Genomic DNA, 57,141 nt, shown 5'->3' with positions numbered 1-57,141 from the left:
AAACATCAATGAGAGAGAAACATCAATTCAGCTGCCTCCTACACACTCCCTACTGGGAATGTGCCCGAAACCAAGGTACATGCCTTGACCGGAACCGAACCTGGGACCCTTCAGTCCGCAGGCCGACGCTCTATCCACTGAGCCAAACCGGTTAGGGCTGTTGAACAACATCTTGGTTGCTTCCAAGTTTTGGCAATTATGAGTAAAGCTACTAGAAACATTCACGTGCAGGTTTTTGTGTGAACAAAACTAATTTGGGTGAAAACCAAGGGGCACAATTATAGGATTGCTCATGTCATATTTTATATTCTGTGGTAAATCCAGTTTGAGTTGGTGTGGTGTGTGTCTCTGTGTGTTTAATAACAGCAATAATAAGAAATAAGTACAAATATAATATAACAAACACTTCTTTTGTTCCCTTAATTTTTGTTACCCCATTACCTCAAAATTATGAATATGGTAATATGTTTAATTTTGTAAGAAACTAGATTGTCTTTTAAAGAGGCTGTACCATTTATCATGTTGTTGGGTTTTTGTTTTGTTTTTTTAACCATTTTAATAGGTGTGTTGTGGTATCTCATTGTTGTGTTAATTAGCAAATTCCTGATGATATATGCTGTGGTGAATCTTTTCATATACTTATTTGCCATCTCTAAATCTTTTTTGGTAAGATGTCTGTCCAGATGATTGGCCCATTTTAAAAATTGGGTTGTTTCTTGTTGAGTTTTAAGAGTTCTTTGTATATTTTAGATACCAATACTTTTTCAGATATGTACTTTACAAAAATTTTCTCTTCATTCTCATAACAGTCTTTTGCAGAAGTTATTGATTTTAATGAAATCCAACATCAATTTTTTTCATGGATCATGCTTTTGGTGTTGTATCTGAAATGTCATTAGCAAACCCAAGGTCACCCAGATCATCTCCTATGTTATTTTCTACAAGTTTTATAATTTTACACTAGAGGCCCAGTGCACGAAATTTGTGCACTGCGCGGGGGGGGGGGGGGGGTTTGTCCCTCAGCCCAACCTGCACCCTCTCCAATCTGGGACTCCTCGGGAGATGTCTGACTGCCTGTTTAGGCCCAATCCAGGCAGTCGGACATCCCTTTCACAACCTAGGACTGCTGGCTCCCAACTGCTCTTCTGCCTGCCTGATTGTCCCTAACCACTTCTGCCTGCCAGCCTGATCACCCCCTAACTGTTCCCCTGCCAGCCTGATCATCCCCAACTGCCCTCCCCTGACAACCTGGTCACCCCCAAATGCCCTCCCCTGCATATTCCCTCTTTATTAGATAGGGTTTTTTCTTTAGCATATTGGACAGCCCTAACTGGTTTGGCTCAGTGGATGGAGCATCGGCCTGCAGACTCAAGGGTCCCAGGTTCGATTCTGGTCAAGGGCATGTACCTTGGTTGGTGGCACATACCCAGTGGGGAGTATGCAGGAGGCAGCTGATCGCTGTTTCTCTCTCATAGATGTTTCTAGCTCTCTATCCCTTTCCCTTCCTCTCTGTAAAAAATCAATAAAATATATATTTTTAAAAAAGAAACATTTAAGATTCCTCCATATCTGCCTAGCTGGTGTGACTCAGTGGTTGAGACCCTAGGCTGCCACGCCTGGCCGGGGATGGCACCGCGGGGGGTACACGCCCGACCAGGCTGCTGCCTCAGCCCAGCCAGGCTTAGACCCCAGCCCAGGCTGCCATATGAGCCTGGCCAGGGATGGCGCCATTGGGGGGGTGTGCCCCGCCAAGCCCAGGCTGCCGCCCCTGGCCGGGTATGGCGCCACTGGGGGTGCACTCCCTGGCCAGGCTGAGACCCCAGCCCAGGCTGCAGCCGCTGGGCAGAAGATCATGTGGCGGGGGTGCGCGGCCCTGCCGGCCTGAGACCCCAGCCCAGGTTGTCTCCAGGGATCGCGCCAGTGCCGCAGGGGGTGCACCCCGGCCAGGCTGAGACCGCAGCCCAGGCTGTCGCCATGGCCGGGGGATCGCGGGGCTTGGGGGCGAGGCCTGCTGGCCTGAGAGCCCAGCCCAGGCTGTGGCCGGGGATCGTGCTGGGCACTGGTGCCTCCCAGCCGGACACCCCGGGCTGCCGCTGCTGGGTGGACTGGGGGACTCGGGCGGGGCTAAGAGGACTGGGCGCATCCATTTTTGTAGCGGAGTGATGGTTAATTTGCATATTACTCTTTTATTAGATAGGATTGGCTTTATTATCAATTTTGAGCTAATTTTTATGAAAGGTGTATGTCTGTTTCTAGATTCATATTTCTGCATGTGGACATCCAGTTTTTTCAGTACCATTTGTTGAAAAGACTATCCCTTATTGTTGAATTGCCTTTGCCCTTTTGTCAAAGATCAGTTGACTGATCTGTGTGCGTCTGCTTTTCATCAACAGCACACTGTCTGGATTACTATAATACGTGATTAAATACTATAGCTAGTCTTCAGGTTGGTATTATCAATCTCTGACTTGTTCTTCTCTTTCAATATTGTGTTGGCCATTCTGTGTCTTTTGCTTTTCCATGTAAACATTTGAATCAGTTTGTTGATATTCACAAGATAATTGCTGGGATTTTTATTGTAATTGCATTAAATCTATAGATGAAGTTGAGAAGAACTGATTTTTCAACAATATTGAAGCTTCTTTTCTATGCACATGGAACATTTCTCCATTTATTTATATCTCCCTTGATTTCTTTCAACAGAGTTTGTTGTTTTCCACACATAGAACTTGTATATGTTTTGTTAGATTTATAACTAAATATTTCATTTAATGTTTTGGTGCTAATGTAAATGATGTATTTTCAATTTAAATTTAAATTGTTCATCGCTAGTATGTAAAAAGCAATTGACTTTTGTGAATTAATCTTGTATCCTGCAACATTGCTATAATCACCAATTACTTCCAAGAGGTGGTTTGTTTGTTTTTTCATTGATTCTTTGGGGTTTTCTACATAGGTAGTCGTCATGTGTGAACAAAGACAGTTGTACTTCCCTTTCCAATCTGTATACCTCTTATTTCCTTTCTTGTTTTAATGTATTAACTAGGACTTTTAGTACTACCGTGTTTCCCCAAAAATAAGACAGTGTCTGATATTAATTTTTGCCCCCAAAGACACGCTAGGTCTTATTTTCAGGGGATGTCTTATTTTTCCATGAGGAAGAATATGGTACACATTTATTGTTAAATGAAAATAAAGGAAATTTATTACCTGTATATGGTACGGTAGTACGGTAGTTGTCAACACAAACCAGACAAACTGTGAATCCTACAGTATCAAGAATTTACTCATTTATTCAATGACAATCATGTCATCATCTTCTGGAACATCATCATAACAATCCAATTCCTGAATTTCCTGGTGAATTTCTTGTGACTCCATTTCTTTCAGAATCAGTGGACCAAATCTCTCATGTTTAGCAATAGCACTGTCTTTAAATGAGTACTTCTTGTCAAGGTAGCCTGCTCGCAGTGCATTTGCAATGCAACTGTCAGTGATTTTCTCCCATGAATTCTTCACCCAAGTCACAACTTCTTACAGTTTAGGTTTCACAAAGTTTCCACGCTGATTTCTCTCCATTCTATTTTCAATGTAGTCATTAATTTCCATGCGCAAATGGTCTTTGAATGGCTTGTTTATTGCAATATCAAGGGTCTGGAGATAGGCCGTCATTCCTGCGGGAATCATTTCTGATCTATTTTTCTTTCGTGAAGAAATGTCTTCATGTCTTTAGCGCGGTGAGTGCTGGCTGCATCCCAGACTAGCAGACCTCTTTGGCTCCCTCGCATAACAAGCGGCAGCATTAAATCGACCCACTTCCTTATAACTGCTTGTGTGGCCCAGGCTTTTTCAGTTTCAAGAATAAAAACGCCCAAAACACATTCAATCTTTTCCTTCTTGCCCTTAGAAATGATTAAAGGTGGGATTTTAGTGCCATCCAGACGAATTGCCAAAATACAGGAAACGTGCACTTTCGTAAGCAGTGGAGGGAATGTACGCTAAGGAGGCACCCCGCTGTTCAATTGTTGTTTGAGATGATTGGCCCATAAACACTGCAGTTTCATCCATAGCAATCATGTTGGAAAGATTGTATTTAGAGAAGTCAGCATCATCAATAAAGGACTTAAATGCAAGTGCTCGCTTAATAACTTGAGTATCTTCCAACCTAAACAATGTTGTAGATCTTTTTAAAGACAGTTCACTTCGCTGAAGGAAATTATCCAGCCAGTGTTGTGATGCTTTGAAGTCTTCGGGGGCTATGTCAAACTGTGGTGCCATTGCAAGGGCAAATTCTTGAATCTGAGCCCTATTCATAACCAGAGCCTTTGCTCTCCTGTCAACAACCCATTCACAGATCAGGTCTTCCAGCTCGGAAAATAATGGTTGCCGACCTGATCCACACTTGCGCTTCTTTGCATTTCCCTTGTCCACTTGTTCAATGAGGTTACCATACTCTGCACACCATTTTCAGACCAATCGGATACTCAACATCTTCTCTTTGCAGAAAGCAGTAAGATTTTGGCCCCAAGAGTCTTCCACGATTCTTTTCTTGTACTCCACGGAGTAGCTTTTTCTTTTTGCGCTCATTTCTAGGGGTAAAAAAAAAAGGAATTGGGGTATCAAGGTGCAGGGAGGGGGATCACTCAAAATGACACAGGGGGGATCAGAGGGGGGAATCAAAATGGCACAGGAGAATCAGAGGGGGGGTTACCATTTTAGTAACCCCTTTTGATCCTCCTGTGTCATTTTGATTGCCCCCTTTGATCCTCCTGTGTCATTTTAAGTGATCCTCCTCCCCCCACCCCTGTGCCACTGAACACCTTCACCAGACATCCCCCCTACCCCTTTATCAGACATTTACCCCCTGGGGCCTGCCTGGGGACTGTCACTGGGCTTGCTGGAGCCTGGATCTGGGCTGGAGCAGGGTCTGCCACTGACTGAGAACCTTCAGTCATCATGAAGGCGGCCGCGAGCATCAGGTAGTGTCACCAGAGACAGACCAGCACTCATCACCTTCGCCGCGTCCCGTCCGCTCTAATCCTCCTGTTCTTCTACACGCATCTGCGAAAGTCTCCTCCTCTCTCCCGCCCCGCGCTCACCGCTCACTCCGACCTCCGCTCCGCCTCCACACAGCAGTGACGTCAGGACTCCGCGTAACGTCACTGGTTGCTAGACGCTAGTCGGGGCGGCCCTAGCGACCAGTTTACGGTAAATTAATTTTCATTCTGAGACAGAGCCCGGGGGCCCTTATTTTCGGGGGATGCCTTATATTTCACTCAGAAGGAAACCTGTAAGTAGGTCTTATTTTTGGAGGATGTCTTATTTTCAGGAAAACATGGTATCTTATCTAATAAAAGAGTAATATGCAGATGGACCATCACTCCAACACACAAGATGGCTGCCCCCATGTGGACACAAGATGGCCACCACAAGATGGCCAGCAGGGGAGGGCAGTTGGGAGGGACCAGGCCTGCAAGGGAGGGCAGTTGTGGGCGATCAGGCCAGTAGGGGAGGGAAGTTGGGAGGGACCAGGCCTGCAAGGGAGGGCAGTTGGGGGTGACCAGGCCTGCAGGGGAGGGCAGTTAGGGGCAAACAGGCTGGCAGGGGAGTGGTTAGGGTCAATCAGGAAGGCAGGCAGGCAAGCAGTTGAGAGCTAGCAGTCCTGGATTGTGAGAGGGATGTCCAACTGCCCATTTAGGCTTGATCCTACCGGGATCAGGCCTAAACGGGCAGTCGGACATCCCTCGAGAGGTCCCAGATTGGAGAGGGTGCAGGCTGGGCTGAGGGACACCCCCCCCCCCCAAGCATGAATTTCGTGTACCGGGCCTCTAGTCTATACTAAGAAAAGGGTAATATGCTAATTACACTGGACGTCTTCCAGACTACCATCTAGATGTCCTTTCTGACAAAGCCACAGTGGCTGCAAGAGCCGAGGGCCGGTGGCGTGGGAGAGGTGGCGGCAGCGGTGGGAGTGGAGGAAGGTGGCTCTCGTGGCAGTGGCTGCGGGAGTGGAGGAAGGCGGCGCCACGGCCCCTTTTGCAGAGGCGGTGTGGGAGAGGCCTCTGCATGAGCTGGTCCAGCCCCAGGGCCCCTTCCACAGAGGCAGCAGGAGAAGGGGCTGTGCGGTCCAGGTCCCAGTGCTGCCCCTTCCACAGAGGCAGTCACAGAGGCAGCAGCGTGGGCCTGCTCCCAGCGCCACACCTTCACAGAGTCTGGATGGGGTGCGACCTGCTGTGCCTCAACCTCCCCCAGCCCTTCCCCCAGCTGGCCCCAGATCGCCGTGGGGCTAACGCTAAGAAGTGAGGGCCAAGGACCTGCAGCTGCGGCGGCTGGCAGTGGCAGCAGCAGCGGGGTGATGGGGACAGCACCTTCTCCTGATCGGCCCAGTCGCCTTCTGCAGAGGAGGATGTCCCCTGAGGGCTCCTGGACTGTGAGAGGGGCAGGCCGGGCTGAGGGACACCCCCACCAGTGCAAGAATTTTCATGCACCGGCCCTCTACTGTTGAATAAGAGTGGTGAAAGGGCATATCCTTGCCTTGTTCCTGATCTTAGTGGAAAAGCATCTAGTTCAGGGGTGGGCAAACTTTTTGACTCGAGGGCCACAATGGGTTCTTAAACTGGACCAGAGGGCCGGAACAAAAGCATGGATGGAGTGTTTGTGTGAACTAATATAAATTCAAAGTAAAGGAGCGGAGGGGAGAGCAAGAGAACCCTCCGCTCTTTCGGCTCCTCGGGCCGGATAGAACAGCCGAACGGGCCGGATCTGGCCCGTGGGCTGTAGTTTGCCCACGGCTGATCTAGTTTCTCACCATTGAGTATGATGTTGTTAGAAAGGCTCTCAACGATGTCACAGGAATGAGACAAACAAGGCAAATTTACTCCTGTGCAGAGGGTGCTGTTGTCAGCTGGAAATTCATGGGCAAGGAAGTCCGCTTGGGTTTTATTTCCTAACACGGGTCCTCCCTGCCCTCACTCTGAACTCTGACTTGATTGGTCAGGGCTCAGAGCTCAGATTCCCATTATTACATGATTGGCTAATTCAGAGGAAGGGGAGGGGTAAGACAGAGTCTAAGATGGGGGCCCCCGGGGAGCTGCAAGTCATGTGGGCCAAAATGGTGGCTGCCTCAACTGTTCTTTGACAGAAAAGATTACTTGTTTATTCTCACAATGTTAGCTATAGTTTTTTTTTTAAACATGTTTTTTATAGAGGAAGACAACACATTTAGTTTTATGTAAGTAAAATCACAACACTTTATTTTCCAACTGCTGCAAAGTGAATCTACAATTTGCTATTACAGATCTACTTTTTTTAATTTTTATTTTATTGTTTTAAGGTATTACAAATATTACATATGTCTCCTTTTTTTCTCCTCTCCCCCCACCCCCCCCCACACTGACCTCCCCTGGCCTCCCCTACCCCCCAGCATCTGCCCTCATCCCCCCGCCCCCAGCGTCTTGCGTCTGTTGATTGTGCTTATATGCATGCATACAAGTCCTTCGGTTGATCTCCTACCCCCAAATCCTCCCCTACCTTCCCACTGTAGTTTGACAGTCTGTTCGATGCTTCTTTGCCTCTGTCTATTTTTGTTCAACAGTTTGTAATGTTCTTTATTATCCATAAATGAGTGAGATCATGTGGTATTTATCTTTCACTGACTGGCTTATTTCACTTAGCATAATGTTCTCCAGATCCATCCATGCTGTTGCAAATGTTAAGAATTCCTTCTTTTTTACAGCAGCGTAGTATTCCATTGTGTAGATGTACCACAGTTTTTTAATTCATTCATCTGCTGATGGGCATTTAGGCTGTTTCCAAATCTTAGCTATTGTAAATTGTGCTGCTATGAACATAGATCTACTTTTAAAAGGTTTCCTGTGACAATATAGCTAGCCTCTTTTTTTTTCAAATGGAGAAATATTCCCAGATTTTTCCTCAAGTAAAAATAAATCCATTCCAGTAAATGATAATACATGATTTATAGTAAGCCAGACATTTAAAAAGACAGCCAAGAAATTTTCCAATAGTTTAATAGAAAGAATGTAGACATTTAAAAAATCCCCCCATCATAAACATAAATTGAGGTTTTCAGTGCTGGTATAAGCTGAATCAAAAAAAATTTAAAAATCCAATAGTGTATTAACATTTTTTCATTCATTTGCTATACTGACAATGCAAATACAAATTTGGTCTAAATGTAGACTCTCAAGCCACAATGTACAGTTTTTCTCCATCTCCATACTGCGGGGTATAAAAGTGTAAGGATCAAACAATACCAAATGTACATGCTTCAAAACCATCTAGGGATATTCACTAGTTTTAACTAAGAAATATGTGTAACACTGACAAGTGATCACGTGTGCAATAATATGAACTAAATTTTTTTGAAAAATAAAACTGCAGTGGAACAACCCTGAAGAATATGCCAGAGGAACAACAGGTTACCAATATTAACATAAAAACATTTAAACCTGTAAAGAATTTTTGTTAGTTTATTTAAGCCAAACTGTCGACAATTGCCAGGAAGCAGTATCTCAACGGATTGGGGTAATGTTCCAGAGGATGGCAGTTTTTCACCTATTTTTATGCATTGCAATCAAGGAAGGGGTTGTAGATGGGTTACATGCAACCACTGGTGATAGATTAGAGGGGCGGGAGAAAGCAAAGCCAGGAAACCTCTGGGGTTGGATAAAAAACAAAATGATAGTCACATACTTAGGTGGGTGCAGGATAGTTAACAGTCAACAACATGGTAACAATAACAGTGAAGAAATTTGTGGTCTCTGTCCCCTGCGCCCAGGCACATTAGGTTGTGCCCTAAGGGGTCCAGAAAAAGGGAAGTTACAAGTTACCCAGAAATTCCAAGGATATGTTGTCATAGATGCAAAAAGACAATAGGCTCAGTTAAGGTGAAAATTGACCTCATCAGGGAAAATATGGGCCTAGGACATGATTACCCACCATAACTGCTTTTAGTTACAGTTTTAGTTTCAGACCATCCTTTGTGGTTTCTTTAGGTCTTTAAGTTTGCAAGACTGCCAGGCAGGCCTCCCCTGAGCTTGTCAGGTCAGCATGTGGCCTTCCCCCTGCAGCACCCCCTCCCCCGCCCCCAGTCCACACCAGTTTAATGTATCAACCAATTTGTTTCAGCCAGTTTGAATCAATGCTCTGAAATCTAAAACTTAGTTATCGTTCTGTAATCCAAGAGTTTCCTGTCAATATCTATATTATGAAGTAAAGGAGACTTAGGTGAAATGTTTTTATTTATGAAAACTGCTCTATTAATTGCCAAAGACCTCAGCAATATCATGGAAGACTGGGAAATGTTCATGTGTAAGGTTATTGCCTTAGCTGACTTAAAATTGCCCCATACAATGGTACATACCAACCCTCAGTGAAGCCTTTAAGAAAACAAACAGGTAGAAAACTGGGTTAGAGGAGGGATCTGCTCTTAGAGCTCTCAACTCAGGAATTCTCACAATTATGAAATATTGCAGAGAAGTGTTCTCCCCCCCCCCCCTTTCAAAATCCGGTAATGACAGCATTGCTTACTTCAGATCTGGCATTTTTTCATCATCACTGTCTTATGCATCATCATCTGCTCCATCTACTTCTGGTAAATCTACATCTTCATCACCACTTATGCTGTTCAGCATCTCAGAGAAACAATCAAAATTGGACATATCTTCATTCGAATCATCTTCCCAGTCCATACTAAGCCAATTAAGCTTTGCCCTTTATTTTGCTAATCTTGGCCATGACTGGCCAGATTCTCCTTTTTGTAAACAATATAAAATTGATCTGTTTCTTCTTTTATTCTTGGAATCATTTGTCTCAGTACAGTGAAAAAGATCAGTTCCTTTAAATGTTTAAAATTATCACTTTCTCCAAGACAAATGAATATGTTTGAATATTTCAAAATTTACATCTTTACTGTCTTCAACACAAAATTCAATAATGACATCGTTCCTTTGATTCTATCACTTGCAGAAGCAGGCAGAGGGACAGGTGAATGGGTGGGTAGGTGGCAACGCTTTCTCCTAGGTGCAGCCTCTTTGCTTCCCTTAAGCAACAAGCAGGCTAGATAGACCTGTGTCCCCAGAATGCAGCATGGAGAGAACTGGCTCCTGCAGTTGTCAAGATGAAGAAAGTGACAAAAAGGGGCTTAAAGGTGGGGAATGACTGTGCATGCGAGTGAGTGAGGGCTAGTGAGGCTGTTGGTGCAGCAAAACGCCTATAAATATTCTTTTTTTAAAATATTTTTTTTATTGATTTCAGAGAGAGGAAGGGAGAAGAGAGAGATAGAAACAATGATGAGAGAGAATCATTGATTGGCTGCTTCCTGCATGCCCCCTATTGGGGATCGAGCCCGCAACCCAGGCATGTGCCCTTGACTGGAATCGAACCTGGGACCCTTCAGTCCGCAGGCCAACTCTCTGTCCATTGAGCCAAACCAGCTAGGGCGCCTATAAATATTCTTTATCAAGTTGAGGAAGTTTCCCTTAACTGAGAAATTGTTTTTTGACTGTTAAATTTTAGAGTTCTTTATATATTCTAAATTTGGCTCATTTGTCAGATACGTGATTGGTAAATATATTTTCCGTGTATATAGTTTTGTCTTTTCATTTAAAAGGATCTTTTACAGAGGAAAGTTTTAAATTTTTTAAGAAGTTCATATTCTTGATTTTTTTATTTTACAGATTGTGTTCTAGTATTATCGAATAATTCTTTGGGTCATCAAGAGTTTCTCCTGTGTTATCTCATAAAAATTTTTTATCATTTTACATATTTAACTCTATGATTCATTGTGACTTATTTTTTTGGTAAGGTGTCAGATATGAGTTTAAGTCGAAATTATTATTAATTTTTCTTTGCCTATGGACCATTTCATCCAAAGTCCACCATTTACATTATGGTTTATTCTTGGTGTTATACATTATCATCATCCAAAGTCCACCGTTTACATTATGGTTCATTCTTGGTGCTGTACATTCTATGGGTTTGGACTGGGAATCATACCCGAAACCTCTTGGTGTACAGGTTGGCACTCCACTCAACTGAGCCACCGGGCCAGGGCTGTGGTTCCTCAATTAAATTCTCTTGCAAAACACACTGGTTGACCCAGCTCCTCTATTTTCTTTATCATATCAGCCAAGTCAGAGTTTTGCTGGCTTGAGGCTGGCTTCTCCCTTGGTCTACTCAGCTGGGGCCATTTAGTAGGAGGGAGCAGAGGTCCCTATAAGCCTGTTACATGTGTGGGAGATGCACAGGTCTCTAGTTAGAGAACTCTGTGAGGATGGTGCTTGTGGTGCCAGAAAGACCTCCGTGTATGGATTAATATTATGACAGGGAGGAGAGAAAAGGAAATTTGAATAACCCAGACAGCCCATGCTGAAGCCTGAACCATCCCACACAAGTTCTAGTTGTCAGCTGTAGGAGGCACAAAAAGAGAAGGTGGAGAAGGGGAAGAGTTTTGTTTGTTTTTTTAAAAATAATTTTTATTTATTTCCAAGAGGAAGGGAGAGAGAAAGAGAGAGAAACACTGATCGGCTGCCTCCTGCACGCCCCATACTGGGGATCAAGCCTGCAACTTGTGTATGTGCCCTTGACCCGAATCGAACCCAGGACCCTTCAGTCCACAGGCTGACGGCTCTATCCGTTGAGCCGAACCAGCTAGGGCTGGAGGAGGGTTTTAAGGAAACAAGAGCTTCCCCCAGTAAGAAATTCCAATCTTGAGTCTTTAAAGTGTGTGGACTATTTAATATTCATCTGAAAAGCCAGGAAGCAAGAGCAGACTCCCTACTGGGAACCTCCAGACACAAAGGAGTCCCTCCTCTCAACTGTCCCTGTGTTGTCTTCCAGAACATCTGGAGGTGTGTGCCTGGGAAGAGGATGGACCAAAGCATGGCTCACTCCGAGAGCAGGTAGGCAAGGCTTTTTCTGTGTGCAGGCGGCTGACATCAGTACTTTTTTTCTTAAGTTCTTTAAATTTTCAAGGAAATCACTATTTTTATTTTTCTCTCTTACAAATATAGGCATTTAGCACTACGATTTTTTCTCCACATACTGTATAAGCTATTTGATGTGGAGACCTAAACCATAAATCTCCAACAGGCAGATTCTTTGTATCTCTCACAGCACTCAGTGTGCCTACAATGAACACTCATTGAACATTCCCTGTATTCATAAGTAAAAGAATGAAATGTTTGATCACGTTTTTCAGTCTATAATCAAGGAAAAGAGAAAAATGACTGTGCAGGTGGCAATACAATCCGAAGCATCTCAAGCGCCCCCTCCTCACCATGGTACCGTTGAGTTTTATTGATTTGCTCAACCACTCCCAAATGCAAGTTCTTTGAGATCATGACGACTTAGAATCCATTGATCCTTCTTTTTCCCATTAATCAGGTCCACCCCTGCCCTGACCATCTTCTTTTCCCAGCCTGTCCTAAGAATGTGTACAGTCCAAAAGTTTAACCACTTTCTTGCTAATGATCTAACTTCATATCCCCTACTCTCCTTTTATTTATTTATTTTTAAAATAATTCCTTATTGTTGAAAGTCTTACATATGTCCCTTCCCTCTCCCCCACCCCCTGCCATTCATCCCCTCTACTCTCCTTTTAAATTTTTGGAGGTAAAGGTTTTTCTATGTTATGAATAATTTAAAACTTACAAAAAATACAGAGAACAAAATAATGAGCACAAATATGTCCACCACCCAAATTTAATAGAAGATACAATTAAAAAGACTTCTTATGCCGTGGCTGGTGTGGCTCAGTTGGTTGAGCGTTGTCCCACGCACTGAAAAGTCACCAGTTCTATTCCTGGTCAGGGAACATGCCCAGGTTGCAGCCTTGACCCCCCACTGAGGAGCATGCAGGAAGCAGGAGGCATCCAATTGATTTTTCTCCGTCTCATTGATGTTTCTCTCTCTCCCCCTCTCCCTTCTTGTCTCTCTAAAATCAATAAAAACATTTTTTAGAAAAACCACTTCTTACTATGCCAATAAGTGGTATCACTAACCACCCAGTTGCCTATGCCAAAAACCCAGTTACTAAAATTTAATCCTTCTGATTTCTATCTGGACAGTGCAGATAATGTTAATTTTATTCCCTAAATACCTCTCATATATGCTCAAATGTTCTGCATCCCACCGCCACTCCTGTGGCCCAGTGCTGCATCGTCTCTCACGTGGTTTGCTGCAAAATCCTTCCAGCAATTGCTTTATTCAACCATGTTTCCTTTCAAACAATAAGCTCTGAGAGGCAGGACTATGCTCATTCTTTTTTTTTTTTTTAAGTATATTTTTATTGATTTCAGAGAGGAAGGGAGAGAGAAAGAGAGATAGAAACATGATGAGAGAGAATCATTGATAGGTTGCCTCCTGCACGCCCCCCACTGGGGATCAAGCCTGCAACCTGGGCATGTGCCCTTGACCGGAATTGAACCCGGGACCCTTCAGTCTGAAGACTGATGCTCTATCCACTGAGCCAAACTGTCTAGGACTAATTTTTGATCTACCATTTAATATCCAGCCCCCAGCACTTAGCAGGAACTCAATAAATATTTTCAGATAAATTAATGAATGCATTTTTATGTACTATGTAATTTACTTCTGCATCAACATGCGATATGTTTTAATGGTTTCTGTTGCAGAATGAACATGAAGAAACATAATCCATCTTTGGTGGTAGAATGTTCTTACCCAGACTTGGTCATCCATGTAGGAAAAGTAACTCTTGGGGAAGGAAACAGAAAGAAGCTGCAGAAAACTCAGAGAGAACAAGAGAAGGAGAAAGTGATGCAGGCTGCCTGTGCTTTATTAAACTCCGGAGGAGGAGTGATTCGGATGGAAATGGCTAACAGCGATGAGCATCCTGTGGAGATGGGGCTGGATTTAGAAGAGTCTTTGAGAACACTTATTCAATCTTTAGATTTTCAGGCTTTCTTTGAGACTCACCAACAAGGGAGGTGTTTTTACATTTTTGTCAAATCTTGGGACACTGACTTCTTCCCTGACGATCCTTCCACGCCCCGCATTTGCAGCCTGGGTTCTTCATTATACCGTAGATCTGCCACCTCTGTGCTTCCCATGGATTCAAGAGACGCATTTAGTTTTCTGAAAACCAAGAAAAGAGATGCAACACTTTTGGGGAAAGAACCTTTTACTAAAATTCCCAGGGCTGCAAAGCAAAACTCCCTTGACTCGAATCCTCACCTAATTTTCCAAAGAGACTGGCTTGAGCATGGTGAAATCCTGCCTTTTCCTGAGTCTCAATACGTAGAATTTAAACAGTTCTCTACGAAACACACCCCAGACCGTGTAAAAGACATGATTCCAAAGTATATATCTGCATTTGCAAACACTAGGGGAGGCTATCTTTTTATTGGAGTGGAGGATAAGAGTAGGAAAGTTCTGGGATGTGATAAAAAAAACATTAAGTATGAGGATTTGGAAAAGGAAATAGAAGATGCAATAAACAAATTACCTTGTGTCCATTTTTGCCAATCCCAATGCCAGATAACTTTCACAGTCAAATGCTTGAAAGTGTTAGCCGAGGGGCAGTCGAAAGGTTATGTTTGCGGGATCAGAGTGGAGCCATTCTGTTGTGCAGTGTTCTCAGAAGCTCCCAGGTCATGGTTGGTGAAAGACGAGGAAGTCTGCTGCCTGACAACGGAGGAATGGGTAGGCATGATGATGGACACAGACCCAGGTAAGAGGGGAAAATACCTCCCTCACTGCCCTTTTCTTGCTCTAGCACCCTCATACTAAATAGGCTTCCCTTTGTTTCCTATGACTTTGAACTTCTCACACCCACTGGACTCTGTGTTATTTGAGTCTCCCAGTATCCTGCTTTCCATACATGATAAAATTTTGCCAGGTAATTAGAAGCCCAAATCAAGTGTCTTATAATAGGCAATGTTTTCACATCAGAAGATGAAAAGAAAATTTGGGGGAATTGTTGCCTTGTAGTAGCTCTTTCTGGCTCTAGGGTCATTTATTAATATTTCAAGAATTTTTGTGAGCCAGTTGTTAAACACAGTCATTATTAAAAATTAAGTTATATAAACTTATAATTAAATTATATTAAAAACAAATGTAACAAATGCAAACTCATGACTTCTGAATTATTTACTACATTTTAATAGTATCTTTGCTTGTGAGGTTGTTTACATCTGTTGTATCTGTATGGTAGAAATACTGTAAAAGGCTGTGCTATTGTGTGTTTCTTATCAACTCTGCACTTAGTGATGTCACATTGGTAGCTCGAAACTGTCCATGGTGGGAATATTTACACCACAGAAATAAGCTACATGTACATAGATATTTACTAAAACACTGTGCTACGTACCATAAAAGAAATACAAATAAAATGCTATCTAGACATAGAGAGTGAAGAATTATATTGATTGGGAAACACATTCAAACTTCCAAATAATGTCTCTTCGTTGTTGGATTTTGGCAACCTCCATATGCAATAAAGACATGTGTCTACACAGGGTGAATAGAGTATCATCTTGCCATTATCTCTCAAGTCACACCACCTAGACTAGTGGTCGGCAAACTCATCAGTCAACAGAGCCAAATATCAACAGTACAATGATTGAAATTTCTTTTGAGAGCCAACTTTTTTAAACTTAAACTATATAGGTAGGTACGTTGTTATTAACTTAATTAGGGTACTCCTAAGCTGGCCTTTGCTAAAAACTCAAGGGGCCAAAGAGCCGCCTGTGGCTCGCGAGCCGCAGTTTGCCGACCACTGACCTAGACAGTCATAGACTACACCTACTTGTAACGCTTCTTGCAGTGGTGAAAAGATGGACTAACATGTCAGAATAACGTGAGTTTTTTTCTTTCTTAAGAGCTTCTGAAATTGTCCGAAGACTTTGAATCTCAGCTGAGTCTGTCTAGCAGGCCTCCTCTTAGCAGACCAGTGTACTCCAAGAAAGGCCTGAAACACAAGGAAGATCTCCAGCGACTTTTATTTTCAGGTAGCAACTGTGGTTTGCCTCCTTGACACCAGCCAGTTTCTATGCTAGATAAGAGGGGTTAAATGGTTATGCTTGTTTTTTAAAATCCTGAAAATATACTCTCCAAACCTAGGTGTACAAGATGATGATGCTGTCAGTATATTGGTGATAAGTAATTTAGAAATGAATCTTCACTGACCCCACTGGCTGAGGCAGTACCACATATGGAATCCAGGATTATTATTGCCTTTAAAGACTATTTGGTCTTAAAGTTCTCAAATTACACTGATCATCAGTATTTCTGGTTACTTTTAAAAGTACAGATACCTGGTTCCTCACTCCAGACTCAATAACTTAGACTATCTGGGATAGTATGTCATAATGTGCCTTTTTATCAAGGTTACTCACATGATTTTGATGTTCATCCATCCAGACTGGAAATCTTTTTACCTAGTTGAACTAGAGAAAAAAAATTGCCCACCTCTGCCATATTTTCCAGAGGAGTAGCTGCTATGAATATAAAAAAGAATAAAGATTTATATCAAGATGTAACACAAGCCCTAGCCAATTTGGCTTAGTGGACAGAGCATCGGCCTTTGGACTGAAAAGTCCCAGGTTTGATTCCCAGTAGGAACATGTGAGGTTTTCCCATTCATTTGCATATCAAATTTATATTTTAAAAATTGTCCACAATAAATTGTATTAGATACAAGAATAAGCATAAACATTGATAACTATTTTCAAAACTCAATAAGCTCCTTTTTAGTAGAGCTTATTACCACAGAATGAATTATAACTAAAACAAAATAGCAGATTGTATGTTCATAAGAGCAACAATCTATTTTTCTTATATAAAAATCAAATTTTTGCCCTAGCCAGTTTGGCTCAGTGGCTAGAGCATTGGCCTGTGGACTGAAGGGTCCCAGGTTTGATTCTGGTCAAGGGCACATGCCCAGGTTGTGGGCTTGATCCCTAGTAGGGGGTATGCAGGAGGCAGCCGATCAATGATTCTCTATCATCATTGATGTTTCTATCTCTCTCTCTTCCTTCCTCTCTGAAATCAATAAAAATATATTTTAAAAATGTCAAATTTTCAGGAATTGTACCCAAAATCTAAAGAATAGTTTTTAATCCTCACCCAAGGAATGAGGATATTTTTCCATTGATTTTTAGAAAGAATGGAAGGGATGGGGAAGGGGGGAAAGAGAGGGAGAGGGAGAGAGAAAAACATTAATGTGAGAGAGACACATCGATTGGTTACCTCCTGCTCTCACCTCAGCTGGGGCCAGGAATTGAACCTACAGCTGAGGTACACACTATTGACTGGAATTGAACCCATATCCCTTCAGTCCCCAGGCCAATATTCCAACCACTGAGCCAAACTGGCTAGGGTGAAAGGGACACTTCTTGCCTTGACATAATTTCCTTAGGAAGCATGTCCTATTATATAGTTAAAGTAAGACCTATTCAATGATGAGAGAAAACACATTTGCTGTGAAATTCTTTAGTGCTTTTCTCTGTTTATCAGGAGGGATAGTCTGTGTGACTTGCAGGGCAGTGCAGTAGAGTGGAAACCACAATAGTACCTGAGTACTTGGGTTTGGATGCTGGCTCTGCCATTTCCTATGGGTGTGGCCATGGACAACCCACTTGGCCTGTCTGAGTTCCAGTTTTCTCATAAAAAGGAGAATAATAAATGAGTATATCTCCCTTGCACAATTGAGAGGCCCAGAGATGTCTGTAATCTCCCCAGTACAAGCAACAAATGATGTGTTTTCTTATTTTATACTTCTTTTTGTTTCTAAAGTTCTATTTTAAATATATCCTTATATTATTCTATTTCATCCATTCTAAGAAGGGTGTTTCCCCCATCCTTTCACATCTCTTAAATCTGGATGTTTTATAATGGATGCCGTCTCCCACTGGCTATCATCCAAGTTGCAGACATAATCAAGTCTTGTGAACACCAGGTACAAGTGAGAAAGCATCAGCAACATCAGACAATAAACCATTACCAATGAACTTTGGCTAATTTCACTTAAAATTACTACTACAAATCTGACACCAGCACAACAGGATAAAACAATGTCTTCACTCCCTCTCCCCACTCCCCCAATCTATGAACAAATGATCATTGGAAGAAGTTTAAAACCCTACATTGTTCTCATGTCACATCATCGTTCCTTGCTCCCTCGTAACAAAGGGAGACTTCGTGATGGATGTAGTCTCACCCTGATCTGTGAGTGATACCAGAGTTCAGCTTCAGGAGAGTTAGCTCCGGGCCCAACTTCAGGGTCTCTCAGGCCAGGACCACAGGGAATTCTCTGTGAATAAAAGGTTTAACACGGCTCCTTCTTCTCTGCAAATATTTAATGAGCACCTTCTTCCAGGGAGGGCTCCTCCTACCTCCAGGAATGGGAACTGTTCAGGGAAAAATTGAGATTCAACAGAACTATCATTTCCCAAGCAGCTACAATGAACCAAATATTTTATGCTATTTTATTTATTCCTCACCATAAGAAATGTGCTCTTTGTTAATGCGGGCTTTGTGTGTGTGTGTGTGTGTTTTTTTTGTGGATTTTTTTTTTTTTGGTTTGTTTTACAGATGAGGGAAAAGTCTTAAGAGAAACTAAGGAATTTCCCAAGGTTATAAACATAATAAGCACATAGATTTAGATGAAGTGTACAGGTTTTCAAGACTTCTTTTCCTTTATTATAAAACAACTAGAGGCCCGATGCCTTCCTTCCCTCAGCTGCTGGCACCGGCTTCCCTCCTCCGGCTGCCAGTAACACCCGGGACCTGGGCTTCCCTCCTCCGGCCTCCAGCAGGCACTTGGGACCCGGGCTTCCCTCCTCCGGCCCCGGCTTTGTCCGGAAGGACATCTGGACTGACGTCCGGTTTAATTAGTATATTACCCTTTTATGATTATAGATAATATTTATAAAAGAACATATACCAAAAATATTTAATTTATCATAAGATTAATTATGATTGAGTATAAGAATTACTTTTTTATTAATTAGAGTTAATCATGCAAATAAATATGATATTGACCTTACATCCATAACTCTTTCTATATCTAGTATCATCAGAAGTCTTGCACTTTACGCCCAAATCTCTCTTGGAGGAGCTGTACTCAGAGCATGAAGGCCTGGAGGAATTAATAAAGAAGCAAACGCATCCTTTCTCTCGAGGAATTTTGATCCTTTCTAGAAGCTGGGCTGTGGATCTGAACTTGCAAGAGAATCAGGGAGTCATTTGCGATGGTCTGCTGGTAACACAGAACAGCCCCCCCATTCTCTATACTATTCTCAGGGAGCAGGATGCAGATGGGCAGTTGTACTGCACCCGTACCGCCTTTACCTTGAAGCAGAAGCTGGTGAACATGGGGGGCTACACCGGGAAGCTGTGTGTCATGACCAAGGTCCTCCATCTGAGTCCTGAGAGCAATGCAGAGTCCTTTGAAGGTTCAGACTCCCTGATTAAGTACCCTGAGTCCTATTACCTTGCAGACACCAAGCAAATGGAAGCCTTGCTGCAGTCCCTTGTGATTGTCTTGCTCAGCTTCAGGTCTTTCCTGAGTGACCAGCTTGGCTGTGAGATTTTAAATCTGCTCACAGCCCAGCAGTATAAGATCATCTCAAAAAACCTCGGCAAGACCCCAAAATTGTTTATCCATGGTTTACCTGGCTCAGGGAAGACAATCGTGGCCGTGAAGATCATGGAGAAGATCAAGAATACGTTTGGTTGTGAGAAAAATGAAATTCTCTATGTTTGTGAGAACCAACCTCTGAGGAACTTTATTGGGTAAGCAGTTGGATCTCATTGACACCAAATGAGGTTCAGGTTGAAATCATTCCATGTCTCCCTCTGACTCAAATCACTTTGTTCCTTTTTTTTAAAATCCTCATCTGAGGATATTTTTCCATTGATTTTTAGAAAGAGGGAAAGACAGAGGTAAATATCAATGACACATTGATTGGTTGGGGAGGGTTCAGGCTGGAGAGGAGCCTGCAACTGAGGTTCATGCCCTTGACCGGAATTGTGGAAACCCCTTTCACGTCCCGCGTGGTTCAGGGTTCGGGTTCTGGAGAAGGCCACACACAAATGAAAAGAGACTAGAAAAGCATTAATTTGGGAAATGGGGGCCAGCCGGTAGTCCAACTCTAGTGGGGGGACTACTCCTCGCTCTGGCTTTGCCATCCCTTTTATTAAGATTATGGGATGCACCCATATTCCTCAGGCAGGAAATTCCAATAATAGCCAATCATAAGACTAACAGGTGGAGGCTGCTTCAACTACCAATGTCTCAGCCAAACAATGAGTGATTAGTCCTGACCTTTCAGAGCAATTAAGGTTGACCAGCCTTCCGGATTCCCCATCCACACCTCTCTACTAGTGAAACAATGATCGGCTTCCGGCACGGGATCCTTCGGTCCACAGGCCGATGCTCTATCCACTGAGCCAAACTGGCTAGGGCAGTGGCCGGCAAACTCATTAGTCAACAGAGCCAAATATCAACAGTACAACGATTGAAATTTCTTTGGAGAGCCAAATTTTTTAAACTTAAACTTCTTCTAACGCCACTTCTTCAAAGTAGACTCGCCTAGGCCGTGGTATTTTGTGGAATAGCCACACTCAAGGGGCCAAAGAGCTGCATGTGGCTCGCAGAGCCGCGGTTTGCCGACCACTGGGCTAGGGTATCACTTTGTTCCTTAACAATAGGGTGGTAAATTCATCTGTAACAACAGTCCTGTGTTTATAGTAATTTTCCTCCTTTATATACTTAGAGAAAACCTGATTGTGTCTTTTTAATTTTTACAGTAATAAAGGTATCTGCCTGGCAGTGACCCGAAAAGCCTTCATGAAAAGAAACTCAAACTTTGAAAAGATTCAACACATCGTCATCGACGAAGCTCAGAATTTCCGCACTGAAGATGGGGACTGGTATGAGAAGGCAAAAACCATCACTCAGAGAGGAAAGGATGGCCCTGGAATTCTCTGGATCTTTCTGGACCACTTTCAGACCAGTCACATGAGCTACAGTGGCCTCCCCAAGCTCCGATACCAGTACCCAAGAGAAGAGCTCATCAGAGTGGTCCGCAATGCAGACCCAATAGCCAACTACCTACGAAATATGATGCAGAAGGTCAGAAAAAATCCACCACCTAACATCCCCCATAGGTCCCTGAATATACTCAGTAAAGCTAAGTGGTCTCGAGGTGTTCCAGGCAATGCAGAGATTAGTAAGCACAAGGATATGGAACAGATGGTCGGTTATATAGCAGAAAAATGCCATTCACTTTTGAAGATTGGATATTCCTGCAAGGATATTGCTGTGATTTGCAACACAGAAAAAGATGAAAAGGAATATAAATCTAAGCTTGAAAGTGCAATAAAGAAGAGAAAAAGGTCTCGGTCCAGTGAGGAATCTCAGTCCAGTAAGGAATCTGATCTGTTAGACGTAGAAAATGCATTAGCTATCATGGACAATCACATTGTATTGGACAGTGTCCGTCGATTTTCAGGCCTGGAAAGAAACATCGTGTTTGGGATCTTTACAAGGGCAGCTGAGCCAGCTCTTTTCTACAATCTTCTGCTCTGTCTGGCTTCCAGGGCAAGGAAACAGCTGTATATTCTGATTCCTCTGAAGAAATGACTCACTCTGCATCATTTTAATGATGGTCTTAATTTTTCCTATCCATGAGCACAGTATATGCTTCCACTTATTTGTATCTCCCTCAATTTCTTTCTTCAGTATCTTATAATTTTCTGATTACAGGTCTTTTACCTCCTTGGTTAAATTTATTCCTAGGTACCTTATTTTTGTTGCTGTTGTTGCAATAGTATATAGGATTGTTTTCTTAATTTCTCTTTCTTAGAGTTCATTATTGGTGTATAAAAATGCCACAAATTTATGAATATTAATTCTGTATACCACTACTTTGCCAAATTCACTTATTTAGATATAGTAGGGTTTTTTTGGTAGAGTCTTTAGGGTTTTCTATATACAATATCATATCATCTGCAAATACTGACAGTTTTACTTCCTCCTTTCCGTTTGGATGCCTTGCTTGAGTAAACCCAGCAGAGATCACTCAGGCTGTCCCAGGGCAGACAAATGGTCATAGTTTTCTACCATTAAATTTTGGGTGGATATGTTAAACAGCAAACACTGATACAATAACTTCTCAAAGAGATATCTGCACACCCACGTCTATTGCAGCATTATTCACAACAGCCAAGATATATGTAGAAATAACCTAAGTGTCTATCAAAGGATGAATGGCTAAAGATGTGGGATACATACACAATGAAATGTTATTCAGCCATGAGAAAGAAGGAAATCCTGCCATTTGTGACAACATGCATGAATTTTGAGGGCATCATGCTAAGTGAGATAAGTCAGATGAGAAAGACAAATACTGTGTAATGTCACTTATATGTAGAATCTAAAAAAACTGAAGTGGAGAGAAGAAAAGTGGGTACAGCAGCTGGGGACCAGGGGGTTGGGGAGATGTTGTTTAAGGTTATAAACCTGCATCTAGTAGATACAAAAGTTCTGGAGATCTAGAGGACAGCATAGTGTATATCGTCAATAATTCTGTATTATAAACATCAAGGTTTCTAAGAGACTAGATCTTAATTGTCCTTACCACAAAAAAAAGAAATGATAATTATGTGACTTGATAGAGGTGTTAGCTAACCCTATGAGGGTAATCACACTGCAATGTATAAATGTGTCCAATCAATATGTTGTTTACCTTAAACTTATACAATGTAATGGCAATTTGTTGGAGACCGGGTGTAAGCTGACACGGTCCTTGCACCTGAAGGAACTAACAAGGCTGTCCCCTACCCACACAGTTTTCCCAGGCTTGCTTGGATGACGGTTATCAGTAGAATAACAGCAACCTTTCATAGCTTACCAAGAAGTCTGTAACTATTTACTGAGATTTGCTGTACTGAGAATTTGTCCTTCTGCCCTGTCTCTCCCTTAGAGATTAAGAGGAACAAAGAATACATTCCTCTTGACAGACCTCCTATTCAGTGTTTTGTGTATAAAAGGCATTACGCAGTTAATAAACTTGCTGCAGTCTCTCGATGACCTGTAGTCCTCCCGATCCCGCTCTCCTGTCTTTCTTTCTTTTCTCAATTCCCACCTCCCTACCTCAGTCCGGTTCAACCAGTCAGGCTGGCCCTGGCAATTGGCGCCCAAAACGGGACCTGAGGACTTGGGAAACAGACGGTGAGGCACTCCTCCGGATAAAGAGTGCACTCGTTAAGGTAAGGGAGGAGCAATTTTTTGATAGTCGGGAGTAAAGCATGGGACAGTTAGAATCTAGGGAAAATGCCCTTTATGGGCAAATGTTAAAGTCTATGCTCAACAGTAAAGGAACAAAGGTTAATAACAAGCAAGTAGAAATTTTTTTTTAATTCATTCAGGTGTTTACCCTCCTGTCCCTGTGCCATCTCAAGGCCAGCTGGCTGCACAACACCCAGCCTGCCCCAGGGAGCAGAACGGATACAAGAGTTATTCCGAGCAACCCCCGGAAGTGCCGGATTGGACCTTGGATCCATAGGGCGATATGTGTTAACTCCAGAATTGGGACCGCAGGCCGTCCCTACGGGGTGTATGGACCTACTCCTAAAGGGATGTTTGGCCTTCTACGAGGTAGAAGCAGCTTAACTATGAAAGGATTACAAGTTTTTCCAGGAGTAATGGATGCGGATTATGAAGGGGAAATTAAAATTATGGCCTCTGCCCCCAGAAATATCATCACCATCACCTCAGATATAAAAATTGCTCAATTGATTTTGCTCCCACTGCCTGCCACAGGCAATTTACTTTCCACAGAGTATCGGGCATTACGCAGTTAATAAACTTTCCACAGAGCCAGAGGTTTTGGCTCCTCGGACAAGGCATATTGGGTACAAGCTATTTCTCATGCAAGGCCTGAGAGAACTTTACTTATACAAGGAAAAAGATTTACAGGGATTTTAGATACAGGAGCAGATATTTCTGTCATAAGCCTAGCTCACTGGCCTAAACAGTGGCCCTATAGAGAAGCTATGACACAACTTCAAGGAATAGGTCAGACCAACTCTCCTTTACAGAGTTCACAAATGTTAAAGTGGCAAGATAATAAAGGTCACTCTGGGTTATTTCGGCCATATGTCTTGCCAGGGATCCCTGTGAATTTATGGGGACGAGACATTCTGTCTGCCCTGGGTGTTGCCCTTGTTACCACCCCAGCTCAGGGAAATTTTTAGGGGGTGGGGGTCATTGTTCCTCCTGTTATCCACACAGCTGACAAGATATCTTGGAAGTCAGATGACCCTGTATGGGTAGAGCAGTGGAAGAAAAAATACAAGCTGCTCATGAGTTGGTACAGGAGCAACTCCGGTTAGGACATAGAGAAGAGACTACCAGTCCTTGGAATACTCCTATTTTTATCATAAAAAAGAAATCAGGAAACTGGCGCCTTTTATAAGATCTAAGGGCAATAAACAAGACTATGGAAATTATGGCACCTTTACAGCCTGGCCTCCCTTCCTCTGTAGCAATCCCTAATGGGATGAAGCTATTAGTACTAGATTAAAGGATTGTTTTTTCACTATTCCTCTAGACCCCTCTGATTGCAAACGCTTTGCATTCAGTGTCCCATCTACTAATTTTCAGGAACCCCTGTGCCGCTATCATTGGAAGGTATTGCCTCAGGGAATGGCTAATAGCCCTACCCTGTGTCAAAAGTTTGTTAGTCAGGCAATTCGCGGAGTTCAAGAGAAACATCCGCAGGCTTGTATCATACACTATATGGATGACATCCTTTTAGCTCACTATACGGAATGTCAATTAGAACAAGTGTATGATGACTTACAACAGGCTCTTCTTAAGTCTGGATTAATTATTGCACCTGAAAAAGTTAAAGACGAGACCCTTACCTATATCTTGGACATATCATAGAAGGAAGAAAAATTCGTCCTCAAAAGATTCAACTCAGAATAGACAAGCTAGAGACTTTAAATGATTTTCAAAAAATTTTAGGGGATGTCAACTAGATTAGGCCAAATTTAGGCATAACTACTAATGACCTTAAACCTTTATTTGATATTCTTCATGGGGATAGCGACCCACTCTCCCCTCGTCAGCTTACTCCTACAGCTCGCAAGGCTATCTGCCACATAGAAGCTGCCTTAAAGAAACAATTTGTGCCCTGTTGGTTTAGCTCAATGGATAGAGCGTCAGCTTGCGGACTCAAGGGTCCCAGGTTCGATTCCTGTCAAGGGCATGTACCTTGGTTGCGGGCACATCCCCAGTAGGGGGTGTGCAGGAGGCAGCTGATCGATGTTTCTCTCTCATCGATGTTTCTAGCTCTCTATTCCTCTCCCTTCCTCTCTGTAAAAAATCAATAAAATATATTTTTTTAAAAAAAGAAACAATTTGCCAAAACCGGTTTGGCTCAGTGGATAGAGCGTCGGCTTGCGGACTCAAGGGTCCCAGGTTCGATTCCGGTCAAGGGCATGTACCTTGGTTGCGGGCACATCCCCAGTGGGGGGCGTGCAAGAGGCAGCTGATCGATGTTTCTCTCTCATCGATGTTTCTAACTCTCTATCCCTCCTCTCCCTTCCGCTCTGTAAAAAATCAATAAAATATATTTAAAAAAAAAAAAAAGAAACAATTTGTATAAAAAATTAGTCACAGCCATGGCTATATTTAGTATTGGCTACGCCAGTATATCCTACTGGCCTCTATGGCAACAGGGGCCTTTGGAGTGGATCATCCGCACTCCTCCCCGAAAAAGGTAGTTTATCCTTACTCAGAAGCAGTAGCAGATCTGATTTTTGCAGGATGTCTCAGATCTCTGGAACTTTTTGGTCAAGAGCCCCATACCATCGTGGTACCCTATAAGGCTCAACAAAGGCAATGGCTATTTCATATAGATGATAAATGGCCTCTTTCATTCCTAGGCTATCACGGTACAGTAGACTCTCATTACCCATCTAATAAACTCATACAATTTTTTACAGAACATTCCTTCATTTTCCCAAAAGCAGTCAAGACTCAACCAATTCCTCATGCAGTTCTGGTGTTTACTGATGGTTCTAGTAATGGCACAGCTGCCCTAGTTATCAATAATCAACCCTTTGTTTTTCAGACTAACCACACTTCAGCACAACGCGTAGAGCTCGAAGCAGTACATCAAGCCTTACGCAAACTTTCCACTCAATCTTTTAACCTTTACTCGGACTCTCCTTATATTGTAAATATTATGATTCACTTAGAAACTGCTAATTTACATGACACTGGCCGATCCGAAGTGATTATTCTCTTACTACAGGTTCAAGTTTTACTCGGGAAACGCTCTCACCCTTGTTTCTTTGGCCATATACGAGCTCATACAGATTTACCTGGATCTCTCTCTGCAGGAAATACTGACGCTGATCAACTTACTAAAACTACCTATCTAGCGTTATCTCCTTTAGATACAGCCAAAACCTCACATTCTCTCCATCATCAAAATGCCGCTGGCCTACGCCAGCAGTTTCGAATCACAAAGGAACAGGCTCAGCAAATTGTTAAACTCTGTCCTCCATGCCCTCTAACCACATTCATTCCTCCCACAGAAGGGGTCAATCCGCAAGGCTACAAACCAGGCCAACTATGGCAGATGGACGTAACCCATATTCCATCTTTCGGGAAACAAGCTTATGTCCATGTTTCAATTGACACTTTTTCTGGTTTTATTTTTGCATCCCCTCGTACAGGAGAAGCCGCTAAACATGTTATTGCTCACTGTTTACAAGCTTTTACTTTCCTAGGCATCCCCCATACCATTAAAACTGACAATGGTCCAGCCTACACAAGTACGGCATTCCAGAAGTTTTGTGCTACTTTTCGAATCCAGCATAAAACAGGCATCCCATACAATCCTCAAGGACAGGGAATAGTTGAGCGAGCTCATCAGACTTCAAAAAGGCAAATTAAAAAAATAAAGAGGGGGAGTATGTAGATACCCCTGCTAACATACTTAACAGAGCTCTTTATTCCCTTAATTTTTTAAATGGTGATGCTCAGGGCAAAACCGCTGCGGTCCTCCCTGTCCAGATCCCACCCTTGGGTACAGTGGAAAGACTTACTTACAGGACAATGGCATGGCCCCGACCCTGTTCTGATATGGGCTCGGGGGTCTGATTGTGTATTTCCTGAAGGGGACTCTGAGCCCCGTTGGATCCCCAGCCGCTATGTCCGGCCCTTTCAAGGTCAAGATGGAGGACGAAGTGGAACAAGAACTCACTCCACCATTCAAGAGGCTACGGGTCGGTCCACTAGTGCCCGTGCCGCCACTGCCACCACGGAGATCACGGACGACTCGGAGGACATCTCCACCAACTTGGGGACAGTTGAAGAAGCTGACAACGGAGGCCGAAGCCATGGTCGTTCGCCAAGGGACACAACAAACTGCTGAGACTTTGTTTCTTGCCATGCTGAGTTTGATTGGACTTGTGTCACCCCTAAGATATATAATGGTACTATGTGGCATTGGGATCGAGTTCGCAACCACCTGTTAGGAGTTTGGGATCAGACTAACTTTACTTTAGGTATCAGTAAATTACATGAAGAGATTCAAGCTATTAATGATGCAGGTTCTGCCCTAACCGGTTTGGCTCAGTGGATAGAGCTTCGGCCTGCGGACTCAAGGGTCCCAGGTTCGATTCCGGTCAAGGGCATGTACCTTGGTTGCGGGCACATCCCCAGTAGGGGGTGTGCAGAAGGCAGCTGATCAACGTTTCTCTCTCATTGATGTTTCTAACTCTCTATCCCTCTCCCTTCCTCTCTGTAAAAAATCAATAAAATATATTTAAAAAAAAAAATGATGCAGGTTCCGCTCTGTTGCCTCCTAGCGAAGTAGCACAGAATATTTTTAATGAAATTCAAAGCCTTATGTCCTTTCATGAGTTACAGTCTTTTATTTGGTCTCTGTTAGTTGTTGTTATCCTCGCTCTCTTTATTCTCTGTTTACTTCCAGTCTACTTCCGAACCATCAGATCCAGCATCCGATCCCTGCAAATAGGACTACATGAACTTCGCCTAAAAAACAAAGAAGGGGGATCTGTTGGAGACCGGGTGTAAGCTGACACGGTCCTTGCACCTGAAGGGACTAGCAAGGCTGTCCCCTACCCACACAGTTTTCCCAGGCTTGTTTGGATGGTGGTTATCAGTAGAATGAGAGCAACCTTTCATAGCTTACCAAGAAGTCTGTACCTATTTACTGAGATTTGCTGTACTGAGAATTTGTCCTTCTGCCCTGTCTCTCCCTTAGAGATTAAGAGGAACAAAGAATACATTCCTCTTGACAGACCTCCTATTCAGTGTTTTGTGTATAAAAGGCATTACGCAGTTAATAAACTTGCTGCAGTCTCTCGATGACCTGTAGTCCTTCCGATCCCGCTCTCCTGTCTTTCTTTCTTTTCTCAATTCCCACCTCCTTACCTCAGTCCGGTTCAACCTGTCAGGCTGGCCCTGGCAGCAATTAATCTCAATAAAAATAAATGTTAGCTATTGCTTTTATTACTATTGGATATAGCAAGTTGCATTAGCTCTACACATGGTATTGTAAAACAAAACAACCTTAAGAAGAAGGTTTAAAATATACAAACCTAGCCCTGGCCCGGTGGCTCCATTGGTTAGTGTCATCCTGATACACCAAGATTTCAGGTACAATCCCTGGTCAGGGCATGTACACAAATCAACCAATGAATGCATAAATAAGTGGAACAACCTCTCTCTCTCTCTCTCTCTCTCTCTCTCTCTCTCTCTCTCTCCCTCTCTCCCCTTCTCCCTCTCTCCCTCAAAATCAATAAACAAAATTTTTTAAAAATAAAATATATAAACCTCATTATATGTTCTTGAAAGACTAGAGGAGCAAATTTTGAGATCAGATTCAATCCTCACTAACAGGAAAATGGGGAAGAAAAATCTTTGTTCATTGTTACTGAAGTTACACAATAACTAATAATAGCCAGATTTATTGAACAACTACTATCTGCCAGGAACTCTTCTGGGTGCTTCTGTACACTCCCTCAATCCTTTTCACAGCTCTATAATGTAGGAACTATTACCTCTGTTTTACAGACGAGGAAGCCAACTCAAGTCACAAAGAGATGACATCGAAAAGTCCATGGTTGTAGAACTGTTAAGTGACAGAGACAGCAGTCCCACTGTCTTTTCCACTATGTACTATGTTCCTCTCCAAGTGACACTTTTCACTCTAGGCCTGGAAAATGCACCAGTTTCAGGGAAGACAAGAGATTACAGAGGAGCCCATGGCCAAAGACGTAACTGACCTATAGTAGACATGGGACACAGGTTTTGGATAGCATCAACTGTAGCTCCGGTTCAAAAATCTGCTGATGGGGATTCTTCATCTGGCAAAAGAAGAGGAGGCACTGCCCAGAAATGTTAGAAGTTCCAGAGCAGGAGACGGGAGGAGTAGCATCAATCAACATGTCACGTGGCTAAAAAATTACCTTGGAATATTGCTAGGTAAGACAGGAAAAGAGCCCTAATCAAAAGGAAGTAGAGGTTGTGTGACCAGAAAGTGAGGTGTGGGCTTTGATTCAACACAGAAATAGCAGGAAATGGGGAAAAGGGGATATGGAAAGTAAGGTTTTAGAACGCATTGGACTGACACTGGGAGGAAGCATGTGTTGAGGAATATCCTGAAGACTGGAGTTGCCATCACTGCAGGAGGCAACCGATCAATGTGTCTATCTCATATTGATGTCTCTCTATCTGCCCATCTCTCCCACTGCCCTTCCATTCTCTAAAAATCAATGGAAAAAAATATCCTTAGGTGAGGACTAACAAACAAATATCTATATCTATATCTATATCTATATCTATATCTATATCTATATCTATATCTCCCCACAATAGAGATTCCCTGATATCAAAGGCACCAACTAGGAATATTAAGAATTGGGATTTACAGCCCTGGCTGGTTTGGCTCAGTGGATAGAGCATCAGCCTGCGAACTGAAGGGTCCCGGGTTCGATTCCAGGCAAGGGTACATGCTTGGGTTGCAGGCTCAATCTCCAGTTGGAGCATGCAGGAGGCAGCCTATCAATGATTTTCACTCATCATTGATGTTTCTAGCTCTCTCCCCCTCTCCCTTCCTCTCTGAAATCAATAAAAATATATAAAAAACACACAACACAAAGTGTTTAAAAAAAGAATTGGGGACTTATAAAGAGTCAGCATTCTGAGAAACATGGAACAGTCATTTGAAAGTATAATCATTTGCTTATGGTGTCAGAATGTAAGACATTTTTTTTAGTCTATTACTGACCTATTTCTCTCTCACAATGGATTGGGAAATATTCCACATGTAAAGTATTCTAGGCATGCTCTCCCTCCCAGGAGCAATCTCACACCTTTTTTTCCCTCTCAGGCATGCATCTCCTAAACTCTAAGGGTCCCCATGAGATTTGCAACCAGGAGAGCAATGGGCCGCAGCAGCTAGTCCCAGATGAATCCCCTGAACTTGTACACAAGGCTCTCTCTTTTTTTTAGTTTCTTTATTGATTAAGGTGTTACATATGTGTCCTTCTTCCCCCATTACCCCCCCATGTCCCCCACTCATGCCCTCACCCCCCTGTTGTCTGTGTCCATTGGTTAGGCCCATATGCATGCATACAAGTCCTTTGGTTGACCTCTCCCCCTTACCCTCACCCTCCCCTACCTTCCCTCCGAGGTTTGATGGTCTGATCAATGTTTCTCTGTCTCTGGAACTGTTTTTGTTCATCAGTTTATGTTGTTCATTATATTCCACAAATGAGTGAGATCATGTGATACTTATCTTTCTCTAATTGGCTTATTTCACTTAGCATAATGCTTTCCAGTTCCATCCATGTTGTTGCAAATGGTAGGAATTCCTTCTTTTTAGTGCAGCATAGTATTCCATTGTGTAGATGTACCACAGTTTTTTAATCCACTCATCTGCTGATGGGCACTTAGGCTGTTTCCAAATCTTAGCTATGGTAAATTGTGCTGCTATGAACATAATGGTGCATATATCCTTTCTGACTGATGTTTCTAGATTCTTGGGATATATTCCTAGAAGTGGTATTACTGGGTCAAATGGGAGTTCCATTTTTAGTTTTAGTTTTCTGAGGAAACTCCATACTGTTCTCCACAGTGGCTGCACCAGTCTGCATTCCCACCAGCAGTGCACCAAGGTTCCTTTTTCTCCGCATCCTCACCAACATTTGTCATTTATTGATTTGTTGATGATTGCCATTCTGACAGGTGTGAGATGGTACCGCATTGTCGTTTTGATTTGCATCTCTCCGATAATTAGTGACTTTGAGCATGTTTTCATATGTCTCTTGGCCTTCCTTCTGTCTTCTTTCGAAAAGTTTCTATTTAGGTCCATTGCCCATTTCTTGATTGGATTGTTTATCTTCCTTTTGTTGAGTTGTATGAGTTCTCTGTAAATGTTGGAGATTAAACCCTTATCGGTGATAACATTGGCAAGTATGTTCTCCCATGTAGTGGTCTTTCTTGTTGTTTTGTTGATGGTTTCTTTTTCTGTGAAAAAGCTTTTTATATTGATGTAGTCCCATTTGATTATTTTCTCTTTATTTTCCATTGTCCTAGGAGCAGTATTAGTGAAGAAGTTCCTTCGGCATATGTCTGAGATGTTGCTGCCTGTGATTCCTCTAGTATTTTTATGGTTTCCCGTCTTATGTTTAAGTCCTTGATCCATTTTGAGTTTATTTTTGTGTATGGTGTAAGTTGGTGGTCTAGTTTCATTTTTTTGCATGTATCTGTCCAATTTTCCCAACACCATTTATTGAAGAGACTGTCTTGACTCCATTGTATGTTCATGCCTCCTTTGTCGAATATTAATTGGGCATAGTGATTTGGGTCGATTTCTGGGTTCTCTATTCTATTCCATTGATCTATATGTCTGTTCTTGTGCCAGTACCACAAGGCCCTCTTTTCTCTGACTTCTCAGTGCGCCATAGCAGCCCCACCTACGCTCTCTCCTCTTGCTTCACTGTCTCCATTTTGAAGATTGGGTGAAGACTGGATATTGGTGCATTTCTCCCAGAAAGGAAATAGTGCTAGGTGTAATTTCCTCCAAACCGAGGGGTGCAAAGGGTTACAATTAACCTTTGTTAGGAGATTTTCCCCAGTCCAGTTAAAGCCCCCCGGCCAAGTACCGCTGACAACTATAACAGGTTGGTTGGGTGTTGGTTGAAGTTGGAGTCATGTAGACTCTCCTTTTCTCTTGTCTAGTTTTCTGCTGCCGCATTTACCCCGGGTAAAACGAAGTGTCTGACATGGGCTACGATGAGAAGCAGCAGTGTGAGTGTCAATTATGATGCACGCTGTGCCCTGTAAAGAGCATTTTGTATTGGTTATGCTTATATGCTTATAAATTATTTGGTTAATCTCTTCCCCCCGCCCCCCCCCCCGCCGCCACTTTCCCTCTGAGATCCATCAAACTTACTAACTCTTGACCACTGTTGAATCCGGGTACTAATCAGCCAAAGCCAATTAGCCCAATCTAGCATAGTATTAACACCCTCCGATATCAACACATTCAATCCCAGCTGAGCGTCTACGATTTTAAGCAGATCAAGCCTTTTATTTCATCCTCCTTCATTGAACATTTTTAGTATATTTTTCCAAAGCTGCTCCCCAGGCTCTGCCAATTTACATTGATGAGGTGCTGAAATTCTTTTGACTACAAGCTATCTCCTTGGGGAACAGGTCTTCGCCTCTGGGCCATGTAGGGCTCTAACTCTTATTATGGGGTGGGCTTGAGTCTTGAGCAACATCAGCATCAGGTTGTGAGGCAGCTGGCCCAAGTGCAACCATTCACCTATCAAAATGCTTCTTTGCCCAGGAAGGCACCTCCCCTTGGGCACGGTGTGCCTGTCCCTCTAAAGGTACTTGGGGGTCCAGAGTTCTCAGCACCTACCCAAACACCTTTATTTCATGTCTTGGGGTCTCCCTCCTTCCACACCCATGCCCTTCCCTTAGTGCAAGAGACCTGGTGTGGTTGTAGGTTTTCACACTGATCTCAGCAACCCTAACCATCAGGCCTTTGGCATGGTGCTCAGCTGTGTCTGTCCTGCAGGGGATGAGGGACTCCTCCCAAACTGGCAAGGCCTTTGGGTTTTCCATGGATCTTCTCAGTTGAATAGTTTTGTCCACAATCTCAATTTTTTTTTTTTTTACTGTTTATTCTTTCTAGAGCCATCAGAAAGAGAGTTTACTCCATAGAAACTAAATGCCTCAGACTAGAAGGGGTCCATAGGGGTTAAAGGGGAACATAAGTACTACTTCCAACAATAACATTTTTTTTAAAAAAAGGAAACTAAATGCCACAGTCATGTGATTTCCCAGTGCCTTGTCCTCTACCCTCACTTCATCCTATGCTACTCCTGATAGTAATGATGCTGCTGTGTGTGTGTGTGTGTGTGTGTGTGTGTGTAAAACTATTATCAGGTAGCTTGCAACTATCCCCACCAAAGCCATGGTGGTTTCTGCTGCTGGGGAAAGGGGAGAGAAATTAGAGAGGAAAGAGAAAACAGTGAATTCAAATTTCTATAAGCTATTTTATTTCTTTTATTTTTAAAAGGTTGAAGCACATATGAAAAAATATTAGCACTTATAAATCCTATATAGCAAAGATGTATTATACATAATTTTTTAAACTTTTTGTATTGTTTAAATTTTACTCCTCCTCACTCACTACACATCCTTATTCATTATGATCTTGGAGGGCTTATCCCATGGTATAGGTTAATAGAAAACTAAGAAAGTAATTCATAAAACCATTACATCAACAAGTACAAACACACACAGGGCAAAATCATATCAGTACCCAAAATAACTACACTGTTCCAAATCCCAAAGTCATGGAAAGCAAAAGCTGTCTTTTTCTCACCAGTGTTCCCTCACAGTCATTTGCCCTTCCCTAGAGCCAAACACTATTACCAGTTTTTTAGTACACTTCCAAAAATATTTAATGTATTTACAAAGCCATCTCTATATCAGTTCTGTAAGTCAAAGATAGACATGTTTAAAACATTGCTTTGTTCACCCTACAACAAATTAATTCCATGCTTTCCCATGGACGTGTCTCAAAAATTTTAATATTGTAACCAGCTGCCAGAAATAACCAATGCTACCTTCAAGTTCATACTTCTTACATTGCTATTTCAATTTTTCTATTTGTTTTTGAAATAGGGGAGGTCTTTAATTGAGAATTAACTCTGAATTTCTTAGTTTAAATCTCTCAGGAAAGAGAGATTTTTTTACTTCAAATATTGTGAGAATTTCTGAGAGACCTATGACACACAAGGAATTTGCCCTTTGAGAGACTAGCCGAAATCCTGATGACTCAGCAGAACCAAGATACTGGATTTACTTTGTCATTTCATTGGTTGTTAAATTAAATGAAAAATAAAGTGTAACCTTGAGTTCAGTACATTCATCCTCTTAGGGACTCTTTCATTTAAAAAAAGAAAAAACACACAAAAGCCCACAAAGAAACAGCCCTGGCCCGTGTGGCTCAGTTGGTTGGATGTACACAGGAAGGTTGCTAGTTCAATTCCCAGGCAGGGCACATGCCCGGGTTTTGGGCTCAATCCCCCGTGGGGGGCCTGCAGGAGGTAGCCTATTGATATTCTGGTCTCACATCAATGTTTCTCTTTCTTTCTCCCTTTCTTTCTCTCTAAAAAGTTAATTAAAATATTAAAACACACACATACAATATGTCTCCCTGAGCAACTGTGGCAATCTTACCTTCGAGTAGTAACCTAAGATTCTTCACAGGAACAATATTCAAGCAGAGCTAAAAAGCTGAGATTTCAAGTGAAAAGCACACATAAAATTTTTTAAAAATTGTGTTAAAAAATGCTAACACCATTAAAAGGAATATAATAAAGTGATGTAATGTGGTCTTTCAAAAAATTATAATTTGCGCCTTGGCTGGCTTTCTCAATTGTTAGCATTGGCTCACACACCAAAGGGTCTCAGGTTCAATTCCCAGTCAAGGATACACACCTGGTTTGCAGCTTCAATCCCAGGCCCCTGGGTCGGGGCTCGTGCTGGAGGCAACCAACTGATGTGTCTCTCACATCGATGTTTCTCTCTTTCTCTCCCCCTTCCTCCCTTCCACTCTCTCTAAATATCAATGAAAAGAATATCCTTGGGTAAGGATTAACAACAACAAATGTAATTTGTACCTTCTGGTCATACATTTTGAAACATGCTACAATCATTCCTGGCCAACAAGAGCCCAGACATACTACCTGTTTCCATTCCTCATACCCTCCCAACATGTCATAGTCAAGCATTTCTGCACCAGGGCTGTGTTAAAAATAATGAAAATATCTAAGTCTGCCTGGCACATACAGCTCAGAGATTTTTTTCATGACTTCCCTCACTGAGCACTTCTCAGACCACCCTAAATAACCAACCCCTCGTTCTATCTACCTGCCTACACACACACACACACACACACACACACACACACACACACACACACACACACAATGTCTGCATCTCAGATCCCTCTAATTACTACTCTGGTGTCCTTTACTACTATTGAAATTTCTTGTACTCGAATTGGTTTACTCTCTATGAATCTTACCTGTCTTGTTTGCTAACCTATCCCCAATCCCCAGCACTTGGCTCACAGTGAGTCTTCATTAAATATTTGATGATTAATGTTTAAGTCACATAGTTTCACACTTAACCAGAGATGAGGGCTACTTAGATTAGGATCTTCCTGTCAATTGGAAAACTTCAGAATATACAGCTGTTTCCTTGCCCTAGAAGCCAAAGAGAGCATAAGATTGTGGAAAACAGCTGGCTGAGCTGTCATTGGATTGATCCCAAACACGATGTTTCTTTCCAGGCCTGAAAATCGACGGACACTGTCCAATACAATGTGATTGCCCATGATAGCTGATGCACTTTCTACGACTAACAGATCAGATTCCTCACTGGACCGAGATTCCTCACTGGACTGAGACTTTCTTCTCTTCCTTATTGCTCTTCGAAGCTTAGCTATATATTTGTGTACATCACTTGCTATGCTACAAATCACAGCAATATCCTTACAGGAATATCCAGCCTTCAAAAGTGAATGGCATTTTTCTACTATATAATCCACCAACTGCTCCATATCCTTGTGCTCGCTAATCTCTAAGTTGCCTGGAACACCTCGAGACCATTCAGCTTTACTGAGTATATTCAGGGACTCGGAGGGGATGTTAGGCGGTGGATTTTCTCTGACTTCGTGCATTATTTCTTGTAGGTAGTTGGCTATTGGGTCTGCATTGCGGACCACTCTGATGAGATTTTCTCTTGGGTACTGGTATTGGAGGTTGGGGAGGCCAGAGCAGTCCGTGTGACTGGTCTGAAAGTAGTCCAGAAAGATCCAGAGAATTCCAGGGCCATCATTTCCTCTCTGAGTGATGGTTTTTGCCTTCTCGTACCAGTCCCCATCTTCAGTGCGGAAATTCTGAGCTTCGTCGATGATGATGTGTTGAATCTTTTCAAAGTTTGAGTTTCTTTTCATGAAGGCTTTTCGGGTCACTGGGTGGCAGGTGTTTTTGACGCTGAAAATGTAAGAAACACAGTCAAGTTTCCCCAATCAAAAAAAGGAAGTCAATTTTACTCTTAAACTCATCTTGACGTAGTAAATACAATATGATGCTTAGCATGTAAACTCAAAGCCACACCAGCTGAACTTAAGAAAATGAATGTGGTCAGGCTACCTACCTCACGAATTCTTGCAGGGGCTTGTTCTCACAGATGTAAAGAATGTCATCTGATTGACAGTGAAACACATTCTTGATCTTTTCCATTATCCTAAAAGCCAAGATGGTCTTCCCCGATCCAGGTAAGCCATGCACAAATAGCAATCTGGTCTTGCGAAGGTTCATTGAAAGCAACTCATATTGTTTATCCGTGAGTAGGTTCAAAACCTCACAGCCCAGCTCTTCACTTAACAAAGATCTGAACCCACACAATACTATCACTAGGGACTGCAACAGAACTTTCATGTCCTCCGTGGTCATCCGGCAATAGGACACAGGGTAACTTGGCAATTTTGAACCATTAAGGGCTTTTGCTGTTTTATCAGGATTCAGCAGGAAGGCCTTGGGAATGATGCACAATTTTCCAGTGTAGCCACCTGTGTTCACCAACTTCTGCTTTAAGGTACGGGCGACTCTCACAGTATAGTCCTTCCAACCGCAATCGTCCTTTCTGAAGATGGTGTAGAGGACTGGGATTTTTTTCTCGGAAAGTAGAAGAACATCACAGATAACTTCCTGCTTCTCTTGCAAACCCACATCCACAGCCCAGCTTCGAGAAAAAATCAATATTCCTTGAGAGACACCGTGTATTTCCTTATTTATTAAGTGTCTGAGTCCTCCATTTTCTAAGAAGAGTTCCTTGTAGAGGTTTTGTGGAACATACTGCATGCTGTCTGATGATACTAGACAGGGAAAGAATTGGAATAAATTAGAGAATTCGCAGACAAGCTAGACTTCATCATTCTATGTAACAGATTCAATCCACACTTGGGTCTACCATGTGTTAGTACTAGGTTTGCATTAGTAACACAAGATAAAACAATTCCAGTCCAAGGGAACTGACAAACAATGGGCATAAACAGAAACAAACAATAATTGTCACACAAAGTAGTAAATTAATGGGAAAGCATTATGTGAACACCAAGGAGGGGTGCAGCTTAGAAGAGAAGAAAAGATGAAAGTCTTTCTGAAGAAGGTGACACCTGAGCTGCTTCTTACAGGACGATTGACAGTTAGCCAGCTGAAGGAAGGGAGAATAGAGAGATGGGCAAAAGGGGTACATGAGTAAAGCATGGAGGCAAGACACAGCAAGGCCCATTCAGGCAACTCCAAGCAGATCGTGTTGCTGATGTCTAGAGTGAAAAGCAAAAAAGTGGAGATGGGGAGGAAGGCATTATAGTGCCATTTTAATACTGCGAATTCTCTAATTTATTCCATTTCTTTCCCTGTCTAGTATCATCAGACAGTGCTGACTATAGTTAACAATACTGTATTATTATATACTTGAAAGTTGCTAAGACAGATCTTAGATATTTTCAATACACACATACACACACACACACACACACACACAAATGGTTAATTAATCTTATTGTGGTGATCATTTCACAATATATAGGTGTATGAAATCATTATGCTACACACCTTATACATCGTGTTATCTGTTATAACTCGACAAAGGGGAGGGAACCTGGCAAATGTTATATACTATATTAACTTCACCTAAATGGCGCTCTGTGAAAGGCAAAACTATAGAAATGAAGAACAGATCAATGGCTGCTAGGAGTTAGGGGCTGGAGGAGATACAAATGGGCAACATGAAGGAGCCTTTTTGTTGTTGATGTTAATCCTCACCTGAGGAGATTTTTTTCCATTGATTTTTTAGAAAGAGTGGAAGGGAGGGAGGGAGAGGAAGAGAGAGAAACATTGGTGTGAGAGAGACACATCAATTGGTTGCCTTTTCACGTGCGATCAGGTCCAGAATCGTACCTGCAACCCAGGTCCTTGCCCTTGACTGGAAATCAAACCCATGACCCTTCAGTGCACGAGCCCAACATCCTAACCACTGAGCACACTGGCCAGGGCAGGAGCCATTTTTTGGTGATTGAATTGCTCTGTATCTTGACTGTGGTGGACACACAAATTATACATATTTTAAAACCCTTAATCTGTTTATAAAGAAAGGTCCATTTCACATTTATATTTTTAAAAAATTAATTATTTAAAGTGCTTTTTAAAAAAGTTTGGCTTTTCCTATCCTATCTAATAAAAGAGTAATATGCAAATTAACCATCACTCCGCTACACCCACCAGCCAATCAGGAGCAAGTATGCAGATTAACCCAACCAAGATGGCGGTTAATTTGCATATCCAGGAGCAGAGTGAAGACTGAAGACAGCGTAGAAGAAGGAAGCCAAGCGTTGCAGAAGTGAGCAAAGTTGCAGAGAAGCAAGCAAGCGGGGCTACAGAGAAGGGAGGGAAGCAGGCAGGGCGGGGGAGAAGGGAGGGAAGCAGGCAGGGCGGGGGAGAAGGGAGGGAAGCAGGCAGGGTGGGGGAGAAGGGAGGAAAGCAGACCGCTGCAGGAAGCCCTATTGCAGGAATCTTCCTGCAACGGGCCTCTAGTATGTATATAAAACCTTTTGGGGTCAGGAGCCCAAATTTGGAATCTAACCAAAACTATGAATCCTCTTCTCAGAAACACACACACACACACACAATTTGAATTTTTAATTCTACATAAGGGGAAGAGACAAGGATGAATCCAGATTTCTGTGCTTGGCTGGGTGGAGGATGGATTTTTCAATTAATAGAGATAATTTGAAAAGAATACTTAATACAGAATAATATGCAGAGTATAGAGAGGAAATAGAAGATTGTCAGAGTGGGAGATTGATTTTGGAAATGCTCAGCTTGGGATACCTGTTGAACATCAAGCTGTCCAGCAAGCCATTGGACACACCAGTAAAGTTTGTCTGGACTCAGAATTACTAGCGTTATCCTATATAATAAAAGGCTAATATGCAAATTGACTGAACGCTGGAACAACCGGTCACTATGACATGCATTGACCACCAGGGGGCAGACGCTCAACACAGGAGCTGACCCTGGTGGTCAGTGCACTCCCACAGGGGGAGCGCTGCTCAGCAAGAAGCCCTGAGCTGGGCTCACAGCTGGCGAGCACAGCAGCAGTGGCAGGAACCTCTTCTACTTCCACGGCAGCACTAAGGATGTCTGACTGCCAGCTTAGGCCCGCTCCCCACGTCAGTCAGACATCTCCCAAGGGCTCCCGGACTGCGAGAGGGCACAGACCTGGCTGAGGGACCCCCTGGAGTGCACAAATTTCATGCACCGGGCCTCTGGTTTTCTATAAAAGTGAACTAAACTAAAGGCACTTCCTACTACTACTTCCATTTAACATTATTCTGGAATTATTGGCCAATGAACTGAAATAAGTAAAAGAAATAGTGTACATAAATATAAAAAAAAGTTAGTTCAAAATTACTTTTGCTTTTGCATTAATAAAAGTATTATGTAAAATGTTTGGAAATGGCATAATTTAAAACTATGAGCTTTCCTACATGCCATCAATTCACAATCAGAAATTATTTTCAGAGAAACCAAGATGGCGGCATAGGTAAGCACCTAAACTGCTGCCCCGCACAACAATTTCAAAACTACAACTAAAAGACAGAACGGACACCATCCAGAACCACAGGAAAGCTGGCTGAGTGGAAATTCTACAACTAGAAGGAAAGAGGAAAGCTCACGAAGAAGGAGCGGCAAAGAGCTGAGATACGGAGACATGAGCACGCAGAGAGGAAGGGCAGCTGAGAGCCTGGCTGGCTTTCTCTGGCGGGAGGGGAAGGAAGCCCCTGACTGCACTGAACCCCAGTTCCAACTGCACTGAACCTCAGTTACAGGCGAAACCCTGTGGACCCAGGCTCATACAGGGGGAGTTTGGACTGTCAGGTAGAGAGAAAGGCACACGGAGACTCGGAGACTCAGGGGAGCCGCGGCGGCAGGGGTCTGGAGGCACGAGTGCGCACAAAGACTGACTGCGGAGGTTACCACAGGCTATCCCTAGCGGAAGGGTGTCAGAAGCTTCTGACTGCACTGAACCCCAGTTCCGACTGCACTGAACCGCAGTTCCGGGCGAGCTCCTGGGGACCCACGCTCTTACAGGGGTAATCTGGACTGTAAGGCGGCAACTCGGGAACCGCGAAAGGCAGAGGTCTGGAGACTCGCGCGCAAGGGCAGGGCTGACAGGAAGCCAAGACTGTCTGCTCCGCCCTGAGACTCCACCCCTTCCAAGCTGAGCACAGAGGCTTTTGCAATCTGGCAAGGCTAATCCTATAAGGCTGTCTCCAGCACCGAAAATCTCCCAGTGTAGACACAGCTGATCCTCACAGCCAACTGGCCTGCAGGTCAATTCCTCCCAGTGATACCAACAACAATCAAGACTTAACTACAACAAGGCTGTACACACAGTCCACAAAGGGGTGCACCAAGAGTGTCCACCTCAGGTTAACTGGGGAGGCTGACCCACTGGGCCATATAGGAAACCTAGCACACAAAGCTACCTTACCAACTCAGGGAAGCAGTGAAAAATGGGGAGACGAAGAAACAGATCACAAACAAAAGAAATGGAGGAAAACAAATGACTGGATATAGAATTCAAAACCACGGTTATAAGGCTTTTCAAGAATATCCTAGAAAAGGCTGATAAATATAATGAGACCCTCGAAGATATGAAAAAGGACCAACTAGAAATTAAACATACACTGACTGAAATAAAGAATATTATACAGAGACCCAACAGCAGACTAGAGGAACACAAGAATCAAGTCAAAGATTTGAAACACAAAGAAGCAAAAAACACTCAACCGGAAAAGCAAAAAACAAAAAAGAAAAAAGAATCCAAAAAGTTGAAGATAGTGTAAGAAGCCTCTGGGACAACTTCAAGCATACCAACATCAGAATTATGGGGGTGCCAGAAGAAGACAGAAAGCAAGATACTGAAAACCTATTGGAAGAAATAATGACAGAAAACTTCCCCCACCTGGTGAAAGAAATAGACTTACAAGTCCAGGAAGTGCACAGAACCCCAAACAAAAGGAATCCAAAGAGGACCACACCAAGACACATCATAATTAAAATGCCAAGAGCAAAAGACAAAGAGAGAATATTAAAAGCAGCAAGAGAAAAACAGTTAATTACCTACAAGGGAGCACCCATACGATTGTCAGCTGATTTCTCAACAGAAACTATGCAGGCCAGACGGGAGTGGCAAGAAATATTCAAAGTGATGAATAGCAAGAACCTACAACCAAGATTACTCTATCCAGCAAAGTATCATTCAGAATGGAAGGTCAGATAAAAAGCTTCACAGATAAGAAAAAGCTAAAGGAGTTCATCACCACCAAACCAGTATTATATGAAATGCTGAAAGGTATTCTTTAAGAAGAGGAAGAAGAAAAAAGTAAAGAGAAAAATTATGAACAACAAATACATGTCTATCAACAAGTGAATCTAAAAATCAAGTGAATTAAAAATCTGAGGAACAGAATAAACTGGTGAATATAATAGAATCTGGGGCATAGAAAGGGAGTGGACTGATAATTCTCAGGGGGAAAGGGGTACAGGGGGTGCAGGAAGAGACTGGACAAAAATCGTACACCTATGGATGAGGACAGTGTGGGGGGAGGTAAGGGCAAAGGGTGGGGTGGGAACCGGGTGGAGGGGAGCTATGGGGGGAAAAAGGAGAAACAATTGTAATAATCTGAACAATAAAGATTTATTAAATTTAAAAAAAATTATTTTCATATAAAAATCTCATTCTAGGAATAAAATTTAACATACATGGTAACAATATGGATAAAACTTTGAAACTATTAAGAGATATGCCATATTTCACTAATTATAAATGTACTTTAATATCTTTTATTCTCAAAGAGAATTTTTTATTGATGAGAGATAGAGAGAGAGAGAGAGAGAGAGAGAGACTTGCTGTTCCACTTATTTATGCATTCATTGGTTGATTCTTGTATGTGCTTCGACCAGGGATTGAATCCACAACCTTGGTATATCAGGACAATGCTCTAACCAACAGAGCTACCTGGACAGGGCTTAATATCTCTTAAATTAAGATATATCCTATAGTTTAATGGACAACACTTTATTTTTAGTGATAAATAAAATGATATTGCAATATTATTTTCTTAAATTTGATGAAATATGGCCAAAGAAAGCTTGAATAAATGCCCAAACATTCCATGTTCAACTATGAGAAAATGTACTGTTGTAAAAATGATAGTTCTTCCTAAATTAATTTATCAATTTTATGTAATTGCCATCAAAATAATATCATTTTATCCTTTTCTTTTTAGTGGAACAAAATGACACTAAGCTTCTTCTAGAAGAGAAATGCCATGATAATATTATCTGGGGAAAGTGTATTCTGGTATGTATTGAATTACAATTTGGCAATGTTCACCTAAGCTTGTAAGTTTAAAGAAGTGATAGCAGGATTCTTTGCAAAGTTCTATTTTTTTACCTTGGTGGTAGTTACATAGGTTTCACTGTATAATTATTTATTAAGTAATAAGGCTGTTCTATGTATTTTCTGTATATATAGTATATTTCACAATAAAAACAGCTAAAGCTTAATAACATCAGTGTTGAGGAATACTGTAAGATATTATCTTATATAATAAAAGGGTAATATGCAAATTGACCCTAACTGCGGAATGACCGGGAACAACCGGTCACTATAATGCGCACTGACCACCAGGGGTCAGATGCTCAGTGCAGGATCTGCCCTTGGTGGTCAGTGCGCTTCCACAGGGGGAGCTCTGCTCAGCCAGAAGCCGGCTCATGGCTGGCCAGTGGTGGGAGCCTCTCCCGCCTCCAAGGCAGCGCTAAAAATGGGGGGGAGCGGGCCTAAGCCATTAGTCGGACATCCCCCAAGGGCTGCCGGGCTGCCAGATTGATGTCTGACTGTCAACTTAGGCCCAGTCCCCCAGGGAGTGGGCCTAAGCCGACAGGTGGACATCCCCTGAGGGGTCCGGGCCTCTAGTATAATCAATAAGAGAACTGGGTAAATCTGTGAGTTAACTCATGACAAGATGTACATATACATTACTCAGATTTAACCCTGTGCTTGCATACAGCTGTAGTGTATTCATTTTTTTTAAAATATATTTTATTGATATTTTACAGAGAGGAAGGGAGAGGGATAGAGAGTTAGAAACATCGATGAGAGAGCAACATCAATCAGCTGCCTCCTGCACACCTCCTACTGGGGATGTGCCTGCAACCAAGGTACATGCCCTTGACCGGAATCGAACCTGGGACCCTTCAGTCCGCAGGCCGACGCTCTATCCACTGAGCCAAACCGGTTTCGGCATGTAGTGTATTCATTTTATTACTGAATAATAATATTCCATTATGTGAATATATTACAGTATATTTATGCATTATTGTGACAATAGATAATTTGGTTGTTTCTAGTTGGTGCTATTGCAAACAGTGAACTTATGAACACCATGAGATATTGGTAAATCTCCAATTATATGTATTTACTGATGTGTATGCACACATTTTTCTTTAGAAACTAGAAAGAATTGCTAGAGTATGCAAATAACCAATTATACAAGGTAATATCAAATTTGTTTTCCAAAGGGATTTGGCCAATTTAAATTCCCAGCAGCAATGTAAAAAAGATCCTGATTAGCTACAACTTCTCCAATACCTGCTATGTGTTGAGCATCTCTTCATAACTGTATTGGGCATATGTGTCTTCTTTTCTGAGAAATTCATCTTTATAACTATTTCCCATTTTTCTATTGGGTTGTTTGTTCTTTTGAAAAATTATGTAAATTCTTTATATATTCTTTTTTTTAATATATTTTATTGATTTTTTACAGAGAGGAAGGGAGAGGGGTAGAGAGTTAGAAACATCGATGAGAGAGAAACATCGATCAGCTGCCTCCTGCACACCTCCTACTGGGTATGTGCCCGCAACCAAGGTACATGCCCTTGACCGGAATCGAACCTGGGACCCTTCAGTCTGCAGGCTGATTATCCACTGAGCCAAACCGGTTAGGGCTCTTTATATATTCTTGATACCAATTCTTCATGGATTGTAAATGTCTTTCAAGATTGTAGGTAAGCTGAAACTGGTTTGGCTCAGTGGATACAGCGTTGGCCTGCAGACTGAAAGGTCCCAGGTTCAATTCTGGTCAAGGGCATGTACCTTGGTTGCAGGCACATCCCCAGTAGGAGGTGTGCAGGAGGCAGCTGATCGATGTTTCTCTCTCATCGATGTTTCAAACTCTCTTTCTCCCTTCCTCTCTGTAAAAAAATCAATAAAATATTTTTTTTTTAAAAAAAGATTGTAGTTAAATCTTTTCACTCTTTTGAGGAGCATAAATTCTTAATTTTAATATAGCAAAATTTATCAGTCTTTTTGTTTAATTCTCTTGTGTCTGGTTTAAGAAATTCTTTCTTATCTGAACAACACTAAATTATTCACATACATTTTCTAATAAGAGTTTGAAAGGTTTGTTTCTGACATTTATTTCCCCAAACCTTCTGGAATTAATTTTTTTCTATAACGTAAAACGAGAGTCCAATTCTATTTTTTTCCATATGGATGCACAACCAACCTGTTCCAAAGCAACCACCAATAATGAATTACCTGGAAAGTAGCGTTTTTGCTGTTCTTCCAGACATTCCAAATTCTTATGAGTGCACACACTCCTGCTTTTGGGTGTGGTGGATGATATACTCAGTTGAAGGATCATGTCAGGAGATCTGGAAAGATCTTAGGAAACAAGAACCAAGGGTTTAATATGCAAAAAGGCTGAACCCCAACTTAGAGTTGCGCTGTGTTGCACAGCCTTTCACTTAGTCTTAGAACTCAAAGCCTTGGCCCACAGATATTTGATTTACATCCCAAGTCAGCTCAGAAAAACCTACTGATATTTTGGGGTGGCGAGGGGACTAGTGAATATCACATGTTGGCTCTCAAAAGGGAAAAGTAGAAAAGGAGAAGGACAGCCATGGTTTGGTCATCTTTTAATTTTCTTTAATCCTCACCAAAGGACATGCTTTTTATTGGTGAGAGAGAGAGAGAGAGAGAGAGAGAGAGAGAGAGAGAGAGAGAGAGAGGGGCAGAAGGAGAGAGAGAAACATTGATGTGAGAGTGAAACATTGATCGTTGCCTCCCACAAGGGAATCAAACCCACAACCTGGGTATGTGCCCTGATGGGGAATCGAACTTGCAAACTTTCAGTGTACAGGACGATGTTCCAACTAACTGAACCACAGGGGCCAGGGCAGTTTGGTCATCTTTTAGCTCAAAAATAGAAGTGGGGCAATAAGAAAGGGAGAACATTTAATCCAGGGAACCATCCATAATGGGGAGGAAGTGGCAATAAATTAAAGAGGACACGTGAAAAGGAATTTCCTGAATAATTAAATGTGAGTTTATGATCAGAAAAAGCAATACCTCCCTTTCCTCCCTCCAACCCCCCACCCAACATTACAGTTAGTGTGGATTCTGCTCCCTGACCTGGGTCGGCTTCTAGCATCCAAGTTGCCCATTCCTTTGTGGCCAGCTGTATCACCCGGTTGTCCTTCACCTGCCAGGCACTAGGCTCTTCGGCAAACACTGCACAGCAGAATTGCTCCACTTTGACTGCACAGACGTATCCATGGAGGGCCCCCTGATTTTTCACTTCAAAGAATTTGACGGCATATTTTATCTCACACCTCTGGGTACAGAAATGATGGACAGGTAACTTCCTAATCCAGCTACCAATGGAGTCCCTCATGGTGGTGGGATCTATTTTCTCTTTTTCACATCCAATAACTTGACGCGTCCCTTTATGCACCCCCCAAAATATGTACCCTCCTTCGGTGTTTGCAAATGCAGACACACATCTGGAAAGATTCTTCTCAAAATGTTGCAATTCCTCTTCTGAGAACATTTTAAATTCAACATGAGTGGACTGAGTAAAATGGAGCGTTTCCAAGTACTGGAGGTAATCTCTATCAAATAAAGCAGCAGCTGAGGCCTTTATGTCTTCTTCGCTTTGTATGCCATCCTGAACATTCTGTGGACTTAAACTGAAAGTATTCCTAAATGTCTGAGTCTTCCCTTTGAGAAACGCCAGTGCTTCCTCAGATGTCATCTCATTAGTAGATGTTTTATGTCTCTGGTACAAATTGGAGGACAAAGTAGCAAGCCGTACCCCAGAGGTCTTTGCATTCCATGATTTCACAAAAATAAAAAAAAGGTTTTGGTCTTCCTGTTGGATCTCATCTAAATAGCCTTTGAACATTGAAAGCAATTCCAGTCCTACTCCATGGATTCTATAATCGTAGTCTTTGTTCGCAATCTCCATCTTGATCACTCCTCCACCAGAATTCAGCAGAGCACATATTGCCTGCAAGATGCTTTGATTCTGTTCTTTCTGCAGGTCAGGGTCCATTTCACTCCTTTGCTTCTCCCCAAGGATGACTTTCCCTGCATTTAAAACACACTCAGCAAAGTTCGTTTCCAAATCAGTCTTGAGACTCATCTTCTCAGCACTTTTTCTATTCTTACCCTGAAATGTTCTCCTAAAAAACAGGAAGATAGCACCATTAGAACAGGATACAAATAGGGGCAGTAGGAAATTGACAGTTTACGGGCACTCTTCTAAAGAGGATTATATTAATTTATTTCCACTGAGCATGAGGCCAGACTCATACAGGAAGGGTATACAACAGGTTGAGGAACTAAGTCTGCTGGAAGCCCATTGCCACCACAGAAATGATCAAGCGGCTATTTTCATGCTATGATTTTAGTAACTGTTTCTGCCAAGTTCTCTAAATGTCAATATCTCTCAAGACACCTGCAGAAAGCAGGAAGCATTGCAAAAATAAATACACATAGATAAGAGCTGCAATGCAACTGAAAAGATTTCATGGTCAAAACATATCTTCGATATTTATTGTTATTCTTGGTACTTGGTCACTGGTTCGATTCCCAGTCAGGGCACATCCCTGGGTTGTGAGCTTGATTCGCAGTAGGGAGTGTGCAGGCAGCTGATCGATGTTGATGTTTCTCTCTCATCATCAGTGTTTCTATGTCTCTCTCCCTCTTCCTTCCTCTCTCTCTAAAATCAATAAAAAGATATTTTTTAAAAAGGATAATGAGACATCACTCCACATCTACTTGGATAGTAGTAATAATAATATTAGTAGTAGCAAAAAAAACAAAAACAAGTGTTGGTGAGGATGTAGAATAAGCATGTCAAGCTTGCGGCAGGCTGCAACAGAAGAGAAAATGCTCTCTCTTCCTTCAGGTGCAGAAAAGCAGAAAGTATTCCATTTCATAAAGTTGCCTTTGTAGATTTTGTTTTTCTAGCAGAGGAATCCCCCGAGACGCTTGGTCTTCAGAAAATGTTGCTCTGGCCTGTGCAGTGTCTAACAGCCTTGACAAACGCTGTAACTATGAATGGTTGTTTACTTAATGTCCCCTTGTCACGACAATACTATTGAAATTGATTTCTGTTTTCTGATAGGCACAAACACCTCTGAATTTTCATAATCGGGCCAGGAGCAGATCATCACATTTCAGTCTTCTTCCACTGGCAAGAAAGTACTAAAATTTGTGATTGCTCATTTTTTAAAAAAAAATTATTGACTGATTTGAGAGAGAGGGGAAAACGTTGATTTGTTGTATCACTCACTTATGCATTCATTGGTTGTATGCGCTTTGATGGGATACTGAACTCACAACCTTGGCATATTGGGACCATGCTCTCACCAACTGAGCTACTGGGCCAGGGCACTCATTTTCTTATTTAAACAAATGAGTTGAAGAGTGTTGTGTGGCGAAGGCGTGGGAACCGGGTGGAGGGGAACAAGGGGGAAAATGGAGGAGGACATCTGTAATACTCTCAACAATAAAGATAAGGAAAAAAAACTATATTGAAGGCCCTAACAATACAATAGGATAAGAAAATAAAGGAAATTTATAAGACTTAAACCGAATTATCATTATTTTCAGACATAATACCTAGGTAGAAATCCAAGAAAAGTTGTAGAAATAAATCGAAAATAAATTTTTAAAAAGAACACTTCTGACGGCTGTTCTTAGATGCTCCTCTTCCCTCCTCTTCCGGCCACAGGAATCTCGCCTCATCCGGAATCAGTTTCTTTTCCAGCAGACTTCAGCTGAATTAGTTTCTCTTTCCCAGCAGACTTCAGCTGAATTAGTTTCTCTTTCCCAGCAGACTTCAGCTGAATTAGTTTCTCTTTCCCAGCAGACTTCAGCTGAATTAGTTTCTCTTTCCCCACCAGGGCAGGCAAAGCCTCGTCTGTTTCCCCCTTAGCCACCGCACCCCTTTCCTCCTAGAGACTCCGCTCTGAGATCAGGATGGGTGCAGATGAACCCGCAGGAGCCAAGCACGGCATCCCCTCCCTAGACACCAGTCCTAAGGATTCCTTTCTGGCTCCCAGACAGTCATGTGCAAAAGCGGACCGGAGCCCTGGCCCCTGGCTCAGCTGGTTAGAGCTTCTTTTTACCCCAAGGTTTGGGGTGCCATCCCCCATCAGGGCACACACAAGAACCCACCAGTGGGGATGAGTGGGAGGGAGGAGAATCAAACAGTGAAAGCAGAACTGAGTGGAACAACAAATCAATGTCTCTCTTCTCTGTCTCTCCCCCTTTCTCTCCTCTCTAAAATCAATTTTTACAAAAGATTTTTTTTCACTCCTGGGCAGCACAGCCTCGGGGAGCAGAGCCCTAGTGAGCCACTAAATGGAACCAGGGCTTGGGGGCTAGACTGGGAGCCCGCCACCGGGTGGGAGCTGTCACTGTGTGAGGAGTGACGTCCCTGGGGTTCCGCGGAGCACAGCCTCTTTTAATGAGCGGGACACTGACCTTATTGGTCCCCAGGCCACAACCTCAGCGGCTTCACCTTCGGGAGCTCGGCACCCGGTGTAGCGGTTTCCTTTAAAGTTCTCTGAGCCCCTGCCCGTGGGCAGACCCGCAGGCTGGGTTTGGGAAGATCTGGGCTGTGACGCTGGGCGCCTCTCCTTCCTTCCCAGCTCGCCGCGTGCTCCCGGCTCCCCGACCCTTCGCCGCCCACCTGTTGGAAGTTGCTACTGTTGAGTGAGAGTCCACAAACCCAGGCTCCCAGGCGGGAAAGGAGCTTCCGGGGTGGGGCCCAGGCCCAGGGCTGCGGTCGCTGCATCCCGCCTTCACCACCGCAGGTCCTGCGCGAATGTGGGGAGGGGGAACCGAGTTTTTGGAGGACCTGTGCAAAGGGGCGCGGGGACTCATTACCGGTCAAGGTTTCTCCTCTGCAGCGCGCCTCCCTCCGGGAGAAAGCGATGGAGCGTCCCAAATCCAGAGCCTTGGCCTTGACCCTGCAGGGTCAGGTCCTTAAATCACCTGAATCGGCGACACTTCACGGGGCGGGGCACAGGAGACAGAGGAGCAGTCCAATAGGTTCGCTTCTGTAGACCCGAAACCCCACGTCTGCAAGGACAGCCGCCTTTGTTATCTTTGGCGGTTTACGGGTGGGGTGTTGTTTATGGCTTTCGCATTAGTGGGGGCAGTACTCGCCCCATCCAGGGAGGGATTTTCCGGTGCAACCCCACCTCCTCTCGCCCTGCCCGGACGCCCCAGCTGCCCGCGGGCCACAGGTCTCTCTCCCCAACGCCTCCCGCCTGGTTTGGGGCTGGAATTGCGGGATCAGTCGCCCGACTCTCCCCGGGGAGAGAGGAGTTGGCAGTGGGGAGCGTCACCGCTTGCTAGAACACTCTCAGGATCAGGTGATGGTGTTTCGGTGAAAGAAAAGGGAAAAAAATCCTTTTGATTCACCTGCCCACTGCAGACTTGCTCACACCCCAGCTTTGTCCAAGAATACCGTTCTCAATTTGTTCATCCTAATTTTATTACCAAGTGTGCTCTGGGCGCTAGATCTGGCTTCCTGCAGGCCCGACACTGAATAATTATAAAGGCAGAGTTTATTAAAATACATTTCATTTTCAAAATTGAGCTATAAAGTGCGTATACTTTTGGGGGGACACCTTTATAGTTAGAGATTTGTTCCATCAAAGTATAAAACAAAACGTTTGGAAACCTAATGGAGGTGAGAGACTTTCAAAGCATGTACAAAACAAAAATTAAAATTGAGAACTCAAATGAACCAACGCAGAAGGAAAAAAATTTAAAAAAACCATACCAAAGTATTTTTAGCAGCATTGTCCCTTTTGGCATTAGAAAAGAACTTTTTTCAACCCCTCAAAATAATATACAATTTCTAGAGTTCCTGTGAAGATGGTAATTTAGCACCTACTCCCGGCTCCTTCCATCAAGATCAACCCTAGAGGGAACTAAAGAGAGAAAATCATGTATTCTAGAACAAATAGGAAAAGTCTGCAAGCAACGCTGGAAAAAGGCTATTTTGGACGTAGGAGTGTGTGTGTGTGTGTGTGTGTGTGTGTGTGTGTGTGTGTGTATTAAATAATTATAGAACATAATTAAGGGGGAAAAGATAGATAGATAGATAGATAGATAGATAGATAGATAGATAGATGATAGATAGATAGATAGATAGATAGCTATACTTTGCCTCCTCTACCCCACCCCAGATACATAACTGCCAATGGCAATAATGCAGGAGTCCACAGAGAAAAAATCAAGGCAGCAAGGATGAGGAGTTAGGAATTGTCTGGCCTCAGTCATTCATTACCTTACCCTCCTTCCTCCAAACACTCGCAGCCAATGATTTACTGTATAGAAGTGCCTCCCTAAATTGATTCTCTCTGGGTTGCTGAAGGTAAAGCCCTGACCTGCAGAGTTGCTTTGCTTGGGGGAGGGAACGAACCTGAAGTATTTAAACATGATTTCCTGGTGTCTGGGGCTGTCCACACTAGCACTCGTTTCCTCCACTCCCTTGGAGTCCACCCAGCCGACATCAACTAGGACCTGGCTTTTGGCACTGCCCCACCAGAGTATCAGGTCCCTCCAGGGGAACATCAGCTCACACCCCCCAAAATAATGGGACACCCTCAACAAGGAAATTGACTAAATGGATTAGATGTCTTTGGAAGCAGAGTTATTAGAATAGGTGGACCAAGAATTTTTTTTAAAATATATTTTATTGATTTTTTACAGAGAGGAAGGGAGAGGGATAGAGAGTTAGAAACATCGATGAGAGAGAGACATCGATCAGCTGCCTCCTGCACACCCCCCACTGGGGATGTGCCCGCAACCAAAGTACATGCCCTTGACTGGAATCGAACCCGGGACCCTTCAGTCCGCAGGCCGACGCTCTATCCACTGAGCCAAACTGGTTAGGACGAATTTTTTTTAAATGTAATAAATATACAAAAAGAGAAGATATCTACACTAATAAAAAGAGAAAGATGCAAATTGACCATACCTTCGTGACACCCACCAGCCAATCAGGAGTGAGTATGCAAATTAACCCAACAAGGATGGTGGGTTACTTTGCATATGCAGGCGCCCAGTGGCCAGGGGTGGGGTGGAATGCTTGCATCATCGCCATGGCAATGATGCAGGCGTTCAGCACTGCCCCAGCCACTCAGGGCCTCTGGGCAGCATGGGAAGGTGAGGCCGGAGCGGAAAGAGGTGGCTTCAGGGCCAGAGCGGAAAGGTGGTGCTGGCAGCCAGGGAAAGGAAGGCCCATTCTTGCATGAATCTTCGTGCATTGGGCTTCTAGTTAGAAATATGAAATGGGAATTAAAATAATAAGAACTGCCCTGGCTGGTGTGGCTCAGTTGGTTGGGCGTTGTCCAGTGCACCAAAAGTTTGCTGGTTCAATTCCAGTCAGAGCATATGACTAGGTTGTGGGTTCAATCCCCAGTAGGGGGCATGATGGATGGTGTATCACTCACATTAATGTTTCTCTCTCCCTCTCCCTTCCACTTTCTAAAAACAGCAATTAAAAAAATAATTTTTTAAAAAAAGAAAAATCAAGTAGAACCATTAGGTATGTGAAATATAATAGATGAAATAAAGAACCCAAGAGATGAGATAAATCATAGAATACAAAAAGGTAAAATATTAATTTCTGAATTAGATCATTAGATTGAGGACCTCTCACAGAAAAATATCAGGAAAGAATTAAAAAATATAAGATATAAAAGAAGGTTAAGGGACATAAAAAGTAGGCACAGAAGGATAATTCAGATCATGTGAGTCCCAGATTGGGGGAAAAATATTTTTAAACAAAAAGCAAGCTACTCCCCACATGATCTTACCTTTTCTTTTTTCTTTTTCTTTTTTAAAATATATTTTATTGATTTTTTACAGAGAGGAAGAGAGAGGGATAGAGAGTTAGAAACATCGATGAGAGAGAAACATAGATCAGCTGCCTCCTGCACACCTTCATATACTAGAAGCCTGGTGCACGAAATATATGCACTCAAGATGCGGGTGGCGGGGTGGGGTCCCTCAGCCTGGCCTGAGCCCTCTCGCAGTCCGGGACCCCTCGAGAATGTTTGACTGACTGCTTAGGCCTGCTTCCAGTTGGATATCCTTAGCACTGCCGCAGAGGCAGAGGTTCCCGCCACCGCCACTGCGCTCGCCAGCTGTGAGCCAAGCTCCTGTGTTGAGCATCTGCCTAATATGCAAATCGACCTAACTGTGGAAGGACCAGAGCCAGTGGGCAGAGGGAGGAAACAATGGGGGGGATCAGAGGGGAATCTGTGGTAGCAGAGGGGTGACTGGGGGGGGCGGTGCTGGCCACTCACTGGCCGATGCTGTCTCCCGATTGTCCTGCCAGTCACCTCCTGCAGAGAGCAGTCACCCAAGGGCTCCTGGTCTGCCAGAGGGCACAGGCCAGGCTGAGGGACCCGTCCCTCCCCCACCCCCGCACAGATTTTTGTGCACCAGGCCTCTAGTAGTTTTATAAGATGTTCATATTAAGGGAAGCAGAGTGAGGGATACGAAGAGCTTTGTATTGTTTTGACAACTTTTCTCTGTCTAAATTAGTTCAAAACAAAAATGTTTTAGAATTCAGTTACCTACATTTTCTTTTCTTGTATTTTCTTTTTTTGGTAAACCTATACTGTTAATGTTTCAATTTTTGGAAATACTTTTTGGAAAAAAATTTTTTATTAATACATCTTTATTGTTCAGATTATTACAATTGTTCCTCTTTTTTCCCCCCCCATAGCTCTCTTCCACCCGGTTCCCACCCCACCCTCTGCCCTTACCCCACACACTGTCCTCATTCATAGGTGTACAATTTTTGTCCAGTCTCTTCCCGCACCCCCCACATCCCTTTCCCCCTGAGAATTGTCAGTCCACTCCCTTTCTATGCCCCTGATTCTATTATATTCACCAGTTTATTCTGTTCATCAGATTTTTTATTCACTTGATTTTTAGATTCACTTGTTGATAGATATGTATTTGTGTGGCTTTGTTGTTCATAATTTTTATCTTTACCTTTTTTTAAAAAAATTTATTTTTATTTTTTTATTGATTAAGGTATCACATATTTGTCCTCATCCCCCCATTCCCATCCCAAACCCCTCCCCACGCATGCCCCCACCCCTCTTTTGTCCATGAAAAATATGGAATGCTTCATGAATTTGCGTGTCATCCTTGCGCAGGGGCCATGCTAATCTTCTCTGTATCGTTGCAATTTTTAGTATATGTGCTGCCGAAGCAAGCACTATCTTTACCTTTTTCTTCTTCTTCCTCTTCTTAAAGAATACCTTTCAGCATTTCATATAATACTGGTTTGGTGGTGATGAACTCCTTTAGCTTTTTCTTATCTGTGAAGCTCTTTATCTGACCTTCAATTCTAAATGATAGCTTTGCTGGGTAGAGTAATCTTGGTTGTAGGTTCTTGCTATTCATCACTTTGAATATTTCTTGCCACTCCCTTCTGGCCTGCAAAGTTTCTGTTGAGAAATCAACTGACAGTCGTATGGGTTCTCCCTTGTAGGTAACTAACTGTTTTTCTCTTGCTGTTTTTAATATTCTCTCTTTGTCTTTTGCCCTTGGCATTTTAATTATGTGTCTTGGTGTGGTCCTCTTTGGATTCCTTTTGTTTGGGGTTCTGTGCACTTCCTGGACTTGTAAGTCTATTTCTTTCACCAGATTGGGGAAGTTTTCAGTCATTATTTCTTCAAATAGGTTTTCAATACCTTGCTCTCTCTCTTCTTCTGACACCCCCATAATTCGGATGTTGGTATGCTTGAAATTGTCCCAAAGGCTCCTTACACTATCTTCATATTTTTGGATTCTTTTTTCCTTTTGCTTTTCTGGTTGGGTGTTTTTTGCTTCTTCGTATTTCAAATCTTTGACTTGATTCTTAGGATCCTCTAGTGTGCTGTTAGATCTCTGTATAATATTTTTTATTTCAGTGTATGCTTAATTTCTAGTTGGTCCTTTTTCATATCCTCGAGGGTCTCACTAAATTTCTCAGAGGTTTCTAGAAGATTCTTGAGTAACCTTATAACCGTGGTTTTGAACTCTATATCCAGTAGTTTGCTTTCCTCCATTTCTTTCATTTGTGACCTGTTTCTTTGTCTCTGCATTTTGGCTGCTTCCCTATGTTGACAGAGTTGCTTTGTGTGCTAGGTGTCCTATAGGGCCCAGTGGCTCAGCCTTCCCAGTTACGTACCTGAGGTGGACACTCTTGGTGCACCCTTTTGTGGGCTGTGTGCATAGTCTTGTTGTAGTTAAGCCTTGATTGCTATTGGTATCACTGGGAGGAATTGACCTCCAGGCCAATTGGTTGTGAGGATCAGTTGTGTCTACGATGGGAGAACTTCTGTGCTGGAGACACCCTTATGAGACAAGACTTGCTTCAGTGGGGCTTTGGTGCTCACTGAGTCTTCACCCTGAGTGTGTCCCTTATGGATCTGAGGAGTTGTAATCTGGATGGTCTCACTCTGACCACTGGGTACACTGGCTCTTGGGTCTCCAAGGAGGTGCAAAGTCAGCCACTGCCTGAGGCCACCCAGCAGGAGCTACAGAGAGATCTTCAGATTCTTCCTCTTTGTTTTGCGTTTGGAGGTGCCCAGATGAGGGCCAGCTATGAAGCAATGCAAGCTGCTGTCTAGCTTTGGGCCTTCTTTTGGAGACTCTGGGGCTCTCTGACCCAGCTGCAGTATGTTAGGTTTTAGATTGCAAAAGGCCATTCATAGGCAAAAGCCTCTGTGCACAGCTTGGGTGGGGTTGTAAATTGGGTGGGGCAGGGTCTCAGGGAATCACCAGGGTGGAGCAAACAGCAATGGCTGACCGTCAGCCCTGCCTGAAGAGTTCCCCGAGTCTCTGTGTCCCCGCGGCACTGTGTAGGAACAATGATCGCTGCAAGCACCTCTGAGAGAAAGCTGCCCTCGTGTTCCGGCCCGATGCCAGACAGTCAGTTTCTCCCCGTATGAGTCTGAGTCCCCAGAGTCTCGCCCGGAACTGGAGTGCAGAGCAGTCGGGAGCTTGTATCTCCCTCCTGATTGAAAAAGACAACAGCTACTCAGTTGCCAGCCCTTTCCCGCGTGCGCCTCCGTACCTCCGCACTTCACTTCCGCACCTCTGCACCTCCTCCCAGTCTCAGTGTGCTTTTCTCTTTCCTTCTAGTTGTACAATTTCCACTCAGCCAGCCTTCCCGTGGTTCTGGATGATATCCGTTTTGTCTTTTAGTTGTAGTTTTGAAGTGGTTGTGTGAGGCAGCAAGTTCAGGTGTTTACCTATGCCGCCATCTTCTGGAAAATTTTTTTAAAGGGCGTGAAACATAGACTTACCACCCAAAGACTGTTAGCATTGTGATATAATCCATCTGGTCTTTATTTCTTTTAAAAAAAAATTTTTTTTCAGATCAGGCATTAAAATAATAGTGTGTTTAAAAAATATTTATTGTTACTGCCTATAGAAGAGGAAACTGTAAAATATCAGAGCAAAGATACCTCTGGTTTCATTTCACACGTTGCCCAAACCTGAGAATGAGAAACAAAACCACAATAATGCAGACTCATTATCTGTGAGGAAGGGCTCAGGGCTTCCAAGTGCCGTCGAGATGAGAACACCAAGAGAGAAACCCTGCATCTACAGATACTGGGCACAGCCAGCAGAATGGGGACGTCTCTGTGCTGAGTGGCTTACAGACCCCAGGAAGGAGAATCAATGGCTACTTGTTAGGAACAACCAGACGGAAGGGCTTTTGGAATTTTCTTATCCCTGGATTGATAGCAGAATTGGCAAAGGAGACATGATATCTTTGAAATCACTCTTCAGGGCTGAAAAGCATCTGTGAGCGAGACAAACAGCTCTACCGCTGCCAGCATTTAGCCTCTTAAAAGAGGAAAACTACACCAACCCTCATAACAGTGTGTTATGAAACTCCATGTTATATTTACTGCGAATCGGGAAACTTTTGTGCCCCAAAAGCCCAGGTCCTATTGCCAAACTATTCTCCTGCAAACAACTTGATCCAGGAGACAACAATTAACCCTGGGAAGAAGTGTGTGTGTGTGTGTGTGTGTGTGTGTGTGTGT

At 42.9% G+C, this 57,141-nt stretch overlaps 2 protein-coding genes across 2 annotated transcripts; one reads left to right on the top strand and one right to left on the bottom strand.

Moving 5' to 3' along the window:
* Nucleotides 1-11,901: 11,901 nt before the first annotated feature.
* SLFN11 (schlafen family member 11) lies at nt 11,902-21,631 on the top strand (the record flags this gene model as incomplete). Its single annotated transcript, XM_080681052.1, has 5 exons — nt 11,902-11,921; nt 13,656-14,713; nt 15,864-15,992; nt 19,056-19,779; nt 20,797-21,631. 5 exons carry the CDS (start codon nt 11,902-11,904, stop codon nt 21,629-21,631), a joined length of 2,766 nt encoding a protein of 921 aa, XP_080537178.1.
* Nucleotides 21,632-35,792: 14,161 nt separating this feature from the next.
* Nucleotides 35,793-47,192, bottom strand: SLFN5 (schlafen family member 5; the record flags this gene model as incomplete). The annotated part of the gene is made up of 4 exons (XM_080679141.1): nt 35,793-36,624; nt 36,788-37,508; nt 45,305-45,430; nt 46,181-47,192. The coding sequence occupies 4 exons, from the start codon at nt 47,190-47,192 to the stop codon at nt 35,793-35,795; spliced, it is 2,691 nt and encodes an 896-aa protein (XP_080535267.1).
* Between the last annotated feature and the right edge of the window lie 9,949 nt (nt 47,193-57,141).

Source organism: Plecotus auritus (assembly GCF_963455305.1).
Source record: "Plecotus auritus genome assembly, chromosome: 7".
NCBI lineage: Eukaryota > Metazoa > Chordata > Mammalia > Chiroptera > Vespertilionidae > Plecotus > Plecotus auritus.
This window is presented reverse-complemented; position numbering and strand designations above follow the sequence as displayed.